Genomic DNA, 72,089 nt, shown 5'->3' with positions numbered 1-72,089 from the left:
TGATATACTACTTACGTTACATTCTCTCTGGTGGGCAGCCTCTAAAAGGGCTTCCAATGATACCTTCCTTTAGTATCCATAATTTTATGTAATTCCCTCCCTTTGAGTATGGGTAAAACATAGTGACTTGCTTCTAATGACTAGAATATGGTCAAAATAGTGTAAGGTCACTTTGCAGATTAGATTACAAATAGACTGTGGCTTTGGTCTTGGTCTCCCTTCTTCTTCTCCTTCTTCTTCTCTTTCTCCTCCTTCTCCTGTTTCTCCTTCCCTCCCCTCCTCCTCCTCCTCCCTTCCCCTCTCCTCCCCCTCATCCCCCTCCTTCTCCTCCTTTTCCTCCACTTTCTTCTTCTTTTTCTTCTTTCTCTCCCTCACTTTTTCTTTAAGGAAGCCCCCTGCCATGCTATGAGATATGAGTTGTTCTTTGGAGAGGCCCATGTGGCAAGGAACTGAATGATATCCAGCCAATAATTGAAAAAGAACTAAATATTTTCATCTAAGAGCCCATGAGGGATGGAATCCTGCCAACAACTATACTTTAAAGCAGATCCTCTCCCAGTAAAACTTTTAGATGAGACCGTAGTGCTAGTTTTTAGTGTGACTAATATCTACCTGGAGACCTTGAAATAAAGACATCCAGCTAATCCTTGTCCAGATTCATGACCCATGCAAATTGTTAAATATTCTAAATTATTTTATCAAATTGTCCAGTGTAGTAGAAGAAAATGCCATGCATGAAAAGATCTGCATCATTGTCATACCTCTAACATTATTTTGTTTGTATCCTTGAACATAACATATAACTTAGTTTTCTTTTTTTTAATCTATAACATTGCATATTTTCTAACATTTTTCATAAATTAATGTTAGGGTGAGAAAATGACTTTACAATAATGACAATAATAAATTGATGAATTTGAGTCAGGCTAAGAGATATCAAAACAGTATGTTTATAAGTATGACTTTTGAGTCATGCAGTCAATTTTGAGTGCTGCTTTGGCCATTTAATACATTGTGGTCTTGTCAAGTAAATAATGTATGCTTTCGTTTCCAAATCTGTAGGGTGTTGATGATAATAATAATAATAATAATCTCTCTACTAGGGTAGTTTTGAATAAATGAGATAATTCATGTGAAGTAATTAAAATATGCTGTAATTTCATGGGGTGCCTGGGTGGCTCAGTTGTTAAGCGTCTGCCTTCAGCCCAGGGCATGATCCCAGAGTCCTGGGATCGAGCCCCACATCAGGCTCCTCTGCTGGGAGCCTGCTTCTTCCTCTCCCACTCCCCCTGCCTGTGTTCCCTCTCTCTATCAAATAAATAAATAAAATCTTTAAAAAAAATATGCTGTAATTTCAAATACTCGAAATCAATAATTTAATAATATTGCTAATATTGTCAATATTATTATTGCTATTCTTAGTGCTTAAGTATTTCCTATGCCTGAAAACCTCTTGAATATAGTTAATTATAAAAGGAGACTATCATGATATGAGATTATCTATGTATTTCTGCACTGATTTCATTATTCTAAAGAAAGTAAAAGGAGGGGCGCTTGGGTGGCTCAGTCAATTAAGTGTCCAACTCTTGATTTCAGCTCATGTCATGATCCGAGGCCCCTGGGATGGAGCCCTGGGTAGGGCTCTGTGCTCATCAGGGTATCTGCTTAAGAGTCTCTCCCTCTCCCTTCCCTTTTGCCCCTCCCCCAGCTCTTGCTCTTGCTCTTTTTCAAATATATATATATATATATATATACATATATATATATATATATTAAAGATTTTATTTATTTATTTGACAGAGAGAGAGACAGCCAGCAAGAGAGGGAACACAAGCAGGGGGAGTGGGAGAGGAAGAAGCAGGCTCCCAGCGGAGCAGGGAGCCCGATGCGAGGCTTGATCCCGGGACTCTGGGATCATGCCCCAGGCCAAAGGCAGACACTTAACAACTGAGCCACCCAGGTGCCCCATAAATAAAATATTAAAAAAAATAATAATAAAGAAATAAAAGGACCCTGACCAGGCTATGATAAAAAAGGTAATATAAGAGCTGTGGTATATATTCTCATTATAATATAACCAGGCTCATGTCTACATCTTGATCTTTCTATTCTAAGACACTTACACTGTAATAGTTTATAATAATTATAGGCTCAATCCTAAGCTAAATCTTGTCCTTCTAAACTATATTGAATAGATGGTGACTTGTCCACTCACATATTCTTCTATTGCAGAGTGGGATGCGCACAAATAGCGCAGTACCCATCATTGATTAACTAATTACAGAATCACTCCATCAGTAAATCAGCACAACATCTGTGACCCTATATGTCACCACCACAACCCCCTTGTCTATTCCCTTGGAGCTTCACTGAGGCGGTTCTACTGACATAATATATTCATTATCCATTAGATCTGGCACATGCTCTGCAGTGCTCAATTACGATACAATCGAGCGAAGGGTCTGGTGTCGGCCAATGTAATGACTTTCTGATTATCTGTCTTTAAATGATGAATGAAACGAAAATGTACTGCTCAAACCAAATATAAGAATGTTAGGATGCCAAATGAAAACTGTACATAGTCTCCTTTATGGGAGAATGGCAGAGGCCCGCTTTTATTCATCAATAACTCCCTAAAGATATCTTCCCACCTTTTGGCTATAAGATTATTATGAATACATTAAGTCTAAGTCCTAAATTGATATTTTGGGGTCATTGCAATACCCTTTGAGTAAGGGTTTAATTCCCAAGAACTTTCAAATACTTTTGCCTCTGCCTAGTCTTTTGGCTTTACTTGCAACTGACCTCCCAGTACTGGTCTTATTGCTCTAGTTTGTCACGTGAATCAGATTATTTTTTGAGCTGTTTTTGTCTCATGGAGAGCTGTAAAATAATTAAGCAGATTGATACATAGACAGGCATTTAAAAAAACATGCCAGGATTATAAATAAGTGGGAGACTCAAAAACATTTTGTTGTTCAAATAATTATGAAGCAGGTGTTTGATAGTACAATCATTTCTGTTTCTGTTTACATCTTTGGTTATTATTCTGTTAATTATAATTGAAAATCCAATAAAGCTTCATACTGGAGCACTCACAAATCTGACTTAAATTACAGCTTCTCAATTTATTCCCTTAAATAGGACATATTGGACTTTTGGTTATAAAACAATTTTTAAAATCTGATCCCCTTCCCAAGTCTTTAAATCCTGTATAAAAATTGAGCCTTTTGAAAGATACAGACAAGAAAGAAACATAAATGTATTAATTTCACATGTCACAGTTAGGCTTACAAGATGTTTGTTGTTTGCCTATCCAGAAAGTTCCTATAATTTGCTCCACCATCATAAGCTTGGACAGATCTCTGCCATACTCTCTGCTTCAGTTATGTAAAGAAATTATGGAAAATAAGAGATCTTCTGATTAGAATTTCTAAAATGATTTTGTAGTTTATACTCTTACTTTAGTTTCCTTGTTTAGGAAGCTGATCTGAAATTCAGCCTCTAGATCAAAAGAGAATTCATTTGAATCTCATTTAATTGAACCAAAGAGATCCTCTTTGTGCTTGTGGGAGATTGATAGCTCCAGGTATAAGGGACTGATAGCTCAAAGACCATCTAGGATAATTTGAGAGGGGTTGTCCTCCCTATTTGTTTTTATTTGTAACAATTTAAATCTAGGTGTGTCTACCAGATGTTCCCATTGCTAGGATTATGACTGCCTTCTTATCTTTTACTATAAAGAATGACTACAGTAAATATTGGTTAAATGTCTTGAGGCCTCTTAGGTAAAGTAAAAAACAAGGGAAAATTGTCTCTAAGGGCACTGCTTAAATGAACTCACTAATTAATTAAGTACATCTCAGCATTCTTGATTTGGGAACTCTAACAAGAGTCTTATGAACTTATAGTTTGTAAAACTAGATAGGATAGATAAATACATATTTTTTTCCTTTTGTTTTCCGCCAGGATGGAAAATATTTAAGTGGAAACATTAGACTCTCTAGAGAAATGTGAATTAATTTTAAGATCATTGGCTGCTTTATTTTCATTTCCTATTTGTTCATTTAAAAATAAATACTAATTTAGGGGTGTGCTGATATTTATTTACATGGGTGATGAAGTAGCAAGAAGGTCAAAAGTTCTTTTTACTTTGTAAGACAGGATTTTTCTTGAGTATGTTTTCAAAAGAGTACAGGTTTAAGATAACATTCTCTTCATTGTCTCTCAATCTTATTTTTGACTCGTAAATACATACAAAACATACCAAACTCAGAATCTTGAATACATTTTTCTTTTAATCACGAGACTCCAATATATTGGAAGGTGATAATTCAATCATATCAATAAAATATCTGGCGTGCTTGGGCGGTTTAGTCGGTTAAGTATCTGACTCTTGGTTTCTGCTCAGGTCATGATCTCAGGGTTGTGGGATAAAGCCCTGGGTTGAGCTTAGAGGGGAGTCTGCTTGAGATTCTTGCCCCCTCCCTCTCCTTTTGTTCCTTTTCCTGTTTGTGCTTACTCTCTCTCCCTCTCAAATAAATAAATAAATAAAATCTTTTAAAAAATAAAATATCTGAGGCCATGTGAACTCTAGCTTTCTATTTTTAGGCTAGAATAAACACAAGTTATTTCAGAAAGATGCATGCCTACTGTAAAAAAAAAAGTCAATTTATCCTTTATGTAAAACTTCTGGATCAGAGAGAAAGAATTTTATTTATTATAGAAATGGTGGTATCCAGAGTGTCAGCATCTTTTTACTCCAGTTATTAGAGCTCCAAGTTCCACAGGGTGATATGAGGTCACACCTGCATACACAGTGGCTTATATGACAGGAGAGGAACACTGATCTCAAAGAACCCAAGTTTTTTATAATGAAAAGTTAGCCTATCCTTTACTCTAAAGGGAGATGCCATCTCTGTCTTCCAAGGTTCTAAGGAAACCTTTCCCTTTGCTCTACCAGAAAACATTACTATACATACACCCTGAAAACTTATTCCAAAATAAAAGCATGTACAAAGACATGCTAAAATATGACAGATCCTTGAAGAATTGTCTCCCAATACCTATAGTTTTCATTTTCTAGAAAATAATAAAATTATTTCTTTATATTGCTTTAAAAATTCATGGTTTAGAGAGCATACTTACAAACATTTTATATTTCTTTGACAGCATACCTCTGAGCTAGATTTTACTAATCCTGTTTTACAGATGAACAAACTGAGTCCCATATACCAAATAAGTCCTGTAGCATTAATTGGTGAAGCTTCAGAAACCTCAATCCAGGTCTTCTGCATCCAAATACATTCATTATATTTTCCACAAGGCCAGAGTACCTCCTTGGCTCACCACACTTATTGGCAACTGCATGTAGAAGAATTGGTTAATTATGTGCTAGGATTTGAGAACTGTTTTGGGAGGCCTGTCATCAAAGAAACAAACCAAAAATGCCTCTTTGTCCGTTGTATGTGCATAAAGACCACTCTTGAGGATTTCTTCTTTCATTTGGAATACCGTCCCAGGGCTTTTGTAACTTTGAAGATCCTCGGGATTCTTGTCAGCTCCTCCAGCAATACTCTTAAGTATAAAAAAGACAGGCAGAGAAAAAGACTGAGTCAGATTTTTATCTGCTCTGCCCAGGTACTGATCACACCAATGTTTCATTCTCCTGAGACAACCGGGAACCAGGGATTTGGAGAAAAACAAACTGGGGACAGAGATAAGAGTGTGCACATACTTTGCCCAGTTTATAAACTTTCTCAGTCATAACTTACATCTCAGTCTTGACCTGATCAGTTTCCTCTAGAGTCTCACTTGCTTGTGATCAGGAAAAATTTTTCTACTATCTTTTATGTAATCATTTTATGTAATGTCAACTTCCCCAGGTATCCTCCAAAGTTAGAATAAAACTTTGCCCTCTTTATACTACTGCTAGTATACATACTTGAATTATTTTCCAAACCTAAAAATAGTAATGAGTGAGGCATAAAAGAGGGTTGTCAATCAAGTAAATTTAGGAAAAAATTAAATAAAGCTACTCATATCTTCACATTAGGCTTTCTCAGTGGGCTTAATATGCTGATGTGAATTATAAATCTCCAAGGTAAAAATATATAGTATATATAGGAAAGTATAGTATAGAATGTTCCAAATGTATTTCATACTAGAGCCCTGTTTTCACGGAGCACACTTGGAAAATGCTGCCTTAATGTCTCTAGGGTCAAAACTATAAAACATTAGTGAAACCACTTTTTAGCACCTTAAAATGCCAAAATCTAACTGTGTACCAGCATAATGGAAAAAGATGTTGCCTCTGTTTTCAAGTTTCTTGTTGTAGCATAGGTAAAAAAATAGTCTGTATATATGTACACACACACATACACAGGCATACACACACACACACACAATTTGGAGATAATTTGGATAATATATAACTTGGCAAGCAATATGATATGCATGTAATTGGAATCCTACAATGAAAGCAGAGAGAAACTCAGATGCATATATGCCAAATGAAAGAAAGAGAAAGAAGAAAGAAAGAAAGAAAGAAAGAAAGAAAGAAAGAAAGAAAAGGAGAGAGAGAAAGAAGAAAGAAAAAGATAGAAAGAAAGACAGAATGAAAAAAAAGAAAAAAAGAAAGAAAAAGAGAAAGAAAAGGAAACAATGGCTGAAATCTTTCTTAAATTTGATGAAAAATATCAACACAAGGTGGCAGAAACTCAACAAATCCCAGGCAGGATAAATAGAAAGAAAATCACTCGTGTAAACCATAGCCAAATTGTTGAAGACCAATGGTAAAGAAAAAGAAATATTAAAAGTATCCAGATTGGGGGTGAAGTGACTTCAGTACCTACAGGGGGAAATACCAGTTAGAAAATGAAAGAATGACTTTCTTAATGTGCTGCCCACCTTGAATTCTATGTCCAGCAAAAATACCCTTCAAAAATGAAGACAAAATTAAAACCGTTTCAAACAAATAAAAGCTAAGCTTATTTATCACCACCAAACCTGTTCAATAACCAATGTTTAAAGAAGTCATTTAGGCTGAAGGAAACAGATTTATCCCTAGGAATAAAGAGCTGTGAAACTGTAAACATGGGAGGTATATGTTAAGATTTTTTACCCCTAATTTTTAAGTGTATTTAACTGATAATTGGTAATTTTAAAGCAAAAACAATAGCAATGTATCTTGTGGTTCATACTTATATGTAAATAAAATGTATTGCAGTAATATTACAAAAGATGGGAGAAGATAAATGAATTACACAATCGTGAGGTTCTTACATTATACATACAAATGGTGTAATATTAATAAATAGCAAACTATCGTAAGTTAAGGATGCACACTGTAGACCCTAGAGCAACCACTAAAAAGTCAAACACAGGAGTATAGCTAAAAAGCCAATAAAAGAGATGAAAGTAGATTGCTAAATTTCTCTATAACTTTCTGTTTTCTCTCTAGGAGAATTGTGAATAACAAGAACAGCAAGGTAGACATTTCAAACTGTAATCTTGGTTTATATATATAAATTGGCTCTTGTTTATTTCAGAGTCAGGGAGTGGTTACAGGAGGTTACAGGACTTTTAAAAATTTTTATTATTTTTTTTTTAATCTAACCCTATTCTCTCTTACTTTTCTGTGGAATACATTCTACAGAAATAATCTAATCATAATCCTGGAGCATACCTTTAGTAATGAATGAATCAATCAATCAATCAGGTTGGGAATGAAGGCAAAATTTAAGAACAAGTAGACAAAATGTACAAAAAGATGTCTACTTTATATCTTAATCACACATTCCTATTTTCAATGACCCATTATGCTGAATGCAGCTTAATTTTTATCTTTTAATTTTGTTAAATCATATAATACTACCACATTTTCTTTCTTTAGATGATTATTATGATCAGATGTCTCAAACATTTGTTTTTTGATTAAAGGACTGGATTTATTAGTTTTTTGGCCATTGCATTATATACAAAATATCACAAGTCACCCATGGGATTTGTTGAGTTTCTGCCACCTTTTGTTGATATTTTTCATCAGATTTAGGAAAGATTTCAGCCATTATTTCCTTTTCTTCTCTTTCTTTCGTTTGTTCATTCGTTCTTGGTTGTGATTCCCTAGTTATGAAAATTGGCTATCTTTACCATTTTGTCTACTAAATCACATTTTTATTGCATGCTTTCTTTTTCTCTACCATTCTTTTCTTATCCCCCCAACATGCTCTATTACTATTACTATTATTATTGTATTTGTTAGATACAAAAAGCACTTGGATTTGCTATATGTCTCTAAACCTTTATTTTCAATTTCTTTACTTCTCTTACTGTAGACCAGTAGCAAACAGCTTGGTTCACAGACTACACCTAGTGTAGAAACGATGTAAGATTCATCAAATGAGAATGATATGGTGTTCCTAAAGAAAAAAATCAGCTATATGATATTAATCTCTATCTGCTGCAGACACTAACTTAGTGTGCTAGCATCATTATATTTTTTCTGAATTTTAACGCTGTCACAGACAGCCACTTTGGAAGCCTATGATGAGTGGATATTAGTTCATATATGAGCAGCAAACTTTATTCTTTAGTTTGAAACTAGAAAGAGAAAGTAAAAAAGAAGGTGGTTTACATATGTGAAAGCAAAGATACATGAATGGTGTTACCCTTTAAATCCTGTAGGTCTGAATGATAAGCATACCTCTTTCGTCTGGAGGATTAAGCCTCTGAAGGCCATAGATTCCTGTAAGAGCACATCATTCTTTTCTCTGTAAATAAAGTTCATTTACCTTATTAGTTCCAATATATAATGTCAGGTAAAAGTCCTGAAATAATAGGAGCAGGAACAATGCAAAAGCCATTCCTGAGACAAGAAAGTGACCAAGAAGCCAATTTGTAGGGAAAACTTGTGTCGGCATATGACTAAGCCAACGTCCCATTGTGATAATGGTTTGTTAATCTTCACAGTCCAAAGAAACAGGGACTAAAAAAGATCTTGGAGGTGATTGACTAGAGAAGAGAATCTCTGTGAGACTCCATCCAGTTCTGGAAAGAGAGCTTTGTGCAGAGTTACACAGCCAGGGCCATCAAGGAAAGATTAAGGAACAAACAGCTAAAACCTTAGGATTTTCCTAATTGCATAATCACCTGATTAGTGTAGGTTGAATTATATAATTGCACAGTGAGACTTGACATTTCAAGACAGAGTATGCCATTCAAAAAGGGAAGTAGGGAGGGGTTTGGAGACGGAGTTCACAGGGAAACACCACAGTCTGGCAGAACACTGTATACCAGGGAAAGCTGCTAAGCACCACCAGTGTTCTTATCACAGCCTCTGACTTCCTCTTTTTCCAAGTGAGATCACCATGGCAGGTTGTTTCTCCACTTAGTGAACTTAAGAAAACTTAACTTAATTTTGGGTCTTAGGGAGTTCTTTGCTGTTACAGGAAAGATAAATCTCTCTCTCTCTCTCTTTCTCTCAATCCCCCTCTCTCTCTCCTTCCCACCTCTTTCTCTCTCTCTCTCACTTGTCAGCTATCTATCTAATCTATCTATTTATCTATCTACCTATCATCTATCATCTCTGTATGTCTTACCACTATTAAGCCTCCTAATTACTTTGCCCTTTACACACTTTAGAAAATAAACTCATTTGTGTTTTTGCATTTCTTTTTGTTTGCTTTGCCTCTCTTCATTTCTCTTTGTCTTCTGACACTTACATAAGTTGAAATGAGCCACAGTTTGTGAATATTTGAGATTTTAGAGTCAAATTTGTTCTTATTCAGGGTCTTTGACTTTTTAAATTGCTTTTTCACCTTTTTACTCAATGATTATCTTTTTTAAAACATTTATTTATTTATGAGAGAGAGAGAGAGCACGTGTGGAGGGCGTGGAGGAAGGAACAGAGGAAGAGAAAGTTTTAAGTAGACTCCATGGTGAGCACAGAGCCAGAGGTGGGGCTCAATCTCAGGACCCTGAGATCACAACCTGAGCCCAAACCAAGAGTATCGACTGCGCTCCCAAGGCCCCCCCCTTTTTTTCTTTAACACAGTATAAAATATGTGTTTTAATTGTCTGACTTCATTCCAACAAGATATTGTGACTCTTAAAGATATAGTTATTAATTCCTGAGAGAGATATCAACTGAAAAAAAAATCACCTTTTGTTTGAAATTAATACTGGAATATAACTCCTCTCAATTTATTCTCATTCTTACTAGAAGAAACTTGAACACGAATCTGTATCTATTGTTGCTAAATAATAATACTTCTATTCTATATTTTTTTCTCTATTTCTGTGTTTTATGAGATTCAGGTTTTTAGATTTTTCATAACCATGTTTTTATATCCAATAAGTGGTTTGTTGAGCAAAGCCCATATTTTAATGGGAACTCATAGTTATTGCCCTTTAAAGAAGAAATTGTTGGAGTCAACTTGAAGTCACTAATCTGGGAATCCCACATGCTGGAAGCATTATTCTAGCCAGGAATGATAAAGGCTGACCTACATACTAACAAAAAGAAGGAGAAAATATTCTAAAGGTAAAATTTATTGAATTTATTGTAATAGGAAGATTATTAAAATTATTGCCAGATGATTTGGTTTTTACTTCTGGCTCTGATGATAGCCGTATGATCTTCATCAAATGTATAAGAACGAGAACTAGTATATAAATATCCACTAAGTTATCAAATTTATGAATTCTAACATTGTGTCTTTATGTTTATGATGGTCTTCCAATTAGAGATCAATTGTTACATTTCCTGCAAAAAATAGAAGAAACTCAAATATTATGTGCTACCCACTTCTATCTACAGTAGAATACAGGGCAATTTAGAGCTATTTAGTGTTAGAGTGGCAAGTACAACTATTCAGAAACTTTCAGTGTACTAAGAATAAATGCAGCTAAAATAAAAACACTTAAGAGAAAAATATGTTGTTAAATGAGTTCATTGGTACTACCATATTAATTTACATCTGTCACATCTACAATCAGATGTATTCCACAGAAGCCAAATGTAATGTGACTCCATGGAGACTGTTATTTTTAAAAATATTTATTGTTTTCTTTTTTTGTTCACATGTGAAGTGAATAAGCTGGCAAAAAGCAACCCTGCCAAAATTAATTGAACAAAAATATGAGAAATGTGCCTTTTCTTGGCTTCTCGTAAACTAAAAGCTGCCATCTGATCTCTAGAAACTTAGATATAATCAAATATGTGATAGGAAATGGGAGGGGGTTTCTCCAACATAAACTGGAGAGCCTTAAAAAGATAGTGAACAAATAGGGTATAATTAAAAGTTATGAAAAAAACAAACAAAAATATAAGCCAAGGGTCAAAGTGTTCCATGAATATGCCACATATTAACTGGAGGATGCTTGTGCATTTATTTGGTCCATTTAAAAGAACTTATTAATATGCCACTGCTATATTCTTCAAAATAGTCATGTTTATCCCAATGAAATTACTGTTGCTGACATACACCTGAAATTCTTTTTTTAATTGTTTCTAATGCCTCATCACCTTCTTTTGAATGTCCATGAGGGGGGTAAATATTTCATTTGAAGGAGGATTATCACAGAGATGAAAAATCAAAACCTAACTATATGCTGTCTATAATATACATGCATTTTAAGTACAAAGATATGGGTAGATTGTAAGTAAAATAATGGAAAAATGATACTGTATAAACTGTAAACATAAAGCTGGCACAGCTCAATTAACATCCAACAAAGTAAATTTCAAAGAAAAGTATTATAAGATACAAAGCAGAATATTAAATAATGATGAGAAACATTCCTTTTGTAAGATATAGCAGTCCTCAATATATGCATCTAATAAGTGAGCATTAAAATTCAAGAAACAAAATTGATAGAGCCAACAGGAGGAGTAGAAAAAATTGCAGTCATATTATAACATCTATTTCTCAGTAATTGATAAAGTAAGCAGACAAAAAGATACAGATGTAAACAGCGCTATCATTCAACTGGCTCTAATTAACATTTATAAGCCCCCAAACATATATTAACTCACATTAAGTCCCAAAACTATACAGTATACTTTATTTTCAATTTTCATATAGAGAATTCAATGAGATTGAGTAAATGCTGGATCATAAGTCTCAATAAATTTCAAAAGTAAATGAAATTTTATAAGTACATTTTTTTTAAAGATTTTATTTATTTATTTGACAGAGAGAGACAGCCAGCGAGAGAGGGAACACAAGCAGGGGGAGTGGGAGAGGAAGAAGCAGGCTCATAGCGGAGGAGCCTGACGTGGGGCTCGATCCCATAACGCCGGGATCACACCCTGAGCCGAAGGCAGACGCTTAACCGCTGTGCCACCCAGGCGCCCCTATAAGTACATTTTTATTACAACACAAATCAATAATCAATAATAGTAAGATATCAACAAAAAATAGGCAAATATTTGAAAACCAACTAATTTATTTTTAAATAACCCGTGGGTCAAAGAGAAAATTGCAAATTAGAAAATATTTGAACTGGATGTCAATGAAAATACCATATATCAAAATTTGTGGGACAAAGGTAAAGCAGTGCTTAGAGGAAAGCATATAGTTGCAAACGTCTGTATTAGAAAATAAGAAAGGTATAAAATCACTAAGTTTTCATCTTATGAAGTGAGGGAAAAGAAGAGCAAGCTAAGTAGAATTTAAGAACAGTAAAAGATAAGACTGGAAATTAACGAAATACAAAAAAACAATAGATAAACTGACCAAGCCAAATTGGGCTATTTGAAAATATTTATAAAATTTGTAAGCCCCAGTAAAAGTTTTCAGGAAAAGACAAAAATCACAAATAACCAATATCAGGCATGAGAGGGAAAACCTCACTATAGATTCTACAGACATTAAAAAGGATAAAAGAGTATCGTGATCAATTCTATGTCAATAAATTTGACAAAGAATATGAAATGGATAAATTCCTTGAAAAACACATCTTACCAAAGTGATTCAAGATTCTCCTCAGTCATGGCTAATATTTGTTTTTAAGATAAGATTTGATTGTTATCCAAAAACAAGTCAAAAGACTCAGGATAATTGTTAGGTTTAGTAATAACATTTTGTCTCAAAATGGTATGATGTCTATTAAATAATTATATTGAATTTCTTATGACATTCAAAAGTGATTACTAATGTCTAATTGAAAACAAATTCGTTCAAACATATTTTGAACAATAGCATCATCCAAGGAACATGGCTTTTCAGTACAATTAGTTTAAGGGGCGTGACATTACTATGTATAGATTTTGTCACAATTACTCATGATTTTATGGTCATAAAACATATGGCATTTTCTTTGCATTTGTGCATGAAATGTTCAGCTTCAAGTTGCAGATATTATCTATGGTATTCTTTAAAAAAAAGTCCTCTTTCATCCTATAACCTTAAACTTCTTTCTCTGCTCTCCCTCATACCACTGGAGTTGGAGAATTAGTGATAACACACTTAATCATTGATACAAAGGGTGTACATTCATGGACTGTGTGGGTTTTTTTGCCATCCTAGTAATTAAAAAAAAAATGAATGCCTAATGGATTCAATGAATGAAGACAACAGTCTTCACCACTTGTTCTTATCTTACAGTCCAGTATTTTACATATGTTCGTTGACTGTCTGGTGTCTGTAGGTATTTGAACTTAAATATGTTTTTTCTCTTACTACCATACTAAAACTGATCCCTCAGTGGTCACTAATCAGTACGTAATTGTCAAATAAGATAGAATTTGCTCAGTCTTTATGCTCAAAGATATCTCTACAGCATTTAGCACTGTTGATCATTCCTATCCATCTTTTTGAAATAGTCTGATCTTTTTTTTTCTTTTGAGAGAGAAAGAGCACATATACGTGCAGATGCAAGCGGGGGGAGGGGCACAGGAAAATGGAGAGAATATTAATCAGACTCCACACTGAGCACCGAGCTCTACTCAGAGCTCCATCTCACAACTTTGAGATCATGACCTGAGTCGAAACCAAGAGTTGCTTAACTGACTGAGCCCCCAGGGGCCTCTAAAACAGTCTGATCTTGCATATATGTAGTGAATTTTGTGTTTTATGTGTATTTGTGTTTTATGTGTATACATGTGTGTTTTCCAATAGAAATCTCTTGATTTGCTTTCTGTATTCTTTTTCTTGGGCTGCTGTAACAAAGTATCGAAAACTAGGTGGCTTAAAACAGAAATTTATTCTCACAACTTTGAGATCATGACCTGAGTCGAAATCAAGAGTTGCTTAACTGACTGAGCCCCCAGGGGCCTCTAAAGCAGTCTGATCTTGCATATATGTAGTGAATTTTGTGTTTTATGTGTATTTGTGTTTTATGTGTATACATGTGTGTTTTCCAATAGAAATCTCTTGATTTGCTTTCTGTATTCTTTTTCTTGGGCTGCTGTAACAAAGTATTGAAAACTAGGTGGCTTAAAACAGAAATTTATTCTCATAGTTCTGGAGGCTTGAAGTATGAAATCAAGGAGTTGGCAGGACCCTCTCTCTGACAGCTCCAGAGAAAAATCCTTCCTTGCCTGTTCTACCTTCTGGTATTTGCTCTCAATCTTTGGGATTCCCTGACTTGTAGATAGATACCTCATGTCCAGTCACACAACTGTCTTCTCCCTTTGTCTTCAAATTGTCTTCTGTCTGTGCATGCCTGTATCCAGATTTCCCCTTTTTATAAGGACATCAGTCATACTGGAGTAGGGCCCACCCTAATAACATCATCTTAACATGGTTAAATCTGTAAAGACCATTTCCAAATAAAGTCTCATTCTGTGGTACTAGGAGGTAGGACTTTAACATATCTTTTAATAGGAACATGATTCAACTCATAACACCTTCCATCTCTGTGATACTCCTTGGTTTCATTCTCTGCTTGCCTTTTCTCCTGTTATTCTATGAAAGCATTCTCAAAGGATTTGTCCTTGGCCCTCTGTTCTGATTTTCTATACTCTGTCTTGGCAATGGCGCGGTTTCAAATATTTCCACTGTGCTCACACTTTCTAAGTCTCCATTTCTAGATTGTCTTTTGAACTTTAGTCTTATATTTCAAGTTGCTTGCTAGAATTCTCTGTTTGGATACCCTGGAGGCATCATGGACCAAATATATTCTAAATCTAAATATAATTTTTCCTTGGATAACTATTATAAATTTGAAATTCTACAAGTTGAACATAGTAGGAAGCCCCCTCCCTTTTTATTCCACATCTAGAGAATTACTTGGACTTTAGATTAAACTTCTACATATCTAGGAGTTGTTATAAGCTTAGGTTCAGGAGTACATTATCTGGTTCACATTCTAGCTCCACTAAATGTTAGGTATGACGTGGGTGCTTCATGTTCTCAAGTGTAAAATAGACTTAATTTTATATACGTGATAGGGTTGCCTTGTGGAAATAATAAAATGACGCATTAGTGCTCTTAGTATAGTGCCTGGAACAATAAATGCTTGTTGTGGCTGAAATAACTGTTAATAGTAAGAATAATTACTATCTGTCACTATATCACCATTCTGTCTTTCTCCGCTCTGTTTTCAGACTTCATTGTTATTTCCTTGCAATTTATAGCTAACTTGTCCCCTTACCTCCAATCTCTCCACATTCTAATCCAGTCTGCTGATATCTCCCAGATTAATCATCCTGTTCCATAGCTCTGTTCATTCTCCAGGGCACCATCCTTCACTGACTCCCCATTGTCTACAAAATAAAAGTAAAACTTCTTAGATTGAAGTAAAAGGCCCTCTGGCCCCAAACCTCCTTTCCAACCTCATTTTCCATAACTCGCCTTCATATATCAAACACTTCAACCAAACTGAACTATTTGACATTCTTCACACATGCTGCGTATTTGGGCACCTGGGCTCTTGGTTATGTGGCTCACCTGCCACAAACTCAATCTCATTTAAATCCTGACTAGGCTTGCAGGTCCTTCTGGTGCAAAAAGCCTTCCTTAATCATTCTCTACTTTAAAATTGAGTAGTGTCTTTCATTTATGTATTCACTTCCCAATTTTTATTGAATACTGATATATTTATATATCAGGCACTAAAATAGGGACTGGAAAACAAAGGTAAAGATAATAGACATAGCTCCTATGCTCATAAAGCTTGTGATCGGAGAGACATATGTTAAATACATTTAAAAATGAGAATACAATTTCAATCTGTGACAACTACTATGAGGTATCATTTATTTTTATTGTATTAATTCAGTTATTTATCTTATTTCCCTAAACTAGAGCGTAACTCACTTGAGGACAGGCCACACATATTAACTATATTTAGATCATGGAAAATATATTTGTTTTGTTTGCTATCAAAACCAATGGACATCTACAGCAATATCTGCATCTACTCATTTTCTACAACTAACTTTCATGTATCAAATACTTTAACCAAATTAAACTAGTTGACATCTCCATATATGCTGCATATTTTGGCATCTATGTGCCCTGTTTATTCCCCTTCGTACATGGTTGAATTTCTTATTTAATTAATTATTTAATTCTTAGATAAGAATAAGAGACTGCCACTTTAAGTAGTATTTAGAAAGTTTCAAGATATTATAATATTCACCTCAATAATAACTATACAGGAGAGCTACAAAATCCTAGAGCTTTAAAAGCATATCTGAGGGGTGCCTGGGTGGCACAGCGGTTGAGCGTCTGCCTTCGGCTCAGGGCGTGATCCCGGCGTTGTGGGATCGAGCCCCACATCAGTCTCCTCTGCTATGAACTTGCTTCTTCCTCTCCCACTCCCCCTGCTTGTGTTTCCTCTCTCGCTGGCTGTCTCTATCTCTGTCAAATAAATAAATAAAATCTAAAAAATAAAAAAATAAAAAATAAATAAGTAAAAGCATGTCTGAGAGCAGAGGACACAGAGATGTTTACATGAACTAAAATCTAAACAGCAACAAGTCATTTCTAGGAAGGAAGGACTTTCAGCTGAAAGAGAACCCTTTGGAGGAGCATAGACCTTCTTTGAGTACAAGACAACAGCTGACTGAAAGCTGGGGCAAGGCATGATAGCTGAGAGGAAACTTCTTAAAATCTCCAAGGTTTTTACTGAGTGTGATCCAGTGGCTTCCAAACACTGAAGATGGGGCAAGAGGATGGAGAGAAATCCCACTGAGGCACTGTAGGCCTTCCTCAAGGGTACTGAAAGATCCCCCAAAGGTTGGGGCAAGGGATAGGATAAAGAGAAGTTTTTCCAGGCAGGGAAATCTGGAAGTGGGACTGAAGAGAAAAGAGTGCTAACTCCCCAGTGATCCTCAAAACAGTTGAAACCAATAGTGAACTGAATCTGTTTAAAGCTTCAACAAAACCTAGATACAATCCCCTAATGTTTAGATTGGTAAACCCTCCATCTCTCCAACACTATCACCTGACAGAAGAAGAGACATGCCATATACTAGCAGTGAATATTGTTTATTTAAATCTCTACTGTCTGTGTTTATATAATTAATAACATAAACCCCAAATCATGAAACACATGAAGAAACAAGAAAATGTGACTGATAGTCAAAAGAGGAAATACTCAATAGAAGCAGATCCAGAAATGGCATAAATTACCACACAAGGCTATTATAATCCCTATGATTAATATGTTAAAGGATCTCGTGATGAAAAATACTTTAAAAAGGATTTAGTGGAAAATGTAGACAACATGCATTTAAAATGGGGAATTTCAACAGAGAGATGAAAACTGTGATGAAGAACAATATGGAAATGCAACAAATGAGAAATACAATATGGAAAAGAAAAATGCTGACAGATGGAGCAGACTATACATAGAATTAAAAAGATTCAGTGAATTGGTAGATAGATCAGTATAAATTATCCAAACTGAAAACATATAGAGACACTGCATTAGTTTGCTAGGGTTAGCATAACAGAATTCCACTGACTGGGAGGATTAAACAACTGAAATTTATTTTCTCGCAGTTCTAGAGGCTAGAAGTCTGAGATCAAGGCATCAGGTTGGTTTCTTCTGAGGCCTCTCTCCTTGGCTTGTAAATGATCATTTTCTCCCTGTATCTTCACATGGTCTTCCCTCTGTACATGTACATTTCCTCTTCTCGTAAGGACATCAGTCATAGTGGATTAGGGCCTATCCTAATGACTCATTTTAACTCAGTTATCTCTTTAAGACCCTATACAGTCTCATTCTGAGGTACTGGGGTTAGGACTGCAACATATCAATTTTAGAGGAACATAATTGAGCCTATAACAGAGATGTGGGGAAAATATCCAATGGTCTAATAGATACATAATTACAATTTTAGAAGGAGTAGAGACACATAGAGTTCACAAGAAATATTTAAAGAGATTATAGAGGAGAATTTTCCACAATTAATGAAAGACATCAACATAAAGATACAAGTGTAGAGAATCCTCTTGATGGATAAGTATACTCAGACACATAGTCAAACTGTTAAAAACAAAAGATAAAGAGAAAAATTTTAAAATATCCACAGGGTGGGAGGAGACACATTACATGAAGGGGAACAGTTTTAAGGGTGAAAAATGATGGCTAAATTCTCATCATAATGAAAGATCAGGAGATAATGAACAGTATTGTTAAAGGGCTAAAAGGGGATGGGGGTGCTGTCAAAATTATCTTTCAAAACTGAAGATGAAATAAAAACTCTATTAGACACCAAAAGATGGAAGAACTTGTTTCTAGAAAGCTGCACTACAAGAAATGTTAAAATAAATTTTTCAGGCTGAATGAAATGATAGCAAATGGGGCCCCAGATCTGCAGAAGTCAATGAGAAGCATCAGAAATAGTATGTTTGTAGGTCTAAAAGGCTACTGGTTATTAAAGTAAAAAAGATAACAATGCATTCTGAGGTTTGTAACACATGTAGAAATAAGCACAGAAAGAGTTGTCTAACATCAAGGTGGTTAATGCCTTCAATACCCAACCATCAGTTTCTATAAGATGTTATTGCAAACCTTAGAGTGCCACTAAGTATATAGAAAGAATTTCCTCTTCCAAACTAACCAAGAAGAAAAGAAATACTCATCTTTCACTGCTTTATTTCCTTTTTAAAAAATCTCTCCTTTCTCAAGTTCTCTATATGATATAATCATATATAGTACATATTAGAAAATATATGTATACAGACATACATATATATTCTATGAGTGGATACCAGCCAATACTGTATAAAATTCTCTGGTCAATAGGAATTTGAGAAAAAGTATGGAGGCAACATCAACATCACCTAAAGAGCAGAATTTGAGCACACACTGTTTTCTATAGAAGTCTTTTGTGGAAGCCCTAAATTTCTTTGGATCAATTATCTGTCCCTGAGCCACGGGGTTTGCCTTGCCTTGGTGCAACAGAGGCCTCATCATCCTTCCTCTTACACTGGGCACTGATTATCAAACATCCTCTGTTGTGCTGCTTGAACTACCATCCAATTCCCCTGCAGTCAATCTCAAGTAAAACTGAAAGGCTATGTTAAAAGAGCACCAACCTTCAAAGTTGCATGTGGAAAATATTCATTTTCGCACTCTGTGATTGAAGTCAGAGATGGCTTACTGTCAGAATTCTCAAATGTCACTCCTTCTATAAGAGAGTAGAGGCCATAGGAAGTGTGTGAAACTTTCCTTTAAAAAGAACTCCAAGTGAATACTTAGTGGCAACAGAAGGTGCCAGGTTGAAAAATGAAAGCTGCAGGGCTCGTGAAAGAACAGAACTCAAGGATTTGTTTCTGATGATGATGATATCACTGTATAATGTGGCATTAATTTCCCCATCCCCATTTCAAAATTGGAGGTTGAAATGATGACCTGGCTTTGGGGTCACATGTTGAAAGACTTGACAGGTAAGTGCTATGAATTAGAGATGACAACTGGCACAGGTACCCAGGACATTTGACTCCCGGTCTCAGTTCTTTCACGATCAGTCTCTATACCCATAGGTATTTTACATCTCTGAGGTTCCATTCCCTTGTCACAAAATGGGGGGTTGGAATTGATGAGGGTCGAGATTCTTTTCAAGGCTGAAATTTTATGAGTGAATGTCCTGAATTTTCTTCTTGTAGAGTTACTTTTATGTAAGGACCTTTATACAGAGCAAAAAATGCCTTATAGTCAAAATCAACCTTGAAAATTCCACGTTGGAGATGAATTTAACATCTACCATTTTTATATGATTTCAACACAGGTTCTTGATGGGTAGATTTTTTTTTAATTTTTGTTTTTGTCTATGGCTAAACACAAGTTGGTAGTTGGCTTTTATTTCCTTTTTAAAAAAATCTCTCCTTTCTCAAGTTCTCTATATGATATGACCATATATAGTACATATTAGAAAATACATGTATACAGATATACATATATATTCTATGAGTGGATACCAATACAAGTTGGTAGTTGGCTTGTGTTTAAGGGCCTTGTGTGGAAAATACTAATCTTTATACACTTTGTCTAGAAATGTCATTTTTTTGTTGTCTACTGTGCAGATTTGGACTATACAAAATATTATTCGGGTGTTGACTTTATTTAAATTAATATTCAGTGCACAAATAACAAATTCTTATACCTGGTTCTTCCTTAAGCTTTTTAATTCAGTATACAACAGTTACTATTCTATTTATAAGTGTAACAAATTTTAGCAATTACCTTTAAGGAAGTGTTTGATTACTGTGTGATCCCATTTACAGATTTAGTTAATGAAACAACTTCAAATTTTTAAATTACATGTATAAATGTAATAAATTTTATTTCCTTTTAATTACTTCAATTGTTTCGTGAGCCTCAATAAGAAGTTAAATAACGCTTACATATTTTATAAATAAAACCTACAAATATAACTATTTTTAAGTTCTCTTTTATGTTCCAATGATGTATATAATAAGCACAATAAGATTTCAGCTTGAAACCCATGTCAATTAATTCCTTAATTTCACATTTTATTTATTTTTTTAAAAGATTTTATTTATTTATTTGACAGAGAGAGAGACAGCCAGCAAGAGAGGGAACACAAGCAGGGGGGGTGGGAGAGGAAGAAGCAGGCTCCCAGCAGAGGAGCCTGATGTGGGGCTAGATCCCAGAATGCCGGGATCACGCCCTGAGCCGAAGGCAGACGCTTAATGACTGAGCCACCCAGGCGCCCCTTAATTTCACATTTTAAACTAGAATTGCAAAACTGTCCTGTTACTTTATTAGGTCAAAATCTTGTATATGTTATAAATACATGAAAAAGTCAAATACACTTAGTTTCCTAAACACACACAAAAATATTAATACTATATCTCTTCAGTATTTTTTCTGTATTTCATTGTAAATATACCCAGGGTTAAAAATAATACCCCCTAAAAAGAAATACATCATTTTGTGCAGTTTAGGGACTATCTTCTTAGCCAATTGAAATCAAATAATGGAAAAGATACTAAAAAATAAGGATATCCAGATGTGAAGACATTCAGGGTAATTTCTCCTGACCCTAGTTGCTGGATTCAGCCCATGCCTATAGTCACTATACCTTCAACACTATAACTTGGAAAGGAAGATAATCCTAAACTTAACTTCCTTCAGTTTGAGACCTATTACTACCCAATTAACCTAATCATCTCACAGAAATCTGGGGTTCCATCCAGACTACCACACTCACTTGGTTGAATTTGCATCTTTATGACTCTTAAGATTTTGAAATGTTTTTCTGTGTTGTTCCAAAAATACATTTGGAATGATGGAATCTTGCACAGAAATAGTCCTCCTGTCTGGTAGGATCACATAACTTTTAAAGTTATTATAAACATTCCTCACTGACTCTGTGGGTCACACATCTTTACAGTCTTACCAAAGACAGGGAAGGCATTCTTACTATGAGAGTTATATGAAACCAAGACTAAACAAAGACACATCCAGGTTTTTTTTTCATAATCACTCTGGGTAATGGGGTGCACATCTATCGAAGGGATGAAAAACAAAATCACCTGCTTTATATTTTTGTTATTTTCTTTTTGTTTCCTCACTTTCCTTACTCATATAAACTTAAATTGCCATAAGGTAAATGTACTTGCAATGCAATCTCTTTCTATTTTCTTAAATGTAGTGCTATGGTTCCCAAATGCTTCTCTAGGAATGGTAGGGCTTTTAAAAAAGACATATCCCTAGGATCTTTCCCCAGAGATTCAACTTTATAAGATCTCAGTTTGACCAAGGATACTATGCATTTTTAAAAACTATGTAAGAGCAATGAAGATAAGAGTTTGGAATCTCTGGTCGATTGGGCCAGGATCCAGGAATTCTTAATACTCATGTTTGGCAACTATCTAAATATATGCCCTGAGCAACTTGCTGGTCTCTCTGAGGGGTATAACATCTTCATGTTATACATGAGGAAATTGAAGAAAAGGTGCCGTTATGATCTAAGCCTAATTTCTTCTCCCAGTGTGTAAGCTGCGAGCTGATTGTCAGCAAGTATTTCAAGCAGAGAGAGGAATTAAAACCAAGGAATAAATTCAGAAGTATGGGAAAAGCAGGAAGTATAACGAATGGCAAGGAAGTTGCTATCATTCCATCGCCAAACACAGCACACTCCCTCCAGGAATCTGAGGGTCAAAGTGAGGACTCTGGCAGTTATTTGGTATATCTATTCGAACTGGAATCCAAGAACTGGGAGAACATTCCCAGGGTGATCCGTGGCCCCACTTGGCTAACTACAAAATAGAAATGTGCCACACTCCATTTTATTATCTAACTTCCCCTTTCGTGGTGACTATGGCATTTTAGGTACTCAAGAATTCAGAGCCCATATCTGGTAATTTGCCAAAGATCTGAGTTTCCTTTCCCCTAGTGCTCAGTTGTCTGGTCCAATGGATGCCACTTTACAGAAGGTCTAGAGGGTAAATACTATGGTAGGATCACATGGAGTAGGAGGTCTTTCTGCAAACATCCAGGCTTCCTTCATTAAGAGGGTTCCAGATCTGTTAACCTGTTCAGGTCTAGGAACAGGGTAACATGCAATTAGTCTCCCTTATGGTAATTCAAGTAAAGTCTCTTATACCAGAGCTAGATGTTTGACTGATTTTGTATAGAAATCAATACAATAGTAAGTTAACCATCTAATTCATGGTTAACAGATATTTTTTCTATAATAAGCCAGAAAGTAATTATCTTAGACATTGCAGGCCAAATGATATCTGTTGCCATTGTGGTGTGAAAGCAACCCTGGAAAATACACATGTGAAAGGGCAAGACAGTGTTCTAATAAAACTATTTTCAAAATGGTTGATGTGCCAGATTTGGCCCATGGGCCATGGTTTTTCCACCTCTCATCGAACTCCTTCCAAAGGAACTTTGGATAAATTCACTACAGCATTCCTGTCTTCTAATCTTTGGATTTCTTCTTGAGTGTTATTAGATGGAAGTTCTGTCATCACAATCTCATTAAATATTTATCACTGTTGAGTCAATGTTTCAGTCACCCAATCAAGCAATCTGTTAGAGCCACTTGAATCTAACACATTGAATCCATCTTCCTTGGCCTAACAATCTCAGAATTCTGTCATATATGTATTACCCTGGTTCTACCAATACAAATTAATGTAGTCTTACAGTTCCTTCAGTATATAAGCTATCTCCTCCTAGGCCAAACTTTGATCTTATAATCCTGGGCCTATAGAGATCTGCCTCTAGCTTTGGGCATGAAGGCAGTAAGTTGGGATGAGGGTGTATCTTGAAAATAACTGGCATCATCTTGCCAAGTAACTGCCTCAGTTGAGTTTATTTTAGGCTCTTAAAGCAAGGGAAGCCTAGTTTCCTCTTCCTTGGGCAACAAGAACTGCTTCTTCTGGAAAAGGAAGTTCAGAGGGATTTGGAGTTTCAAAAACTTCCAAATTAATCTGAATTAACTCACAGATCTTCACTGCGATTTTCAGACTTCTAGTCCTTGTTAACTAAAACTCTGACATTTATATAAGAGACATGCTGAAGTTGTGAATTCTACAGCTAATAGGATCAAATTTGGGGTTTGATTTTCAGTGGCTTAGTTCTGTGACCTCATAAGAGTATCTATTAGGGCCATCACAGAACTTCTCTGTTTATATTTTGAGCTAAGAATTTAAAGCCAGGAGATTTCCAGTTTCTTTCTTTACAATTCTCCAGTATAGTCAGAAACTACCTAACTGCCCCTCAGTCCTTGTAATGATGTCCACCATGAAGCAGTCACTTGGCATCTACAAGCCTACATTAATAAGCATATCATTCCAGGAGATGAAAGGGAATAATTTCAATTACTGTGTTGGCCTTTTATAGTATGGATTACCCATTTCCCATTTTTTTTTAAAGATTTTATTTATTTATTTGACAGAGAGAGACAGTGAGAGAGGGGACACAAGCAAGGGGAGTGTGAGAGGGAGAAGCAGGCTTCCTGCTGCGCAGGGAACCCGATGCTGGGCTCGGTCCCAGGACTCTGGGATCATGACCTAAGCCAAAGGCAGACGCTTAAAGGCTGAGCCACCCAGGTGCCCCTACCCATATCCCATTTTCTACTAGTAATAAGATTTCAACTATATATAGGCCTGATCAGATTACATAACCAATTCCAGATGTTTGTTTGTCTCTGGGAGCATTATTGGTATAATGCTGCATCAATTAGTGTGCAGTAAGGAAAACAGGAACCATTTTAGACATTTCAAGAAGAGAGAAATTTAATACAAAGAATTGGAGGTGAGGAGCTAGAAAAGCAATAGAGAAAAGATAGGAGGGCCGTAGGAGCAAAGGGGTTGTTACTACTTAAAGTTCAAGGAGCTGTTCCTTATCTGCCTGTAATTGCTGCTCTGAAGCTCCTGAGAGTGCTGCTAAGACAGCCTGCACTACAGGATCCTGCTGAACCTGACACCTATGTGGCTGCCTGTGGTCACATGCCTTTGCTCACTGCTCCTGCTTTACTGCCAGAGGCACTGAAGTAAGAAGGGAGGGAGAGAGGGAGGGAGGAAGGAAGAAAGAAAGGAAGGAAGGAAAAACCCCCTCTCTTCTGCAATTATCTTCTAATCTCTAAGTGGTACCTTAAAACAGTTTTCTGGCTTCCAGTCCCAGGGATGGAAAAGATAGAGGCAAAGGTATGCATGAACCAAAGGGATAACAGACAATATCTAGAATTACAAAGAATCGTTGGGAATTGTATGGACTATTTCTGGCTGCCTAAGAGCTTGTGTTGTTTTATAGGTGTAACTGGATTCTGTTGTCCCAACATTTTTGCTTTCAACATATTACCAGTGATTTTTGTTTTATATGTGGGAAATAAACATTTTGTTATTTCATTTTTGTGGTAACTGAAGCAATGAATTCATTATACATATTCTCGTTGGCTTTGTGGAATTCATTTTCCTATTGTAACCAATCACTACAAATCTTCAAATGACAGACTCCTTCACCATTTCAATCCCCTGAGTCATTTATTATGGCTGCAAATGAATAAATTGCTTGGGGCCCAATTCTGCTGGTGTTATGTTGAGAGATTTAGACTATTCAATGTAAATCCCCTGCATATTGGGGAAAAAAAAGAAAAAAAAGAATAGGAAGGAGCTAAGGAAGGAAAGGAGGAAAGAAAGAGACAAAGAAAAAGAAAGAAAGAAAGGGGTTTTGTTTTCTTTTAGCTCTTTGCACTGTTAATCAAAACTAGTTAAAATTCAGTGAATTACAAAAAATAGTATCAAGTTGCTCTTTCATAATGGCGAGTATGTAGCTACCTATACAGAGGGATTTAAGCGTGTGTGGCCCAAAAATAGAATATTGAACCACTCCGATTGAAATCCTTACTTTACTCTGAATTCATTATTACTGTGGGCAAATAAATTTTCTACTTTCTAGAGGATTTTACGAAGTGTAGAATATGTACTTTGTCCCCCAAAATCTATAATTAATTGAGGAGGAAAAATGTACAAAAAGAGGTAACAATAATAAAATATAAAAATAGGTGATCTTTTGTAAGAGCTGTATGAGGACTTAATGTCACCACCATTCAACTTTTGCTTCTCCATCAAACCCCACTTTTGTAGGTATGACCCCTGAAGCCCTGAGATAATTACGGAGCAGAAAGAAACCCAGGCAGTGCAGAGACTCTTAGGCTTTTATTGAATACATGTTGTGTTTCTCTTGGCCCTACTCAAAAAGTAAACTTTCCCCCAAATTTATAAAATGATGCTTTTTTCATAGTTATTGTGTCTCTGAACTATACCTTCAATTAGGGCTCTGCCAGCACCTCAATTATCCACTGTGTTAGTTTGCTAGGGCTGCTGTAATAAAGTACAGAAAAAAAAATGGGTGGCTTAAAACAATGGAAATTTATTCTCTCACAGTTTGGAAGATAGGAAGTGTGAAATCAGGGTGTCAGCTGGGACATGCTGTCTTATGATGGTTATAGGGAAGAATTCTTCCTTGTCTCCTCTAGCTTCTGGTCTTTGCTGGCAATTCTTGCTATTATTTGCTTGTAGATACATCATTTCAATTACATGGACTATCTTCTCTCATGTGTCTTCACTTTGCATTCTTCTTTCATGTAAGAATGTCCAAATTTCTGTCTCTATGTTGAAATTCCCCCTTTTTATAAAGACACCAGTCATATTGGATTAGGCCCAAACTAATGACCTAATTTTCACTTGTCTGCTTCTATAAAGAACCTATTTCCAAATAAAGTCACATTTTGAAATAATGGGGGTTAGGACTTTGACATATCATTTTGGAAGGACTACAATTCAACCCATAACATCCATCTTCCAAAATCAGTGTTCAGAGCTATAATTTTCTCATGGTCTTTGGCATATTTGATTTACTGTACTACCAATTAAACTAAAAATATTCTAGATTCCTCCAGGTACTACTTTTTTGGCATTTGCTTTGGCACTAAAATTCAAGGTATCCTTACCCCAGAACCAGCATGTATTTGTAAAAATACTAAGTTATGTAAATGACACATAACAAATAAGAGAGATAAAAGTAATGTATTTATCTGTACTTTATGTAATAATGCTTTAACCATAAATCATCTTTAAAATCCCTAAGCAAAACAAAAGCAAAAACAAAATCTAAGCAAAAAGTCAAATTGCAAAAATGTTTTAAGATAGAGTCCCTCATAAAATTACACACATAAAAAAATAGAACTGTCACAGAATAAGCGTGACTGATCATGGAGGACTGGGGCTAGAACACAGAAGAATCTAGGCAGATTTTAAAATCTTCTTTCTACTCTTTAAGCTAGATGCTTAGCAAAATGTACTCAAATTTTGATCATTCCCTTTTTAGCACTCATCCATCAAGTGACTGTTATTGATATTAAATAGAGGGAAAGTAAAAAATTTGGTGAAATGGGCCCTCTCTCCCATCTATTCCACCTGTTTTAGCTGCCTCAATTACTAGCAACCAGCCACAGCTTACAAAAGTGTCTATGAAAAGCAGCTCCACCAAATTTCAGTCCACAGTCTCTTCCATGGAGCAATGACAACTAGGAAAGGTGAAGTAAAACACATTTATAAACATAAGTGTAACCATATCATTGAACAAACAGAACTTGTAATCATTAGCAACTTTATTTTTCAGCCTCACTTTGTCTTTAAACTTGCTCAATGTGTTTGCTTCTTTTCCTGCCCTTCTATAAAAATTTACACAGGCACCATGACTTTTCTGCTTATTCTGGGTTAATTAAAAAAACAAACTAACGAAAAAAACCCAATGGTCACTTAAAGTTACAAAAGCAATTTTCATTCAGAAATTAGAATATATATCCTCTTATAATAAGAAAATAATCACATTTGATTAAAGTTAAATCTTTCTCCTCCTCCAGGTTGTCTTTAGTGAGTAGAAACACCTTTGGTATTTGGGTGTTGTGGGGGATGGAGAGGAGGTAGGAGGGAAGATAACAGATAAGAAAATTCTTACTTTACTAATAAATTTGGGAGGAGGCTTCACATTTAAATTTTAAAATTGTCTTTCTCTCTTACAAGGTGCTTATGTGGGGTCTTCATAGAAACTCTCCTCTTCTCACCACTGGCCCCTCTCACCTGGCGTTAGATTCCTTGATGCTAGAAATGCCCTCTTATGGGGTGCCTGGGTGGCTCAGTCCTTACGCATCTGCCTTCGGCTCAGATCATGATCCCAATGTTCTGGGATAGAGCCCCGCATTGGTCTCCCTGCTCAGTGGGAAGACTGCTTCTCCCTCTCCCACTCGGCCTGCTTGTGTTCCCTCTCTTGCTGTATCTCTCCCTGTCAAATAAATAAAATCTTAAAAAAAAAAAAAAAGAAAAGAAAAGAAAAGAAAAGAAAAAGAAATGCCCTTTTATCCAGCCTGTCGCGTGTAATTTCTTCCTCAATCTTTGGGATTGTGGAGATCCCTATAGCTTCTATCAATTGAGCAGCACTTGCTACTCTATATGGTGTTTGGTCAAGACTTAAGAATACCCATGCTAGTTCTCTCACAATTGTAAATTACCTCTGATCTATAGGAAAAGTTGCATAACCTCTATTACAACAGACAAGGAAGGCAGGCTTTCCTGTGACACGGTCTGTCTCTGACCCATCATTCAGCCGCAGCCATCCCACTTCTTTACCTTTAGGTTTCTCAGGTGCAAGTCTGACCCCAGTCCTTACCAATCTTAAGCACAGGATACATACCAAACTCCCTGAAATGGTCTCACTGAAGCATCTCCCAACTAAGTTGAAGTGAGAGACATTTCACCCAGTCTCTGTCATTGGTATAAGTGGGACTCATCACAGACAGTAACTCAAGTCACACGTAATTCTCTTATCCAGGCACTTTCTGATCCTTGATACAGATAAGGACATTTAGGATGATCTCATAGATTCACACAAATTTACTTTCAAAAATATGCATCTTTATTTACTATCTCACTTGGGGACTTGCTCTTGATTTTCCTTGCTTCTTGGCTAAAGCTTCCATGTTAATATCCGGTTAGGTTATACTGCTCTAGACTCTGTGCTATAGAAACTACACCAGTGGAGAAAGAAGATACGGGGACAGTAGCGAAACAGTTCTTCAGTTCTTAGTGTTAGCGTTTCCGTTTTCTGTACGGTCCTCAACTTCTGCATGTGACTTTAAGCTTTGCTGCGAACTCAAACTCCTCCCCAAATCCAGCCCATCTATATCCCTTAAGGGAGAGCTCACGAGAGCGCAAGACCGGTCTGACCGAGGGAGAGCCCCAAGATGGCGCCGGCCGGGCTCCCTCCCCGAGAGCTTGCCCGTGGTCCGCAAATGTGCGTCACACTAGATGCCTGCCCCTCAGCCTGATAACGGGCTTTTCCCCCGCACAAAGTCGAAGTTGCGGGGCTTTCCTTGCCTGCTTCTGTGCAGGACCCTGAGGCAGGTGAGTCGTCCCGAAGAGCTTTTTTCTCACGTTGCTATAGCCTTGTGGGTCTCCCGTACACAAGCCGCTTTGGTTTTCAAAGCTAGATGTTTTGGACGCTCGTTTCTCAGGTGCAGGTTTTTAAAGTCAGGGGTGCCCGAAGCGGGGTTCTAAGGCTTTGCTTCTCAGGGAGAAGCTCCCAAGTTCTGAGTTCCCTCCTGACAAGGCAGCCACCAGGATGGGGGTGGGGGGCGTTTTATAGCCTCAGGCCGGTTTGTGTCCCAGTCTTTCCAACCCACTTTCTAGTGAGTCTTTTTTCCTTCCCCCATTAATGGGAATCACTCAGCCAGGTTTTAGGGTTTTTTTTGTTTTTTGTTTTTTTCCCCCAGTTGTTCCATATGGAGCTATAGGTGCAGGGTATCATGGAAGAGTTGAGTTCAAGATCCTATAAGGTTGCCCTCTTAAACCAGAATCTATTAACAGTGATTTGAATGCGGACATGTGCCTTATAATATTATGTGCCTTCTAATAGCATGGAGAGGGAGTCCTTTAATAAAGGACAACAGGGAAGTCCCCTTCTCATTTGAGACCTTTATCACTCTTTCCTTGAATGATTCTATTATAATCACAAGTATTTAGTGTCTTTCCTTCTATTTCCTATGTCTTAATTTGTTTTTGGCCAAGTCAAGGCAGCGGGAATCATGAGCTGGTCGGAGTGATCTTCCCCAGGTGCAGACAATAATGGGATGCATTTTCTTTTTCTTTCTTTCTTTCCTTCCTTTCTTCTTTCTTTCTTTCTTTCTTTCTTTCTTTCTTTCTTTCTTTCTTTCTTTCTTTCTTTCTTTCTTTCTTTCTTTCTTTCTCTTTATTTATTTGAGAGAGAAAAAGAGCAAGAGAGAGAGCATGAGCAAGGGAGAGAGCATGAGCAAGGGAGAGGGGTAGAGGGAGAAGCAGACTCCCCCCTGAGCAGGGAGTGCAACCTGGGATCTGATTCTAAGACCCCAGGATCGGACCTGAGCCGAAGGCAGCTGCTTAAAACGACTGAGCCACCTAGGCACCCGGGGTGCATTTTCTATAGAGAATTTTAAAACAGTAGTAAGACCAAATGAAAGTCAGTCTGCTTTCTATTATTACCGTGCCCCAATAATTCTAAACAGTGCTGTTACCAGTTGAATTGTGTTCCCCCCACTGCAAAAAAAAAAAAAAAAAAAAAAAGGTATGTTTAAGTCCTAATCCCCCAGTGCCTCAGAATGTGACTTTAATTGAAAATAAGATGTTGCAGGTGTAATTAGTTAAGATTTAGTCATATTATGGTAAAGTGGCCCCAAATCCAATATGAGTGAGGTTCTTAAAGGAGACAGAAAAACAGGGAAAATGCTGTGTGTAGATGTAGGCAGAGATTGGAGTCGTGTATTGATAAGCCAAGGAGCACCGCAGAATGTGTTTCTTAATTAAAAGTTGGGAGAGAAGCATGGAAGTGATTGTTCCTCAGAATACTCAGAAGAAACCAATCCTGCCAACACCTTTTATTTCAGATTTTAGCTTCCAAAACAGTGAGAAAATAGATTTCTGTTGTTTGAATCCATCCAGTTTGTGGCACTTTCTTATGATTGCACTAGGGAACTAATACAAATACTAATGAGAAAATACTCCTTCTGTCTCTTAAAAGCACTAATTTAGTACTAACATAACAAAACAAAGTAAGTTTTAGTGAATACTTACAAATTCTTCAGCCAAATGTATTTTATTTCCAGACCTAATAAAGTTCTCTACAGTAGTGCAATAGATTCTCCTTCTGATTGAAACTTCACTTTGGATTTGAATAGGAAGGCCAGAGGGAGGAGGAAGAACTTGATAAGCAGGACACAGTGAACAGAGTAGTGGGAAGCCATGTCTGCCATGTGTTGGCAATGTTTAAAAGAAGTAAGCATTCTGATAGTATCTATTATAATATAAATTCCAGGGTAAAAATGCCCTGACATTTATACTATGATGTCCTGCTCTCACTGACCACAACCATTCTGAAAATACCTCTAGTTTGCCTTGTTACCTAGTTTTGGGTCTGCTTTATCCACTTCTGAACTCTTAACTTCCAATACTAGCTCCCCGCAAATTCCCGGATAGAATCAGTTTTGTTTCGTTTGTTTGTTTTTGCCTTAATTTACCACCTTCATGTCTAAGGGTCTATGAACAGTCAGTCTGAAACACCACAGAAAAATGGCAGCGTGACTCAAAATGTCACATCAAGTCTTCTGAAAGCAGAGATAATGATTTCTCAAATAAGTTACCAGAATTGATAAATTGCTGATTCGCGAACCTAACTGAACAGACAACAAAAATGTAAATAAACAACTGTTTTATTTATTTTATTTATTTATTTATTTATTTATTTATTCTTTTTTGTCCCAGGGGCCTATTTTGGCCAGAGAATAGTGTTTGACCCATACTTTCCCCCACATTCAAAATATCTTGGAAGGATATTATGCATTCCCAACCTGTCAGCTTTGGCTGAATTACAGAGTGCTCAATTATTCTCTAATTGAATAGCTGCCCAATGCAGGCCACGTAATGACTTCCTGATTATCTGCCTTTAAATGATGAATGAAATGAATATGTAACATTCTGTTCAAATATAGCATACTTAGCATGCCAAATGAAAACTGATTTTGTGCTCCTCTCTCTGAAAAACGTATATTTTATTGTAATTCAGTTCAATGGTTGTTCGGCTGCTTGTTTTCTAGTCATCAAGATAAACATTGAATGAGCTATCTAGGAGAACATTAGTCTTCATTTTTGCTTTCCAGCAGATGCTAAAGGTGTTAAACATTGTTTAGATTATTTGGGTTCCTCTCTTTACATCATCTCATTGGGAAAAAAATGAGGAAGGTCATATTTTTTACGAAGAGTTCTTGTTGGCAAGGCACCAATACACATTGGCAAAAAAACAAATCTGTTATGATGAATGTGTTGCAAAGACAACACCATTAAAATATGAATAAATTATTTATTGGCAAGAGTGCTTTTTATAAAATGGCAATTTACAGTATTAGCACCAAAAAAGAGTACATGATTTGAAATCTGATTGTATGCCTTGTCTATAATAGTGGTTTGTATGACTGTGACAGTTCTTTTTCTTTTTACATGATTTTACCTTCAACACACTAATTTATAAAAACCAACTCAAGAAACTATATGAGAGAAACTGTATTACATACATACGTTGTATGTAATAGTAGCTTTTTTGTTTTTGCTTTTGTTTTAAGATTTTATTTATTTATATGACAGAGAGAGAGACAGCCAGCGAGAGAGGGAACACAAGCAGGGGGAGTGGGAGAGGAAGAAGCAGGCTCCCAGCGTAGGAACCTGATGTGGGGCTCGATCCCATGACTCTGGGATCATGCCCTGAGCTGAAGGCAGATGCTTAATGACTGAGCCACCCAGGTGCCCTGTAATAGTAACTTTTTAAAAAATTTATTTATTTGTCAGAGAGAGTGCACAAGCAGGGGGAACAGCAGGTAGAGAGAGAAGCAGGCTCCCCACTGAGCAAGGAGCCTGATGCAGGACTTGATTCCAGGACCCTGGGATCATGACCTGAGCTGAAGGCAGATGCTTAACCAACTGAGCCACCCAGGTGTCCTGTAATAAGAGACAGCTTTTCCCACTCACTTAGAAGGAAGAGAATACTCAGGCAAGTAAGGAAATAAAGAACTATGGAGAGAGAGAAGGAGAGGAGGGAGGGAGGAAGAATTTTGTTACCTCTTCTAGTATGTGGTTATTATTGCACAGTTAAATTGGTCCTTATGTGGCGTTCCTAGGAATGGTTTTGTGTGGTATATATCCTGGATCAGCTTTCAATAAAATGCTCTCTGAGATAAAGAAAAGAACATCCTCTAACCACTTCTTGAAATTTTCCCATAATTTAATTTTATTTTTTTAAAAGATTTATTTATTTATTTGAGAATGAGAGAGTGTGCACACGGTACACAAGTGGGAGGAGGGACAGTGGGACTGGCAGAGAGAATCCTCAAGCAGACTCCCTGCTGAGTGTGGAGCCTGATTCCAGGACCCTGAGTTCATCACCTGAGCTGAAATAGGAGTCAGCCACTCAACAAACTGAGCCACCCAGGTGTCCCTCTAAATTTTATTTTTATAAGGGGAATTTCTTAATTAAAACAGGAGAAAAAAACTTTTCACGTGTATTTATTTCAAGATGTTAAGACAATTGATTTAGTACTCTCAGAATATGTTTCTTTGCCTTATCTCTCTTCTTTTTCATGTTCTTTTGTTCTCTTTTTCTATATGTTCTCTTTTATTTTTTGTTATAAAAAATGAACTGACAGCTCCATGGATAAATCTAGCCCACAAATGCTTTTGGTTTAGTGCACTAGCATTTTACAAAAATTTTGGATTTATTTTCAGCATTTAACATGGGCAGTCTTCATATAAACATGTGGCTATCCAATTTCTCATTAAAATTCATTTTTAGGAATACAGGCCAATAGTAGTTACCTCTTTAGATGAGCCATGCACTGTTTAGTTTGTCAAAATCCAGCCCATTTTTCCCCATATACATGGTAAAAGTGGCACTCATAGGCTTTTAAGTTTGCAATCTCTAGGACACATTTCAAATTCCAGTGTTGGTCCAGCCACGTCCATGAAAGGGTGAGCTCAGCCCAGGGACACACAGAACCAATTGCTAGTTTCAGAAAGCAACATTAGGCTTGTGCCAAAAATTATTTCTATTCTAAGATGAGAAAGAAACTGTGTTTTGTTAAGATTTAATATGCCCATTGTCATGGTGCCCATTTTTATTGCATGTATCAGATAGTGATGTGACTTAAATAGCTCATGGGATTTTTGGAGACTAGTAAGCTTTCCCATTATGGAGCAGTTGACAGTTGTACCAACTTTTTTGGTTACTTTTAATATGGTGTGATGTTAGGGTTCAATTAATAAGAATTATATGATAAACTTTCTGACAGAAGATATCTGACATTAGAAGATGCCTATAAAGATATAGAGGTAATAAAGAACATTAGATATCTGACATTAGAAGATGCCTATAAAGAAATAGAGGTAATAAATAACATTAATAGTATGAGTACAAGTAAACATGACAGAACTGTCTATACTCCTACTCCCAATACCGTCTTCAGCAGCCACATTATGAGCTAAAACCATATGATCTGATAAGGTTTGATAAGCTGTCCACTAAAAATGAATTTTTCAAAGTAAAGGTGACATTTTAGCACTCAGTGTGAATGTGACTGTTTTTGTGTTGTGAAGCTAACATTTTGAAAATGGATGCTTAAAAATCCTTTTATTCCATTCTGAAAACTATAGTGTGTCATCTGTAAGAAGAAAAATGTCTGGATTAATCTCTCTTTTATACACACATATGCACACATACAAACTTAGCTGCAGAATCATTGAACCTGTCTTCAACATCTCTGAAATATGAAGCTTCTGTGCATTTTTAAGTCGTTTATAAAAATTTTAAAATGCATTCCTTCCTGAAAATTTGCAGTGCAATAGTAAAACATTTCACTTAAATGGTAGATTGGATTTAAAAGTTTTTGTTATTGAAAAATGATCCAATGTTTTATTTCTTATATTTGGATCTCTATATAAATATAAACATATGATAAAAATTATATATGATATATATATATTTACATATATATATTTGTAAAGTCTCTCCTAGCTGTGACAGCCATGAAACCTAAGATTAAAAAGTCTTATAACCAGGTAGTTAAAGTGTTGTATTATAATTTTAATCTTCAAAACTAGAAAACTATATTCAATTGGATTTTTCCTTAAAAAATTACTGCATTTCACTGGCTATAAAGTATGCATGTTAACATCTCTGAAATTAGACATGTACCTTACAATTGATGGGTAGCCAATGATAGTTAAACTGGAAGTATTTTCTCTTTCTTAGTGACACATGAAATTATAGAACATCTTATATTTAGTGGAAGATAGCACTAATAATTATGCTAATGATACTGTAATGGGAAAAAATTCTGTATAATATATAAATATAATTTATGAAATACTTTGATACCTTTTTTTCTAAAAGTGCACTTTATTTCATTATTTTATAGGTTTTATAATGTGTAAAATACATTGCATAGTATATATAATTCATAAATATTTACATAATGCAAATTATGAAAATACTTATTAATGGGACATATAATCAGGAAAGTTTGAATCTACAATTCCAGCCAATGTACCACATTGTTTAATACTTTTTATCTTTTGAAAATCTGGCCAGTTGAGGAAAAAAAAAAGCTAAGGAAAGAAAGACTGCACTTGGAGAAGGGGATGGATTATGTTGCTTTTATGGGCTGGGGTTGCCTTTTTGGAAGAGAACTTCAAAGATAACAGCAATGTTTTATTTCTTTTTTTTTTTTTTTTAAAGATTTTTTTTTTTATTTATTTATTTGACAGAGAGAGAGACAGCCAGCTAGAGAGGGAACACAAGCAGGGGAGTGGGAGAGGAAGAAGCAGGCTCATAGCGGAGGAGCCTGATGTGGGGCTCGATCCCATAATGCCGGGATCATGCCCTGAGCCGAAGGCAGACGCCCAACCGCTGTGCCACCCAGGCGCCCCAGCAATGTTTTATTTCTTAAGACAGTTGTAGTCATACGGATTTTCATTTTATTATTCAAATCGTATATATTTACATATACTTTTAATGTGTAATATACATATACTTTTAATGTGTAATATATTAAAATGTATATTAATACAGTGTTATTTAACAGATATTACAGTAAACCTTTAACTGAAATACAGCATACCATTTAAGATCTAGTTGTTGCTATATTGTTTCTATAGTTGGCTTATTGCTTAATAGTACTAAGCGCTATTCTTTTGTATTAGAGACACAGAGGTGGAAAATCCATAATTCTCTTGTCTAAGAGCTTACATTCTAGTGGGAGACATAAATGATGAAGACATAAACAACATATTTTCATAATTGATAAGGGCTAAGAAGATTGACTCAGGGTAGGGGGCCTGGGTGGCTCAGTCAGTTAAGCATCTGCCTTCGGCTCAGGTCTTGATCTCAGGGTGCTGGGATCAAGTCCCACATTGGGCTCCCTGCTTGCTGGGGAGTCTGCTTCTTCCTCTCCCTCTGCCGCTTCCCCCTGCTTGTGTTCTCTCACTCTGTCTCGTGTTCCCTTTCTCTTAAATAAATAAATAAATCTTAAAAAAAAAAAAAAAAGGTAGGATCATGGTATTGTGATAGAATCGATTGGGTTTAGGCTCCAGTAGTAGTTAGGGTCGATGGTAGAAAACCTAAGGTTACAGTGATTTCTAAAGTGAGACTAGTTCTCCAAAATATTTCCCAAATCTGTCCACTCCTTTTCCTCTCCCAAAAAAGATAATCTGTCTTTAAAGTCAAGAGCAGCCTTCTCCCTCATAGCCCTGCTACTGGTACATCTGCACCTACCATCTGTCCCTCTCCATGCAGAGCCTTTGAGTCAGGAGACTTCAGGTTTCATGGAACTTTGTTCCCTAATTGTCTTCAGACTCACAACTATGTGTCTTCTCAGTCGTGATTGGTGAGATTCAGGTGTAACAAAAATCAAAATGAATGAAGTCCATACCATACACATTCTCGCTACATAAAACAGAAAAGGACAATAAATTCCCTCAAGGAACCAGGAGTTCTCTTCAAAGACAAATCTTCATGACCTGTTAAGCAGCATCTTTTCAGGGCGCCTGGGTGGCACAGCGGTTAAGCGTCTGCCTTCGGCTCAGGGCGTGATCCCGGCGTTATGGGATCGAGCCCCACATCAGGCTCCTCCGGTGGGAGCCTGCTTCTTCCTCTCCCACTCCCCCTGCTTGTGTTCCCTCTCTTGCTGGCTGTCTCTATCTCTGTCGAATAAATAAATAAAATCTTTAAAAAAAAAAAAAAGCAGCATCTTTTCTTGATTAAAATTCTTCACAGTGTAGGATACAAGGAACATACCTCAGTATCATAAAAACCATATATGAAAAGCACAGAGCACATATCATTCTCAATGGGGAAAAACTGACAGCTTTTCCCCTAAGGTCAGGAACACGGCAACATTGTCCACTATCACCACTGTTGGTCAACATAGTACTGGGTGATGGACATTAAGGAGGGCACGTGATGCAATGAGCACTGGATATTATATAAGATGAGTCACTGAACTCTGCATCTGAAACTAATAATACATTATATGTTAATTAATTGAATTTAAATTTTAAAAAACCTGCTGGGTTCTTTAGACTCTACCTTTTGGATTTTCTAACACAGTAACTTACACATGCTGGGAATGAGAATGGGATAATCCAGCATTTGCTCTGGCATTTTGGCATTAGCTAATGTTATTTGTTTTTTGACATGGTTGCTAATAAAATAAAAATATATAACTTTTAATCAACTGATTCCCCTTGACATCCTGTTTACTGGTGTGTGCTAGCACACTCAATGGTGATGGGTTTTCTCTAGCATATTCCTGGAAGGAGAGGGCAAGTTAAAATTGCTCAGCCATGTTTCCTGTTTCAAACTATGTCCTATTTGTTTGTTTGCTTTTTTCTTTTTTCTTTTTTTAATTTCTCGTTGTACCTGCTCTATGTATAGATAACAGATTTGTGACTATTCTCTTTGGAGTAGACAAATCATCATACACTTTTAGCAAAGCTAAATGGTGAAAAAAAATGAAGGGTAAATATTTCTAAGAAGTATTTAGCTACTGGTACCTGGGTGACTCAGTCAGTGTCTGCCTTTGGCTCAGATCATGGTCCCAGGGTCCTGTGATTGAGCCCCATGTTGGTCTCCCTGCTTTCGGGGAGCCTGCTTCTCCATTTCCTTCCCGCTCCTGCTCTCTCTTGCTGTCTCTCTTTCTCTCTCAAATAAATGAATAAAATCTTTAAAAAAGTATATTTAGCAGTACCCTTACAGCTAAAACCTGAAACTTCTACAACTTGAAAGTATTAACTATAGGCTGAGATATCTGTGTTGTATAACTACTAACAGAATTTAGGGGACTTTTTTTTTTTTTTTTTAAGGATTTATTAGAGATAGTGGTGGAAGAGAGTGAGAGTGGTAGTGAGGAGAAGGGCAGAGAGAGAAAGAACGTGAGAATCTCCAAGAAGACTCCCTGCTGGATGTGGAGCCCGTCCCACAGGACTAGAGCCCAGGACCCTGAGATCGTGACTTGAGCGAAGTCAAGAATCAGACACTTAACCAACTGAGCCACCCCCCAGTGCCACCGGGGGACTTTGTTTCTATTTGTCAGTTCACCAACTCCTAAGTATTTTGTTGGTTCTGACAAGAAGGTTGTCTAGCCCAGGTGTATCCTGGTGTCCATCCTAACTCTTGAATGTGTTTTCTAACTCTGCCACTGGAATCTGATTTTGCCACCAGCAGAAGCTGGTGTGTTGGCTCTGTCAGTGTGACAGCTTCTATCACTGCTAAGCTTCTTAGCATTTCATTTGTATTGTTCTGAAAATCCATGGCCTCCAATTTCCCCCTCCTTATCCTTTGTATCTAAACACTCCAATGATGTTTCAGTTTTGTAAGTATTAATGAATTCACTGGGACTTCCAAAGCACCAAATCTAGTCATGCTTTTTGGAGGAGATTCCTGACAATGCTTATTGACTGCTTTTTTGCTGCTTTTTTAAAACATTTTTTAAAGGGATGGTATCTTGTAAAAGATAAACTATTTAAGATGAAATTAAGAAATTTTAAAAACTTTTGTTTACATTAAAACAGCAGTTAGTAACCAGGTTTTTAATATACCATAATAATAGCTACTCTTCCTTTGAGCTTCCACAGCTCCATGCCTTGATGAGAGCTTTATATATAACAATGTATGATGTTATCATTATGCTGTGTGTGTGTGTGTGTGTGTGTGTGTGTGTGTGTGTGATTGAATGCCTTATATTATCAGAATTTCCATTTGGTAAAATAGAAACAATACCAATCTCCCAGGGCTGTTGTCATAACACCCAGGTAACACTTGTTTAAAGTGCTTGACATGTGGGCAGTACTTCAGTAGGGCCGTTATTGCTATAATTTTGATTTATTGTTATTTTTGTCATTCTTATTTGATAGATAAGGGACCTATTTCACAGAAATTAACTTGCTTCCAAGAGTTCATCTAATATGGCAAGGCTCAGATTTGAATTAAGGACTGAAAGCCTCCTTTAACCATTTTCTTTCCACCTCCTCCTAGGCATTTTGATTGTTTTGTTTTGTTTCCCTGAATCCTGTGCCTTCTTGATTAAGATCTTTGCCTTACACATGCTATGTTTCTTTCTGTTTATTTTTTTCTTCCTCCATTCCACTATTTTTTTCCCTAGTACCAGTGACTTTGCTTCTCTCCAGTGCACCTCCTGGGGGAAAGATGAAGTTAGGAAATAAGCTGCAAAGCATTCGCTTTTCACGCTTGCCTCATTTCTTACCTCTTCTGCTTACTTTAGAGCTTTGCATTGATTTTCTCTGTTATATATGTCAAAATGCATGTTTTCTTATTTAAATTGCAACTCTGGAGAATGTACTGTCTTACAATTCTATTAAACAGGTGGAAAATATTTTTTATTGTTGTTGCTTTCATGTCTATCAATAAAACTTTAAAATTAAACACTGTCATCCCAAGTGCTAGAGAACTCAGGGCAAGGACCAGGGTGAAGTAAATGAGGTGTCTAGGGTGCAAAATTTGAGGAGGCCTTTTATCTCAGCCTTATGCAGGTGCAAAGTTAGCACCTCTGAGTGATGCTTCCTTAAAACTTGCATCAAAGGAGTTTCACTTGGCTTCACTTAAGCCTACGCTCTAGGAGTATCTAGATATTCTTTCTTAGAATCACAGTTTCCTTAGATTATTCCTGGATTGAGAAGGAGGACACTTTGTTATTTTGGCTTTTTCATAATAAGGGTTTAACTTCTAGCCCTCTTGGAATTTGCTGTGGCGTGATAACAAGTTTAAAACCAGACAATGTTCTACTAAAGGCCAGGTGTTCAAAGTATAATAAACAGCTCCCTAAAGATTAGAAAATGAATATTTAACTAGATGACTACATTTGATTCCCTTCATTCATTTTTTATTTCACTGAAAACCTTCTTGATGGAAATCACATTGACAGGATTTTAATATCTTCTGGTAAATGAAACCTGTCATTCTAATAGGTATATTTCTTTGCAGTACTATTGGGTAGACTCTGGTGACCAGTAACTTTCTCCATGGTTAAGACATAGGGAATTTCATGCAGATCATACCTCAAGAGTATAAAAATTGCCCTGAGAGGTTGATAGTTATGGTGAAACTAGTTATATTAATTACGTCCTGTTTACGACATGCCTGATTTTTTTTTTTTAACATGGAAGAAAAAAATAACCATCCATGGAAGCTTTAAGTACTTAATTATTTGTATTTTCCTTTCAAAGACAAAGAGAATTACGCTGCCCATCAAAACAGAATTTTGTGCAGAGGGTTTTAGATTCCTTCTCAAAAAACTAGACCCAAGAATCAAAGCTCTCTAGAACTGACATTTACTAGAAATTAGCAGTTAGTACTGTTACCTTGGAAATAGAAGCCAAAACATCTGCCTTTACATTTCCACTGTGTTTATCTTATGACTGTAGTTCCAGAAATTCTAATGTAGTGAGAAATGGTATAGAGCTCCAATATCAGATTTTGCTAAGTAAGTATTTTCCAATTATCACAAGTGACAGTTTTCATCTAATTACCTATCAGGACTCAGAGAAAAGTCCCAAAGCAATGCAAAAAGCTGATAAAATCATCAGGTTTCTCTATACTTGTACATATTCCTAAATATTGCCTTGTCTCCTTCATTCTCATGCTTACGCTTGGAGAGGGCCCAAATGCAATTTTATTGTTGTTATTGTTTTTAACTCGTGCTACCAACATTAAAGGAGATTTACACGTGTGTTACTATTGTTTGTTGTAAATTCTCTAAGATTCTCATGGAAGATTGAGCCCAATATAAAGGCATACTCATGGGATGTCTACACAATATAAGATGTCCTGTTTTGTAACTTTCATAATGCCTTCCCATTTCATTTCTTTGAACTGAATTAAGTCCAAACCTAAGACAAATAATAACTTTCTGGTAATCTCTCTATAAATGATGAAATGTAGTATATACATTCACCCAACAGAAGACAAATAATTCCTATGACCTCTGGGAGGAAAGTGAAACTATTAAAAGCTAGAGGTTTTTTTTTTTTTTTTTTAAGTTTGCTTTTGTTTATTTTAAAACATTTTTTCTTTACTTACCGTATCATGTTTGTTAATGGTTATAGTGATAGGCATCGCATTTCAGAATCTACTCAGATCCTCATGGAAGCAGCAACTGAGACAAGAGAAACTGGTTCTATCGGGTTAATCTAGGATTTCCAAACTGAGTTCAGATCAAAAAAGAAACCCAAGATTTTCCAGTGAATGGGGATCTTGGTTTTATTCATATAAAGCTCTTCCATCACCCACTCCAGCATGATGCTTCTGAAATGCAGAAACCTGTCACTTCTGAGATAAACCCACTAATCCACCTCTGTCCTTGGCATTCTCTGTGTTCGGTGGGCAGATCTTTTTGGTGTGGGTATTTCCTAACACTTATTCTCAGTGCTACCTTTATGTCATAAGCTGATAGCTTTAACCGATGCTTTTCTGTCTTCCAGATTCAACGAAGACATCCAGACGGCTCTGTGTGGTGTTTTGAGAGCAGCCCCTGTTGAAGCTCTTCTGTAGGTAATCCCTAGGAATGACAGCACATGTGTCATAAACCAAAAGGGTTGCTACTGTGTTCACCCCATCAAAGCATCTGTGAATTCTTGTTCCTAAATGAATATGCAAATCAACAGTAGCTTCATTTGATATCTTTTTTGTTCTTAGTCAGGATTCTAACCTTTCTTGTTGTTCACATACATGAAAAAGAATGCATGTGTTTATCAGAAAAAAACAGAAATGAAAGCAAAAAGAACCCTGGCTGCTCTTCTCTCCTCCTAAGCTAGTTAGTTATCTGGGTTTCTCATTACACTCTGATTTACCACTTAGTATAATTCTCCTACTTGTTGGTTTCATCTCTAGGCCAAAAGCTTCTTGCTGATAAAGACAATGTCTTAATCATCTTTTAACCCTCGGGACCTGGTGTGTAGGTGCTTATAGAAAGTTGTTTAAATGAATGAGCTAATGATAACAGAAAACTTTTAAAAAATTAAATCGATATCCATATAGAGACCCAGATACAAAATCTACCCTCTTCAATGCCATCATGTTTCAATTTTATGTGTTTGCACTTTTTACTAGTGTGGTCTTGTTCTTCAATCTAAGTAACTGTCCCGACTTGGCTATTCTGTTAAATGAGCACATGGCAGTGTGCTATTTTTCTTTGTTGTATATGTTATACCTTCACACTGGAGAAAAAAATGTCCGTATTGGAGGAAGATTTGCTGTGTTCTAATGAGGCCTACTGTCTCAGAGCTCGTGGCTCTCACCCTAAGAGCTCTTCTTGTCACCCGGTGTGGTTCCGTCTAAGTGTTAGCCAGTTGGTGAATGAGATTTTGGAAAAATTCCAAGCTGTAGTTAATTACATGCTTTTTTCAAAGCTTGACTTTGTTGTCCTTATGGATGTCTTTTCTCTATTTAGTAAGTAGCTTTTGTTTTGCTTTTTTGCGCATCTAATCTTATTTACAGTTTTCTTCCATAAAATAGAAACAGGATATAGTACTGAGGCAAATTGCACATTGCATTAGATTTATTCAAATGTTTTAAAAAGGCAGTGAGATAATGCATGTTCCAGTACTCTGAAAACAATAAAGAATCCTACAACTAAAAGGAATTTATCATTTTTATTGTCATTCGTTTTACTTTTTTAAGAAACATATGGGAATGTCAGACTTTTGAACCTGTGACATGAGAACTTCTAGTACTTTTGTGGAGTTTTGATGGGCTTTTCTGCTCTTTTTCTTTTTTTTACACAGGATGGGTTGTTTGTGTATATATGCTTTCTAGAGATTTACAGTTTTTGGTGGGATTTTTTTGGCTTTTCAGTTTATTCCTTTCACTTTGGTTTTGCTTGTTCATGCCTACAGAGAATAAACTTTATGATAAAGCTGATACATCAACTCTAAAAACGACAAGTCTGTGGGATTTGGGGTGGGGGGGTTGGAAAAAGAACAAGCTGAGGAAAATTAAATAGTTCCCAAAGAGCATTTTACTTTCTGAGTTATAATCCCAAAGAAAATTGCTATAACGTAAAAGGCTTGGAATAAGAACTCTTGATATTAGATACATGTAAACTATGGTCAAAGGAGCTAAGAAATTGATGAGCTGCAGAGAATATTGGCTGCTGTGTTTAAGACATTTCATGGGTGTATTCTGAAGTGGAGTCTTTGGTTGGTTAGATACTTTGGCAGCCTGGGTATTATTGATCTATTGAAAACAAAGAGGAAAACGTTCTGATCGGTATGCTAAGAAGAGTTTGCTTCCTAGGGAAGGCAGGCAGTTTCATGCTTCCTAACTTTTCATTGCAATCGTGAAGCCCACCTAGGAAGACAGAGGTTTGAATTATTAAAGAAATGGAGTTTTCTAGCCTTGAAGCAGAATTTTTAATATCCTGCAAATTTTATAACATCTTGTTTGGAAATACACATTTTTCCCTCATGTTTAGAGACAGACAGAAAGAAAATTCACTCAGGAGTGAGAAAGTTAACCATGACACTAAAATTCAGTTGAATGGATTAAGGTATAACTTGGGTTTTACACACTTAAAGATTGGTGATTTAGAATTTGAACAGCCAAACTGCTGTTGTTATGATCCACAAAACATCTGTGGGGAAAATTAATGTTTTTATTAATATTTTAAAATCTTTTTATCCAGATAAGCTGGTATAATAATTAAAATTTCAACTCGTATGTGCAACTTTTTTCCTTAAAATAATCTATTTTTGTATTATGACATGAATTAAATCTTTTTTAAACATAAGAACATAAGGAAAAAAACAGAGCACATAGCATGGATGAATACATGTTTTACTTTCTTCTTTGCTGGCTAACACTAGCTAGTAGCTAACGGTGAGGGTTCTAGAATAATACAGACTTGAAATGAATTGGCTTTACCAATTTTCTAAGTGTAAAATCTTGGCAACCTTTTTAGCATCTTCAAATTAGTTTCCCAACCTGTAAAATGGAAATTATAAAAGAATCCAACTTATGAGCTTGTTACCAAGATTATATCAGAAAATAGGGGGAAAACATGTTACAGTGTCTGAAATACAATAAGTAATCTAAATATGTTGGATATTCATATGATTCCAATAACTATGGAGGATACAGTGAAAAAAGGTAGAAATCTGTTTGATTCAAATGCTGTGGGCCCTTGCTCAATTAGTAAAATATATCCAAAGTAAAATCTTTTTTTTGTGCGATGACAAATCTGTAAATATATTTTGATCCCACTTCTCTGTGGGTTGGAAGTCAGGTCTGGCAGCACGTAAGTTCTAAGAGAGGTAGAGATGTGACAAGGTCTTCTTTCTGCTTTGACCGAAGTGCTCATTACTGCCTGCTAATGAGAAAAGCTTAGGTCAGAAGCCAAAGAGAGTACACTCTCATGGTAAGAAATGGAAGAGGTCAAGAGGCCAAGGTCAGAAATCAGGAATCCAGGTTACATCCTAAGAGTGGATAACCGTGTATAGAGAATCAGGTGGCCATAAGCGAAGGTGTACTCTCTTGAATACGAGAAATGAGGACAAATTGTCATAGCTGAAATGAATTACAGCAGTTTATTCCTTGACATCAATCAGAATATCATTAGAACAGTTTCCTCTGGAGTTGAGCCAAAAAAAAAAAAAAATTCTGAAGTATAATTTTTTTGATGCCAGATGATAGAAAAATACTGCTTTCAGAGCAATATGCCTATATAATATGGAAATATTAGCCTAATGGAATGGGAATTAGAGATAGGATAGTTACAACTTAGAGATCAAATCAAAGGATCCTGTTTGAAAAAAGGTATTCTTTGGTATACCCATGATGCTTGTATGCCTTATATGAACAAATGCGTTAGTTGATGTTTGGGTTTGATTCACTCATTCACTCGTTTGTTCATACATGTTAAAAATTTAGTTTCTGTTAGAGAACATTATCATGCCAAAATCTTTATCTGACATATATTTCTCTCTTACCTCAGTATGTTGACATGTTCTGCTTTATCTCATTTTTTCCTTGCAGCCAAGACAGAGAGACACTTCTCTATTTAAGAGCCATGTGATCATTACTATTATATGTCTTTTCCTGCCATCATGCTTGTCCCTCTGCAATGTACTTTGTCTCTACCAAACATTCAGAAAGGTCTTTGTAAAACATATACCCAAAGATGGCATTCCCCTGCCTAAGACTCTTTATTCATTTCCCCTTAGTTTCAGAAGACAGTCTAAACTCTTCTAATCTAAACGTAGACCTAAACGGCCCTGCATACTTGCATACTTTTTCTTGCTTAACTCCCAGTCCCCATGACACATTTCTCCCCTGCTTATTCACTGCTCTCAAGTTAATAGGAGCCTCTTACTCTCCTTGGAGCATCTCAGCCCTTCCTCAACCTACTACTTCTCTGTCTGGCTGCTCTTAGCTATGTTTCCCAAAGTGGACTTGTTCTTTTCCTTTATTCATGTTTCAGCTCAGATATTACCTAATTAGAGAGGGCTTTTTTAACCAACATATGTTATTCTGCCATCGCTCCATTTATTGTCTTTATAACACTTACCACATCTATTTTTTATTGATTAAATTACATTATTATGGTCTCTTTTGATTCTTTTAGCATGTATACTTCATAAGATTAAACGTTTTCTCTCTTGTGATTTTGACTCTATCTCCCAGAACCAGAAAAAAATGCTTAGCAGTTGGTAGGTGCTCAATAAAACCTTTTAAAGAAATAAATGAGTAAATCATAGGCTTACTATGTTGTCATGGCCACAGTTGATAATCTTTCTTCATGCTTTGAGTTATACAGTGTTTATTGAGGACTTATCACTTGAACTTAAAACTTCGGGACATGAGGCTTAATGAAGACTTGTTTCTTTCCCTGTATAATAGGGCTAACACATATGTTGCCACTTGTCTTGGTGAATTCCTGGAGTGCTATGTGTAGATAGATTCCAGGGCTCTCAACTCATGAAAGGATGCCGGTAACACAGAAGAGGGAAGAAGAAATATTCATATCCTAGATTGCCATTTTTGCTTAACTAACAGAATAGACACATTTTCAAAATACTCTTCTTGTGGGAAAAATGACTTTCCGTAAGTCCCTCTTAGGTGCCATGATGCCTTTAGCCATAGAACTTTTTTGCATAGGCAGAAATTAGTCTGTTCCTCCAGCTCCATCCTCTTTCCCCTTCTACTTCCTCCTCATGGCTCCTTTACGTGGATGTGGCCCTTCATATCTCAGCAAATGGCTCTTCTTCAGGGCTTCATTCTCTGACTACCTCTCCACCTTGCCCAGACTGGGCTCATTCTTCTACTGTACACTTTTCATGGCCCTCTAGTCTTCCTTTCCTAGCACTTATCACTATTGCCATTATACATGGATTAATGTCTGTCTCCAGCTGGACTGTGAACTCCATGAGGACAAGTCTGTCTTTGTTTTGCTTGCTATTCCCAATACCAATTATGTGGGGTTACACTGTGTTTTTCTTAAAAGCTTCCTGTTAGTGTAATATGATGCTAATTCTGAAGCACTGAATCTAATACGATGTAATTTTTTTTAACATTGCCTTTAATGATTTTGTTACATTCTCACTCCTGTGGCTTTGTGCTTGTATCTGGACATGATGATTTTATCAAGTAAACAATTTAAAAATGTACAACAGTGAATGATTATTAAACTGAGAAAGCTATGGCAGTAAACAGATATTTAACCACACAGCCATGAGTGGAAACGTTCTGGGCCTGACCAAACATTGCCTCTTCCATTTTGCAGCATCCAACTACTTTTGCCTACATTATTCACCTCTCAGTCCAGATTTCTTTCACATATTATGGAGATTAGCAATGAAAACTTTGCCTATCTAGTTAGAAAACACCATGTTAAATAGCCATTTTCTTTCTCATGCTGCCTGTGTCCTCTCTCTCCCAAATGTTGTAGGCATAAAAAATATTTTTGTATTGGCTGAGTGACTTGCTTCACTTGTCAGCTGATTTTGCTTATTTTTTAAAGATAGTCTCCAAAAGCCCCTCCCTACTTTTTAAAAAAGAGTGAAGATGTGAAATGAACAAGATACTTAGACTTGGAGAGCCAGCTACTTACATTTATAACCTTGAGGTTGCCTTTGATCCTAAATCAGCTTTTAATTACCATTGTAGTTACATTGGTGAAAAAACGATTCTATTATTTCCAGAACACAGCAAGGATATGACCACTACTATCTCATGAGTACAGTTATTTTAAGGCTTTTATTACTAATTATAGTTGGTTTATTATAATTCATTGTTCCCTGGCCTTCTAGGCTATTTACTTAAGGTTCTATTCAGCATTACAGCTGCTGCTGCAGCTGCTATTCCTCTGAGACTCTACGACTTCATGAGAGTAACAGGGCTCCTATTTGGAAGAGGGTGTAATTGGGCTCAAGGGATATGCTTAACTTGGTGTCCCCTGGAATGTGCTACAAGAGGGTGCATTATTGCCAACTTCAAGAAGAGGTTAAGAATGTAGAGAATGGTAGATGAGCCCTTTAACCATTACAAACTGACATGAGCAACAATGAAACTGTTCATGTATCTATCTACTTATTTAGCTAGCTATCCATAGCCAGTTTTTCCCTTTGTAGTAGATTCCTGCTTTATAAATGAATTTTCTCTTTCTTTTCTTTTCTTTTCTTTTCTTTTCTTTTCTTTTCTTTTCTTTTCTTTTCTTTTCTTTCCCTTAAGTAGGCACCACACCCAGCGTGGAGCCCAGTGCAGGGCTTAAATTCAGGACACTGAGATCAAGACCTGAGGTGAGATCAAGACCTGAGCAGAGATCAAGAATCAGACACTTAAATTGATTGCTCAATCCCCAGCCCAGCCTTATTCCCTCTTTTTGTAAGTGAAAGATAGTAGGTTTTTTTTTTTTTTTAAAGATTTTATTTATTTATTTGACAGAGACAGAGACAGCCAGCAAGAGAGGGAACACAAGCAGGGGGACTGGGAGAGGAAGAAGCAGGCTCCCAGCGGAGGAGCCTGATGTGGGGCTCGATCCCACGACGCCAGGACCATGCCCTGAGCCAAAGGCAGAGGCCCAACGACTGCGCCACCCAGGCACCCCAATAGTAGGTTTTTTAGGTCCTTATACAATTCATTTATTTCACAAACATGACTGAACACCTACTATGTGCCTGGAACAAATTTTGCATCTCATGCAGACATTTTTTAGCAAGCAGATACAAAGATACTCATTTGACTTCTTTCTGTGGACTGGAGGAATCCCCACTACGCTTATTAAGTACTTTGACCAGTGGTTGCAATGAAAGTTTGCAGCACATCCTGACGGTGTGATTGCCCTATTTTCTAATTGAATCAAGTAACAGAAGCCTTCAGTAAGTTTGAAATAGGGGGGAAGGGCAAGAGAAAATGTAAAGTGTCAAGGATAAAGATATTTCTCTAAATGTGTGAGCTCTGAGGTTGACCAGATTCCTTCTGTTTTATTCTGTTTATGCAAGGGCAGACATTTTAGTCAACCTATATTTTAAACTTCACCTTATTCATTAATGAAAAAAAATTTTTATACAGTTAACCTTAGATAACAAATCTTTTAGTCAAGCTTTAGGGAGGAATATTTAAAATACTTGTCTTAACCATCTATAGATCTCTGATTGAAACCTTCAGATGCTAGCTAGCCTCCATTGGACTATGCATTTCTGATTATAGTAGATAAAATGTAAACTAATGTTTCCAAGAGAGTTAATTCATTGCAGAGGCCATTATATCCCACTGTCTCTACTGAAGTATTTTAAAATAAATTACAGATAACATTAAAGAGAGATTGTCATCTTGCTTCCTGCTTGAATACTTGCTGAATTACAGATTCAGCAGTCTTGCCACAGGGCTGCAATGGGAGCAGAGCCAAGAGGAGTGAGAGATACCTTGGGAGAGCAGACCCCATGTGAAAACCACATACGAGTAGAGGCAACCAGCAGCAGCAAATCAGACCAAACCAGAATGAGACATGAAACATCTCCCTATCTGAATCAACTGGTTTATTCCATTAAAATCAACCCTAATATCTCTTTCCTCCCCTAATCTAAACTTTAACCCTGTACAGCTAGACAAAGAAGAGGATAGGAGGAGAACGAAGGCAAAAACAATACACAAAAAACAACTAACAACAAACACAGCTTGCCTTCTTCATCCGACCTACCCGTTTCAGGACACTAGGTTTGAGGTTTACTTAGTGACAGAGAGAAGGAGATCAGTGTTCTGTTGGATACCAAAGATATAAATAGGTCTGAAATGAGTTTGTATGTTTATAAAGTGTTTATTGTAGTTAAGTGTACATAACAAGAAATTTACCATTTTAACCATTTTAAAGTATAAAGTTTAGTGGCAGTGAGTACATTTCCATTGTTATGCAGTCACTGCTATCATCCGTCTCCAGAAGTTGTTCATCTTCCCAGACTGAAACTCTGTACTCATTAAATACTGGCTCCTCATTACCCTCATCTACTTTCTGTCCCTGTGAATTTGTCTACTCTAAGTACCTCATGTAAATGGAATCAAACAGTATTTGTCCTTTAAATCTGGCTTATTTCACTTAACACAATGTCTTCCAGGTTAATCCAAGTCGTAGCATGGGTCAGAATTTCTTTTCACCTGAATAATCCATTGTGTGTGTGTGTGTGTACCACGTTTTGTTTATCCAGTCATCTATCGATGGATACCTGAATTGTTTCCACATTTTGACTATTGTGAATAATGCTGTTATAAACGGGATGTACAAATACCTGATTGAGTCCCTGGTTTCAGTTCTTTTCAGTCTGTACCTCAAAGTGGAATTGCTGGATTATAAAGTAATTATGTAGTTAATTTTTTTTAAGCATTGCTTTGAAGAACATACCATTTTCCACAGAAGCTACGCTATTTTACATTCCCAACAGCAAAGTACAGAAGTTCCACTTTCCCCACATTCTTGCTAATACTTGTCATTTTCGTGTGTGTGTGTGTGTGTGTGTGTGTGTGTGTTTTGTTTTGTTTTGTTTTTATTTTGATAGTAGTCATCCCATTGGGTCTAAATTGGTATCTCATTATGGTTTGGACTTAAATTTTCCTACTGATAGTGATGTCGAGCATCTTTTCATGTGTTTATTAGTTATTTTTGTGTCATTTTTGGAGAAGTGGCCGTTAAGGTCCTTTGCCCATTGTTTTTAAATTGGATTTTTTTGTTGTTGAGTTCTAAGACTTCTTCTTGCAGTCTGGATATTAATCACTAATTGGATAAATGATTTGCCAGAGTTTTCTCTCATTCTGTGGTTTTCCTTTTTATTTCACTGATAGTGTTCTTTTATACACAAAAGCCTTTAATTTTGATGAAATCCAATTTATCTAATTTTTTTTCTTTTGTTGCCAATGCTTTTGGAGTTATATCTAAGAAATCATTTCTAAATCTAGTGTCATTAAATTTTCCCCTTGTCTTTTCTTCTAAGATATTAATAGTTTTGCTTTTATATTTAGGCCTTTATCCATTGAGTTAATATTTGTATATGGTGTAAGGTAAAGGTCCAAACTTATATTTTTGTGTGTGTATATCTAGTTTTCCAACATCATTTGTTAAGAGACCGATCTTTCCCTATTGAATGGTCTTAGCACCCTTGTTGAAAATCATGTGACCAGAACTGAGATGGAAAAGATGGTGGAGGAGTGGGGGACCCTATTTCAACTGGTCCCCTGAATTTAGCTGGATATCTACCAAGCCATTCTGAACACCCACGAAGTCAGCCTGAGATATAAGAATATAAACCTGGATCTCTACAAACAGAATATCTCCTAGGGTCTCAAGGTATGAAGCGGGGAGCCGTTCTGTACCCAGATATCAGAAGATAAACAGAAGGGGGAGGGAGCCGCCATAAGCTGGTGGTGGGAGGGTGGTATAACACTGGAGCACAAAAGTGTCCCATGCTGGGGATTGGGCAGACTTGCAGGCTGTTAGCTGCGGGAAAGTGACTTCAGTGCAGCCCCCAGACAGGATCCAGGGGTGGCTCACGGTTTAAAAGCACAAAGGGCAGAGATGTGCCAGGCCCTGGCTTCCACCACTGGGAGTGTTGCTGTGGGGTGCAAAATCAGGGAGGTCAGACAGAAAAGGAGGCAGTGTGGCCTGGAGAACTCAGTGAAGAGCAGACTACGATTTCTCTGTTCTGGGACAAAGGTTTGGATATGGTCACTTCTGCTCTGACTCTCGGAAGACATGCGGAAAGCTGCCAGGGAAAGCCCCCAGGGAACAAAAGCCCCCCCAAAGCAGTTTTCACTGAGCCCACCCTTCCCCCCACCCCAGCAGTGGTCAGGGCAGCTCTGCCAAGCAGGGTTGCCTGAATAACAGCACAGCAGGCCCTTCCCTGAGAAGACAGGCTGGAAGAAAAAGAGGATGACAACCCTAAGGTCCCTATAAAACAGGTGCATCTTGCTGGGGTCGTGGTTTATACTTGGAACTCTGTACATTGCCTCAACCACCCTGCAACAGAATGATGAAGAGGAAGAAGGAACCCCCAACAAAGAAAAGAATCAGAGACTGTGGCCTGTGCCGCAGACCTAATGGATATGGATATAAGCAAGATGTCAGAAATAGACTTAAGAGTAACAATTACGAAGTCGATATCTAGGTTTGAGGAAAAATATTAGCGACAAAATGGAATCTCTGAGAGCAGAAGTGAGATCTAATCAGGCCGAACTTAAAAATGCTATGAATGAAATGCAGTCTAAACTGGATACTCTGACTGCCAGGATAAACGAGGAAGAAGAATGAATTAGAGAGCTAGAAGATAAGATGATAGAAAAGAAGGAAACTGAGGATACCTGGGAAAAACAGATTAAAGTCTAAGAGAACAGACTGAGAGAAATTAATGACTCCATGAAACGTTCCAGTGTCAGAATTTTTGGGATCCCTGAGGGGGTGGAGAGAGAGAGAGAGAGAGAAAGAAGTCTAGAAGATATATTTGAGCAAACTGTAGCTGAGAACTTCCCTAATCTGGGGAAGGAAACAAGCATTCGTGTCCAAGAGGCAGAGAGGACCCATCCCAAGATCAATCAGGACAGACCAACACCCAGACATATAAAGTACAATTCACAAATCTTAGATCCAAGGACATAATCTTGAAAGTGGCTAGGGGGAAGAGATTTCTTACATTCAGAGGGTGGAGCATCAGAATAACGTCAGACCTGTGCACAGAGACCTGGCAAGCCGGAAAGGGTTGGCAAAACATATTCAGGGTACTAAATGAGAAGAATGCAGCCAAGGATACTTTATCCATCAAGCCTGTCATTCAGAATAGGTGGAGATACAAGGAGCTTCCAAAACTGGCAGAGACGGAAAGAATATGAGACCACCAAGCCAGCCCTGCAAGAAATATTAAGGGGGGGTTCTATAAAAGAAGAAAGACCCAAGAGTAATACCAGAAATTTACAGAGACAATCGATAGAAACAAGGACATGATGGCAATAAAATCGTATCTTTCAATAATTACTCTCAACGTGAATGGCCTAAATGCTCCCATGAAATGGTCCATGGTTGCAGATTGGATAAAAAGACATGACCCATCCATACGCTGTCTACAAGAGACTCATTCTGAACCTAAAGATAAATCCAGACTGAAAGTGAGGGGATGGAGAACCGTTTTTTATGCCAACAGACCTCAAAAGAAAGCTGGGATAGCAATTCTCATATTAGACAAATTAGATTTTAAGCTAAAGTCTATAGTAAGAGATACAGAAGGACACTATATCATTCTTAAAGGGTCTATCCAACAAGAAGATCTAACAATTATAAATATGCCCCCAACATGGGAGCAGCCAACTACATAAGCCAACTGGTAACCAAAATAAACATATTGATAATAATACTTTAATAGTGGGAGACCTCAACACTCCACTCTCAGCACTAGACAGATCATCTAAGCAGAAGATCAACAAAGAAACAAGAGTTTTGAATGACACACTGGACCAGATGGATTTCATAGATATATACGGAACATTCCACCCTAAAACAACAGAATACTCATTCTTCTTGAGTGCATATGGAACTTTCTCCAGAATAGACCACATACTGCGTCACAAATCAGGTCTCAACTGATACCAAAAGATTGAGATTATTCCCTGCATATTCTTAGACCACAGTGCTTTGGTTTTTTTTTTTTTTTTTAAAGATTTTATTTATTTATTTGACAGAGAGAGACAGCCAGCGAGAGAGGGAACACAAGCAGGGGTAGTGGGAGAGGAAGAAGCAGGCTCCTAGCAGAGGAGCCTGATGTGGGGCTTGATCCCAGAACGCCGGGATCACACCCTAAGCCGAAGGCAGATGCTTAACGACTGCACCACCCAGGCGCCCCTCAGACCACAGTGCTTTGAAACTGGAACTCAATCACAAGAAAAAATTTGGAAGGAATTAAAACACTTGGAAGCTAAAGACCATCCTGCTTAAGACTGTTTGGGTCAACCAGGAAATTAACGAAGAACTAAAACAATTCATGGAAACCAATGAGAATTAAACACATCCAAAACCTATGGGATATTGCAAAGGCAGTCCTAAGGGGGAAATACATAGCCATCGAAGCCTCACTTCAAAAAAACAGAAAAATCCCAAATACACAAGCTAACTTTACACCTTAAAGAAATGGAGAAAGAACAACAAATAAAGCCTAAGCCAAGCAGGAGAAGAGAAATAATAAAGATTAGAGTAGAGATCAATGAATTAGAAACCAGAAATATAGTAGAGCAGATCAATGGAACTAGAAGCTTGTTCTTTGAAAGAATTAATAAGATCGATAAACCACTGGCCAGACATATCCAAAAGAAAAGAGGAAGAACCCAAATTAATAAAATTATGAATGAAAGGGGAGAGATAATGACTAACACCAAGGAAATAGAAACAATTATTAGAAAGTATCAACAGCTATATGCCAATAAATTAAGCAACCTTGAAGAAATGGATGCCTTCCTGGAAACCTATAAACTACCAAGACTGAAACAGGAAGAAATTGACAATCCGAATAGACCATTAACAGGTAACGAAATTGAAACAGTGATCAAAAACCTCCAAAAAGGAGTCCAGGGCCTGATGGATTCCCAGGGAAATTCTACCAAACATTTAAAGGAGAAATAGTTCCTATTCTTCTGAAGCTGTTTCAAAGAATAGAAACAGAAGAAATTCCAAATTCATTCTATGAGACCAGCATTACCTTAATCCCCAAACCAGGCAAAGACCCCATCAAAAAGGAGAATTACAGACCAATATCCCTGATGAATATGAATGCCAAAATTCTCAACAAGATCCTAGCTAATAGGATCCAACAGTACATAAAAGATTATCCATCATGACCAGCTGGGATTTATTCCTGGGATGCAAGGGTGGTTCAACATTTGCAAATCAGTTAATGTGAGAGAATACATTAATAAGAGAAAAGACAAGAACTGTATGATCTCAATTGCAGAAAAAGCATTTGACAAAATACAGCATCCTTTCCTTATTAAAACTCTTCAGAGTGTAGGGATAGAGGGAACATTCCTCAAATTCATTAAAACTATATGTGAAAAGCCCACAGCAAGTATCATTCTCAATGGGGAAAAGCTGAGAGCTTTTCCCTTAAGATCAGGAACATGACAAGGATGCCCACTCTTGCCACTATTGTTCAGCATAGTACTAAAAGTCCTAGCATCAGCAATCAGGCAACAAAAAAGAAATAAAAGGTATTCAAATAGGCAAAGAAGAAGTCAAACTCTCTCTCTTTGCAGATGACATGATACTTTATGTGGAAAACCCAAAAGACTCTACCCCCAAATTGCTAGAACTCATACAGCTATTCAGTAATGTGGCAGGACACAAAATCAATGCACAGAAATCAGTTGCTTTTCTATACACTAACAATGTAACTGTAGAAAGAGAAATTAGGGAATTGATTCCATTTACAATACCACCAAAAACCCTAAGATACCTTGGAATAAACCTAACCAAAGTGGTAAAGGATCTATACTCTAGAAACTACAGAACACTTATGAAAGAAATTAAGAAGACACAACAAGATGGAAAAACATTCCATGCTCATTGATGGGAAAAATAAACTTTGTTAAAATGTCTGTGCTGCCCAGAGCAATCAACGCTTTCAACACCATCCCGATCAAAATAGCAATTGCATTTTTCAAAGAGCTACAACAACAATCCTAAAGTTTGTATGGAACCAGAAAAGACCCTGAATTGCCAAGGAAATGTTGAAAAAGAAAATCAAAGCTGGGGGCATCATGTTGCCTGATTTCAAGCTATTTTACAAAGCTATGATCACCAAGACAGCATGGTACTGGCATAAAAACAGACAGATCAATGGAACAGAATAGAGAGCCCAGATATGGACCCTCAACTCTATGGTCAATTAATCTTCAACAAAGCAAGAAAAATATCCAGTGAAAAAAAGACAGTCTCTTCAATAAATGGTGCTGAGAAAATTGGACAGCTATATACAGAAGAAAGAAACTCGACCATTCTCTTACACCATACACAAAGATAAACTCAAAATGGATGAAAGACCTCAATGTGAGTCAGGAATTCATCAAAATCCTAGAGGAGAACATAGGCAGTAACCTCTTCGACATCAGCCACAGCAACTTCTCTCAAGACACATCTCCAAAGGCAAGGGAAACAAAAGCGAAAATGAACTTATGGGACTTCTTCAAGATAAAAAGCTTCTGCATAGCAAAAGAAACAGTTAACAAAACAAAGAGGCAACCCACAGAATGGGAGAAGATATTTGCAAATGACACTACAGATAAAGGGCTGGTATCCAAGATCTATAGAGAACTCAGACTCAACACCCAAAAAACAAATAATCCAGTCAAAAAATGGGAAGAAGACATGAACAGACACTTCTCCAAAGAAGACATACAAATGGCTAACAGACACATGAAAAAATGTTCAACATCATTAGCCATCAGGGAAATTCAAATCAAGCCCACATTGCGATACCACCTTACACCAGTTAGAATGCCAAAAATTAACAATGCAGGAAACAACAAATGTTGGAGGGGATGTGGAGAAAGGGGGAACTCTCTTACACTGTTGGTGGGAATGCAAGTTGGTACAGCCACTTTGGAAAACAGTATGGGGGTTCCTCAAAAAGTTAAAAATAGAGCTATATTATGACCCAGAAATCGCACTACTGGGTATTTACCCCAAAGATACAGATGCAGTGAAAAGAAGGGGCACATGCACCCCAATGTTCATAGCAACAATGTCCATAATAGCCAAACTGTGGAAGGACCTTAGATGCCCTTCAACAGACAAATGGATAAAGATGTGGTCCATATATACAATGAATATTAGCCATCAGAAGGGATGAATACCCACAGTTTGCATCGACATGGGTGGAACTGGATGGGATTATGGTAAGTGAAATAATTCAAACAGAGAAAGATAATTTTCATATGGTTTCCCGTATAAGTGGAACATAAGGAATAGCATGGAGGACATTAGGAGAAGGAAGGGAAAAATAAAGGGGGAAAGTCAGAGGGGGCAATGAACCATGAGAGACTATGGACTCTGGAAAACAAACAGGGTTTCAGAGGGGAGGGGGATGGGGGGATGGGTTAGTCCGGCCATGGGTATTAAGGAGGACGCGTATTGCAATGAGCCCTGGATGTCATATGCAAACAATGAATCATGGAACACTACATCAAAAACAAATGAAGTACTGTATGGTGACTAACATAATAAAAAAAAAAAGAAAATCTTGTGACATAAATATGAATGTTTCTTTTTTTTTTTTTAAGATTTTATTTATTTATTTGACAGAGAGACAGCCAGCGAGAGAGGGAACACAGACGGGGAGTGGGAGAGGAAGAAGCAGGCCCCCAGTAGAGGAGCCTGATGTGGGGCTCGATCCCAGGACTCTGGGATCACACCCTGGGCCGAAGGCAGACGCTTAACGACTGAGCCACCCAGGTGCCCCTGAATGTTTATTTCTGAGCTCTTTTATTCTATTCCATTGTTCTACATATCTGTCTTTATGCCAGTAGCACACTATTTTTTTTATTAGTTTTTTTAATGACTAAAAAGAGCAATTATGGAATTTGCCTATAATGTCTGAGATGTAATGGGATAATGGAAAGAGGACATGGGGCGGTATTGTTAGAGGCAGTGATTTGAAAAAGTAAAAAGTTATTTTAAAAAGTAAAAATTAATTTTAATACCCCAACAGGTTGGAACTGTTTGTATTGGTTAGCTTTTCTACATTGAAACTGCAAATCAAACAAGCATAAACCTCAGTGGCATACAACATTGAACATTTATTTGGTACACAGTTCTGTAGGTTGCTTGGTCATTGGCTGACCTAGGCTCTGCTGGCTCGGCTGTGGTGGCTGTATTCCATCTGTCTCTCATCCTTCTCTTGAGACCAGAAGGCTACACATGATCATCTCATGGGTATGCCAGAACCATAAGAGGGCAAATAGAACAAAGGCGCCTCTTAAGACATCAAGCTTGGAACTATCACATTGCCATTTCTCCCTCTTTCTACTGGCCATGGCACATCCCATGGCTGGATCTCTTGCTAGGGGTGAAGGAATATGTTCTGTCCTATTAATTGGGAAACTGAAAAGTCACATGGCAAAGGAGTGAACTTAAGTCATTTAGGCCAAAGTCCTTGGTAGTTTTAAAGTAAAAAATTATTTTTTATATTTCACTTATGACTTTCTTTTCGGGGAAAATGGGAACTAAATTCTAATTTACAGGAGAAAGTTTGTGAGGTGGTAGATTAAAGATGAAAGATATCTTTTTCTCCTTAAGTGTATGTTTGGATTCATTTTCACTAAATGTATGAGTACTGCTACTTCTGTGCCTGCATGCCTGGTTTCCTTACTGTGGATTACTTGAGGCCAGTGCCTTATTATCATAAAATGTACTACTACTTATAGGCAATACTTATAAAGTACTTACTGTATGCCAGACTGTGCTCAGTGCAGTACAGATACTATTCTACTTAATTCTCCAAACAGCAATCTTAAGTAATAACAGAATCCTAGATGAGAGAATTAAGGCACAGAGACATTTAATTACTAGACAGATTCATACAACTGCTTTCCCTGATAGCTAACCCTGAGTAGTAGATCCATAAGTGTACAATGAGGGCAAGATTGCTATGAGACAGAGGCATGAGACACTATTTTTGCCAGTTATCCTAAAGTAAATTTTCCAAAGGGAGAAAAAAATTGTTAGTAATACTATAGCACAAATTACATTAAAACAATCATAAACAAAGTGAAATAATCATTTGTTTGATCTGAACTATTGTAAAGCATTCACAAATTGTTCACTGGCATAAAAGTAATCCGTTGGTATAAAAGTAAACTAAAGGCAGACTATAGACTCTATTGGAAAGACCTATCACCACTATATATATGTATATAGATATATAGGGCCCACTTCTTAAGTTTTTCTTTGAATTTTTTGTTTGTTTTCACCTAAGCTTTGGGTGCTTGGTAAATTTTAATTGAATAAATGTCACAAATAATTTAAATGATAAAGATAGACTCTTAAGACATAAAACATCTCTTACGAGCTAATCTTATATTTTCTTTCACTAAAACAAAGTTATACTAGTTTCTCACTGAGTTATAATTAAGTCTTTGGGTCCAGATGTAAACTGTTTTGTCTTGGTCCATGAATTAATGCTTAAAGATAAGAAAAAACAAAAACAAAAACAAAACAGAAATAGAAATAGATTCTGTAACCATTTTTCCACAGTTTACATTTATTTGGATTCAGAATAAGATATAGGAATTTTAACATTATGGAAATAACATGATGGCATAGAATAAGATGGTCTGAATGATTAATTTCATATGGCCAGAACACTGTGCAAAATTTAAATGATATTAATGCTTTCATTTTTTCATAGTCAGTATTTGCATTTCTTGTGAAAATCTACAAAAAAAAAAAAAAAACCAAAAAGAAAAGAAATGAATCATGATCCTGAGGCCATGAGCAACTGGGGATTATTTTAGAAGCAAATTTCAGGCTTAGCTATATACATCCCTTGATAGAGGTCAAAATTTTGAACATTGGGATGTTAGAGGTCTAATTCAGCTGTCCATGCTTTCTAACTTGTTTGAATGTTAGCAATCGTTATACTTGGAACCAATAAGTATCTAGAGCTGTTCTTTTTTTAGAACTGCCTTTGATCTGCAGAGAACAAACAGGAGCCTCAGTTAAGCTTTTAATTTTTATGGTGTGAATTATTTATACAGTGTTTCTTTCTGAAATAGTATTCTTCCACCCTCTTTAAAAAAGTAATCCGTCTTCAAAAAATAAAAAAATCAATAAAATGGAAATATAGACCCCTCTAAACATTATTAAAACCTGAAGAAAACATATTGGTAACATCAAATATGATTGCTGGAAGTGATTATGATAACAAAGTTTTTCATGAGGCCCTATTTTCTATTCCAAAGGAGTGGAGTACTAACAGAAAACAGTACTCTGAGCCAAATACAGAACTAGTTAATATTTTTCTATGTATTGGAAATAAGTCATTAAATTAATTCAGAAAAAATATTGACTTTTTCATTTAAGAATTTTTCTCTGATGTACAGATAAAAGTAATTTCTCCCCATACCAAAGATTTTTTATTCTCCCTTACAGAATAAAATATAAGGAAAGCCTTCGAAAGCTGACACAGTGGCATTGTTTGAAAGGCACAGTGCATTGCTTCTGACTTTCTCTAGGTTAGCAAAACAAACAAGAAATCTTGTTAGAATTGTGTTTAAAACAAGGATAAATAGGCCGTAAAAGAGACCTAAGAAACACACACAGCATAAACTGTTGATAATTATTTTGGCCTTGTTTCTGTGGTTATTCTTCATTTCCCAGCATTTGCTAAGTTATAAATAATGGAGTATAAGAGAAGAGTGTTCTTCTTAACAGTAATGGAACAATCCAGACTGGGCTCTAGAGCAGCATGTTGTACAAAATTGAGTGTGGGTGCTTGATTTAGGACAGTCTCTAAAGCCCTGCTCGGACTCCTCCCACCCCGATAATTATTATCATTTCAGTCCATGTCATTAGCTAAAATCTACTTCAGGCCTATCTTAGAGAATAACCGAAATGTCTGGACTAATTCTCTACTCCTGCAGAATTTAACTGACTCGTCACTGGTAGTGCCAACTTCATGTAATTCAGTTTGTATTTCAGGGTTATAATTTTATGTCAAACTTTTTAAAACAAAGAAAGAACTTCAGTAATTAATTCAAATTCAGCCTCAAAGCCCAAATTTCTTAGCTGGATTTTGTAAAAAAGTGTTACAAGGTACATGGAAAGTTTTTGGATACTGGAGATATTTTGCAAACCCCTCCCACCCACAGGTGCCAAATAAAATGTCACATCTTTTCTGAAGCCTTCCCTGAATTCCCTGGTTAGAGTTTGTCACTCCTTGCTATCTCTTTTGTTCTCTTGATACCAAGTGTATAATTATCATGGGATACTTATTTATTTACAGGTTTTATATTTCCTACTAGATATTGTAGCCCTTCAAAATACGGACTATATAATGTTCATTTTTCTCTCTCATGATTATCCCCCCAAGTAAATACATGTTTATTAGCTGAAATAGTGATGAAGTAGTTACTGAGTGACTCTGATTATATGTTTGGTTTTGTTCATTTGTTTGTATATCTCCAAACCTTAGACTAAGTTTCTAGGGGTGAGAATCCATATATATTTTGTTCACTGCTTTGAATCAAGGCCTGATTAATGGCTTTTAATGTTTAAGAGAGTTTCTGAACATAAAATTCTTTAACTCAAAAGAATGAACCTCTCTTGATAAATATTTTGGCATTATGGAAAAGATGGTTTTAAGATATAGCTGTAATTTTCAAAGTGTGGGTTGGGGCTCATATTTATTTTATATGCTATCAATTCAATTGACTGTGACCACCATTTTAGAAAAAGAAAAATAAAGTTGGATTGTATTAGTTTTTTACTGCTGCATAAAAAATTAACACAAATTTAGCAGCTTAAAAAACATTATTATCTCACAGTGGGTCGGGTATTGGGGCACAGGTTAGCTGGAGCCTCTGCTCAGGGTCTCATAGGTTGCAATAAACGTGTAAGTGGGGACTGGGTCTTACATTAGTCTCAGGGTTCTCATCTGTGATACTGTGATTTATAATAGGAAACATATTTGTTCTCTGTCCCATTTTTGGTAGAAACCCTTGGAATTTCCAAAGTGATGAGAGCACAGATTTGGCTCTGGTTGTGTGAATAGGTAATTTTTGGACTGCACCTAAGAATGGGGACTGGTTGCCAGTAAAACCAACCATGTAATTAGAGTATTAGAACTTTCAGCCCTACTGCCTGACCTGTGGGGTATAGAGGATGGACTGCAGGTTGAATCAGTTGCCCCTGGCCAATCATTTTATCAATCATGCCTATGAAATGAAGCTTCCATAAAAATCCAAAAGGACTGGGTTCAGAGATCTTCTGGGTTTGTGAACTTGTGGCAATTCTTAAAGAGTGGTATGATCCACCTGGAGAGGGCATGGAAGCCCTGCACCCTTTCTCCATACCTTGCTCTATGCATCTCGTCCATCTGACTATTTCTGACTTCTGTCTTTTTATAATTAACTGGGACTCTAGTGAAAAAAACAAGTTTTGTGAGTTCGGTAAACAGCATTAGCAAATTAATTGAACCCAAGGAGGGGGTTGTGGGAACCTCAGATCGACAGCCAGTCAGTCACAAGTACAGGTAACTTCTTGGACTTGGGTCTTGTATCTAAAGCCCAAGGACGGGGTCTTGGGGATCTCCAATTTGTGGCAGGTCAGTCAGAAGCACAGGTGGCAACTTGGGTTTGCAATTTACATCTGAAGTGTTTGTGGGTGGGGGGTAGGGGAAGCAGTCTTGAAGGACTGTGGAATCTGATGCTATCTCCCGGAAGATAGTGTCAGAATTGAGTTAAATTGGGGGATAAACAGCTAGTGTAGTGTCCAGAGAATTGCTTAGTCAATGGGAGAACCTCTCCCATCCCATATTGGAATTAGTACTAGAACCCTTTATATTTCAAGATCTTCTATTTCTTCAAGTCTCTGACCTTTTGACTCTCCTTTAAAGGGATCACCTGGTTAAGTCAGGCTCACCCAGGTTAATATCCCTTCTGATTAACTTAAATTCAGCTGATTAGGGGCAAGAGACTTTAATTATAGCTGAAAAATGTCTTTACCTCTTCTTATAGTATAACCTAATCAAGGGGTAGCATCTTATATCCACAGGCATTGTCCCTACCAAGGGGAGAGGATTACAAAAGAGCATAACTCATTGGGAGTCATTTTAGAATTTTGCCCACCATATTGCTTTAGTGATATGCGTGTATGTATGTGTACAGGCTTATCGTTTAGGTATGTGTGTGTCTGTGAAAGTAGTGGGTCCTAATGTCATAATGCAAAATCCATTTTGCACTGTGGGTCACATTCAAAAAATTTGAAATCACTTGGCTATGAGATAAATTTACAATGCTTCTCAATTTCCAAAAGTAAGGAAATGCTTATTCCAACCATAAACAATGCTAAGCAGCTTTAGAAATCATTTTTTTGATATTCATTACTGACTATTGTAATTTTTATATTCATTCAGTCATTATTGAACACATTCTATACGCGAGGCTTTGCATTAACCAACAAAGACCATAAATTCCCTGAGATCAGCAGTCATGATGGAAGATCTATATATAGCTAAATAAAAGACCAAGGTAATACCAGATAGGAGGTGTGTGTGTTGGGGTGGGGGCTGTTAGAGAATTTTGAAAAGAAAGCAATGGTAAAAGTTTGTATTTTGAAGAGGTTTTTAGTATTATTATTTCTGCTAAAGGACCATGTTTCTTATCCATCTTTCTAAAACTCAACTTCATAGCTTAATAATAGAAATAAGACCAGTAATTAAAAGGAGAATAAAGGAAAAGATTAAAGAAGAACTTATAAAGGAGCCTGAATCTGAAATAGGATTCTCACACATTTTAAAGAAATAATATCATTCTACTCAGCAATTAAAATAAAGAAATTAAAGTGCATTTCTAATATCATATATTTTTTATAGTTTTATTACTTGCCTCAAGTCACATCTCAGGATGGAGTGAGCAGCCACTCAAATTGTTATTGATAAGGCTTGTGTGTCTTTGCATTTGCTGAGCTGGCAATTGGTTTGGCACAAGCTGTGAAAACCCCCAAATCAAGCACAAATCCTGCTCTCATCTGTCTCTGCCACCAAGCAGAAGCCAGTGGCAATGAGGAGATCATACACATTATACTTTGATTGTTATTTGGACATGCAGACTCCCCAAATTGCTCATAACTGAATGTCAATTCCCCTAAACGAAAGCATATTTTGATTAGCTAATTTTATTGCGACACACTACCCATTGTTAATGCACTGGAATACCATTGTACTTCGAAGCTTAGGTCGAAATTGTAAAGCCTCTGTCTCATTTTCTAATATATCATCTATAGAAAGGGCTGCTCTGTTTCTAACATTAAGGTATTGTGTGCTGTTCAAAGAAATGTTTTCCTTAGTATCTTGAGACTTTTTATTTCTAAATGAGCTCAGATTCAAGGTTAACACACAACAATCATTTCCTGGGCAGTTAGATGAGGATATATTCAGTTTAATGATTGTGAACTAATTGTCAGAGGACTGGCTGTCTGCGCTTGTCATAAAGTACCCTCTATTTCCTTATTGCCTTAAAATTTCTAGCAGGGTCATTGTCTTCCATGATCCTTTGATATTTCTCCCTTAATATCGATAGTATTTTTCTTATAAAGATCTCCAAGAACGTAATGAATGTGTCTCATTACTCTTTTATTAATGTTGTTGATTAGATTTATGGATTCATAATTTGGGCTCATGAAAGATTTGTTCCCATTGAGACACAAAGCCCAAGAGATAAATGAATCCTCCCCCATCCTCATTCTTCCTTCGTGTTCCACCTCTATTAGAAAAAATAAGCTTGGAATGCAAAACAAAAGAAAGAATTATAGTTGCCACTAATTGATTGTTTTTCAGCATTCATGTGCAGTGTATAATTATCTAAAATTATGTTAAAATCCATAATTTTATGTGAAATGAAAGAGAAAGTGAAGCTGCATCTAGAAGGTAATCTAAATATTATAAACTCTATTAAATCTAACAAAGTACCTAGAATGGCAACCTTGAAACACGAGTCAAACCCTTTATCTCCTGCCCATGAGTTCTGGTAAAGATAGCTAAAAATAAATTGTTTACTCATTTTCCTGTAATAGAGATTTCAGTTCTCTATTTGCACAGCTTTCTTAGTGATGTTGCAGCTATTTCCACTTCTGTGTGTATTAATGCAAAAAGAGTTCAAGGGTAGATGTCCTTCAGATAATTCAAAATACATGTTATAGTTGCGAAAGTTCAGTTTCAATTGAATAACCTGCACTTAGCACAGAGTGACATTTAATTTAGATGTTCAGTAGTATAGATTATTGGTCCTGGGGGTTATACCTTGGCCAGTAATGAGTGCAAAAGTGACATATGACTGATGTTATTGTTTGCAAATTATTATACTGCTAGTGAAGGTAACTATTAAAGACAATCAAATATAGCTCAGCTGTATAGTGAAATCATTACTTTCTGCAAATATCTTGTGATTTATTCAAAAGCTTTTGCATTATGAAGCACCAAAAAATTTGAGAGACTATCCACCATAATCCAAGGAGGTTGTGACCTCATAGATTAAATGGAATGATGACTTTCTGTTGTCACAATGACACTGCCTTGAAGATGCAGCCTTGGCAGTACAAGGTTAGCTTGATGGGATTAAAGCAATGAATGGATTTACATAACATTTGAAATGTTAGTTTATGATCTTCTTTGTCAAGTAAAATATTGATTTAGCAGAGATTGATTTGCTGTTGAAAACATTCATTTCTGGTTTAGAATAAAAATCTGAAAAACATTTATCTTACTAATAGCTCTTCTCTCCAAATATTTTTTGAGGGCAGTGTCTCTTTGGCTGGACCACAGTTTCATCAGTATCTGGGCTCTTACTGTATTCACATTCCTTACCATGATGATAATCTCTTACTACTCCCCATTTCCTCTCCCTGAGATCCACAGAATAACTTAGCAAAGATGGTGATTGGCAGCTCTAAAAATGATCTCAGGTTTTCAGATATTCTTTTTCAGCATAACTAGGCTCTCATCTGAGGTTCATCAAGACTAAGTAGCTTGACTCAAGAACAGAGTTAAAAAAAAAAAATGACTCCAATCCTCCAGTCCGCCATTTCACTGGGAGAATTAATGGCATATTTAAATTTTCAGTTTTCCAAAGAAGCTGTTTCATTGTTCTCCATCCTACCACAGTGCTGAGTTTGTATTTAAACGTTTCATTTTGTGCTTTTCAAACTGTCAGGCTGAAGAAATACCAATAAGTGTGTTAGGTTTAGATAATCGAAAATTCCCTTTACTCAGCTTCTTAGTCTATATTTATCTGTCTGGCTGTGAAATCTATTCCAAGAGTATTCATCTACCACCCAAATCTATTCACCAAGCATCAAGACTCATCAGTGAGATGGAATAATGCCATTTAATTAGTCTTTGATATACAGCTTAATTAGGTCTTAATAAGGGGTAGTGCATCCTAAAATCAATTATCTTGCTCTTTTTAATAAGAGCAACTAATTAGTAGGAAAATCACCACAGTTCTCTTTTTATCCTGAAGCTTTCCATGGTGCTAGGAAGAAGGTTATGAAGAAGAAAAAAAATACTCCAAAATATTTAGAAGAAATGTCATATTGAACCTAAAAGGGTATATTCAAAATAGTTGCAATAGGTTAGAAATATTTTACAGAAAATGCAGTGCCACCAATTCCGCATTTTTGCATATTTTGTGGTTTTTTTGGTTCATGCAATAAAGAAAAGTTAAACGCCTTCCTACCTGTATGTTGAGCTCTTCCCTTAGCATTGTTAAGTATCCTAGATGTAGGTCCACTATAACTATGTCTACAGTGATTAGGGTGCCACTTTATAATGAATCATCCTGATTAACTGGTACCTGTTTTGATCTAGTCTAGGAAGTGCCCCATGACCTGCTGAAGACAGTTACTACTTAAGTGGCTATGTGTTCTAGGTCTTAGGATTTTTCTGTTTATATTTTGTTTTCCACAGTATAGTGGATTATACTTAGCTGTGTAAAAGAAGGATTGCCTTTTCGTGACACTCACAAATTTACTCAACACATGTTTATTCAACTTCTGTGAACTAGGTACTGCTCAAGCCACTGAGATTTGGATGTGAATAAAAAAAACAAGGTCCTTGCTTTCAATGAGCTCACATTTTAATGAAATGAAATAGGAAGTGAACACAAAAACAAGGGAATTTCAGAAAATGGTCTGTAAATGCACTCAGGTAGGGTACTGTGGTAGAGAGTAACTAGGGGCAGATGTGCTTCAGATGAGTAGGTTAAGGAAAAGATCTCTGAGGAAGTATGTTTAAGCTGAGCTCAGAAGAAAGAGAAGGAGATGGTCAGGGGTAGGTCTAGTAGAAGAGCAAAAGTAAAGGCCCTAAGTCAGGGAAAAACATGTTGTATTTGAAGAATATAAAGAATGGCACTGTCCCCAGATAACAATAATGGAAAGGAGGAGGGGGAAAGAATGAGGTCATATAGAAGTCGGAAATCAGCTCAGGCTGAGCCTGATAAACTATGACAAAGAATTTAGATGTTACTCCGAGTAGAGTAAGAATGTGTTCATTGGGGGAATAGAATGACTGACCTAATTTACATATTTTCACAATCAGAATGAATATTTAATTATAGAACCTACATGGTAAGTATATAGGTATTTACTGTACAATTGCTTCAACTTTATGTATGTTTGAAATTTTTCATAATCAAATACTGAGAAAAAAATATGGCCATTGAAATAGAAGAATTAGAAACATGGGGTGATCTAAGCATCAGATGATGTTACTTTAGGATTTTAGTGGGAGAAATGGAGAGTGAGACCCACCTCCCCCAAATGAGAAGACATAGTGATTGTATTAAAAATTAAAGGCACATTATGTTGGGCCTCTGAAAAAAATTGGCTAGTGATTATTTTATTGCACTTAGAGTAAGTTCTTTCCATTGGCTTAGGGTCACCAGCAGAAGAGAAATACATTAACAGTCAGAAATGCCTGCCTTGTCAAGTTCGTCAAGAGTTGGAAGAGAACTTCATGGAGATCAGTGGAGTGTACTCTGAATTATGCTCCATTACATATGAAGTGAAGCAACACCATACCATCTGTCCAGGTGTATATGACTTGTTTTAATTCAGTCGTGTTTAAGGATACAATAAGGAACTTGGAAACCAGGTTCAGTCTTTGCGTAGTTCCCTTTGGGAGAATCACTCACCTCAGCAGGAGGCTAGCTTCCAGGAAAGTCCTTCAAAGAATCCATTAATACTAGCTGCTTGCTGCTAGCTATTTCCTGGGAATGCATGCTTCATAGAAGGGACAACAAATGAGGGACCTTTTTGAAGAGCCTAGTAATCAAGCTCAAGAAGATACAGGTTATGGACTTTATGCTTGGCCCCAACCACAGTCATATACAATTGGTACTTAATAAAAACAACTCTATGATGATAAGGGCACCTGTACTAGGGAGAGCAAATACATTAATTTTTTTTTTTTTTTTTTTGTTCTAAGAGCTGTAGGCATCCTCTCACTCTTGCTTGCCTCAGCAGTGTGGAATCAAAAGATGCACTAATACACATACAACTTAGGTATATGTCACATTTGAGGAGCCCTTACCGGACCAAGTCCTTCAATAAATTTAACTTATATTTTTAACTTGAGCACTTTCAGAGAGCATAATGATTTCTCTTACAGAACTCATTAGGTCTTACCTGGAAGATTTAAGAAAGCAAAAAAGCTGAAAATAGAAATGGTATGCTGTAAAGGAAGTGCTGTAGCTTTGGTTGGTTACTCAGAGTTCGAGACTATTATTACAGTGAGAACAGGTGCGTTCTTGCTTCAGTCTCTCACTTAATACTGCATTGCTGCATCTTTTTGTCTTGCCTTCGCATAGTAGGCAGTGATCACAGCACACCACCACTATTTAACAAGTCTAACATGCTCTATGCCTCTTTGTTTTTCCCTTCAGTGTGTTAGTCATGCTTTTTTGAGGGAAGAATTGTTCTGAAAAGCCAATTCCCCTCATGAGGCCTAGTAAATTGTTGCCCTCCTTTGATAGCTAATCCTGATTCAAATGTTGATCCTGATAGTTCAGGTCTCAGCTTAACATCCTGTGAGTAGTAACTGCTGAATGGGAAAAGCAATAGAGCCACTGTGAGACAGACTACATCAGAGGTGCCACAGAAGAGAAGAACAGATGTTTTGGTCTCATTTAATCCCAACACAATGGGATTTGGGGAGGGAAAGTGAGTAGGATGGAGCCTATTGTTCGAAGAAAAGGGTAAGCAGCTCCAAGTTTTTCTAATGAAAAGATTGGATTGAACATGACATTTATACATTTGGAAGGAACTAAATGTCTGATCTAATCAAGAGCAAGGGATTTAGGGGAGACTTCTTGATATAGTTTTAAAATTAGATTATCAGAATGAGGTTTACAACTAATAAATTCAGGTTTATTAGGATTCTGCCAACACACAAGTTACACTCAAGTTTGGGGCCTCAATACAGAGCTCAGCCCTATAAAGAATTGACTAAAGGAAGGATGGATGGATTGATAGAGAGGTGAAGGAAGGCCCTCATAATAGAATGAGTGAACATAATTTCTGACCTTATTGGTACATTTTAGAGATGAAAATCAGAACCACACTTCATTATTATAGCCATATGTAGGAAACCAAGATTTATGCCAGAAGTCTCCAACCTCATCTCTTCCCAGGCATCTTGGTGAAATGTCAGGTTTGCTTTGTTCAGAGTAAGCCAAGGAACTGCTAATACTGGAAACTCTGTATAATCAACACACATCAACTGCACAGAGAAACTTGGCTCTAATTTCAAACTCTTAGAGGCCTTCAGTTGACTGAAGCCTTAACAGTTGGCTCGGGCTTACTGTTGCCTCTGTTTCTAAAGTCTCAGTACTCGTCAGCTGAAACATCAATAACTGCCTGTTCCACACAAGCTATCACTTTATTATAAGCTTTCATGCTCATTGTTTTTATACTGAATTGTTTTGTCTGCATGTCTTGTCGTAGATAATAGATGGATAGAAGGTACAGTTAAATATGAAGAACTGGCTGCAATATTTCAGATTCAAACTCATTCAGTTTCCTTGCTTTGAGATCCTGAGTAAGGAGTTAAGTTCTCTGAGCCTCAGGGATCGTGGTGAGGAATGAAAAGATGCTTATAAAACTCTTAGGATAGTGTTTGGCAATAGTAAGCCTTCAAATGTTTATTGTCATTATTTAAGGTTTAAAGAATTTTTTCTCTCTCTTTTGCATTATTATATTCTATAATTTTGCATAATGTTAAGGACTGAGGTCCTCCAGCCCTTTTTGTATTTCCTGTAGAAAACATTTTTTCTTCTTTCTGTTATCTTTCTTGATAAATTGTGCTCTTTTGGTATATATTTTTTCATTACCCGTACATAAACCTTGAAAGTACATAGTAGTACTTTCACTAAAACCTTCTCCTCCCACCCCCCATACCAGGTTGTTACAACTAAATCTATTATTATTACGTCTCCCAGCATAGTGAATTGACTCACCCTTATAGCATTTAAGTCCAATAATTTTTGCCTTGTGACCAATAACAAAATTACCTTAGGTGTCTGTTTTGGCCTCTGTGAATTCTCAACATAATTTGATGCAAGAGTAAAATAGATATTAATTGCAATGATGATAGGAAGCACAAGAATGCCTCTACCATTGTTTTATGTCCTTTGCGAAGAAGGGAGCCTATTTCTCTATATGTCTCACTTCTGTATAGTTCGTATAGCCATTTATGGCTTCTTTTGCTATTCTCTTTAATTGATTCCTTATTCAGCAAATAGAAGCAAGATACAATTAACCTTGTGAATAGTTCTTTAGGGGGGTACATATTCAGATTTGATTGGGTCTCAGTTGGGTCACTCTCATTGACCTGAAGGTCGAAAAAAGAACATGCTTGCTGCTTTTGGGTAAGTAATATTGAATTAAATCTCTTCAGAGACTAGTTTTAAGCCTGGAAAAGTCTTCTGGCTTAAACAGTGAGAGATAATTGGAGTGTCTTGTGGCATCAAGTGTTTGAGTGCAAATTAATATTTCGGTGTGATTGCTTGCTATATGTTTTTAAAGGACTCCCATTGAAAGTGAGTTTAGTTTATATACAAACCTCACAGTTATCTATTGAAAACAGTTGCAAGTAGCAGTTACAGCACTAATTACTGGACAACCATTCTTTTAGGTTATAAAGGTCAGGTCATGTTTTCCTGATACTTTAAACAAATATCCACATGAATCAGGGTGTTTCAAAAGTTAAATGCCTTCTGAAGACATATATTTAATTGAAATTCCATAGAGCAATATTTCTGTTTTTCTCTTGTTTTGAGATAAAGATGTCCTCCTCTCTTGCTAAAGAATAAGTTGTGAAACTTGGGGTTTGCAGGGTAAATAAATTCAGGGCAAGAGGGATTCTTTTGAAAATTTGGTATACAAATGTCTGTGAAACTACTCCAACTTGGAATGGCTTTTATGAAGTTTTTCGACCCATAGAGCCACCCGCATTGTCTTTTCTGCACTCTGATTCTCCTAACTTGATGAATGGTTTCAATTTATTTAAAAAAAAAAAAAAAGTTTCTCTGTTCATTTTCTGACCCCAGCACATATTTTAACTTTAAAATATTTCTGTTCCTCAAGGTAACACTAGATACACAGCACTCAGAAAGGACCATATCTAATTTGATTTATTTTCTTATATACCATATTATAACCTGGGAGCTTAATTTTTATGTAGTTTTAAAGGTGGAATATTGGTCCTCAGATGTGTTATATCTATTAAATACTCGGTGCTTAGGACCTGTGATCTTACTGAGGGACTTTATTTATTTTATTTTATTTTATTTTTTAAAGATTTTATTTATTTATTTGACAGAGAGAGACAGCCAGTGAGAGAGGGAACACAAGCAGGGGGAGTGGGAGAGGAAGAAGCAGGCTCCTAGCAGAGGAGCCTGATGTGGGGCTCGATCCCATAACACTGGGATCACGTCCTGAGCCAAGGGCAGACGCCTAACCGCTGTGCCACCCAGGCGCCCCTTACTGAGGGACTTTAAAAAAATGCTTGAGACGTGAAAAAAAAAATGTGTCTTAAATCTGGAGAAGAAAAAACTGAATTTGAGGTCAATGCATGCTTAATTCAGTATTCATAACATAGCACATCAATTCTATTAGTTTAATACCATCACAATTTCCTTTATTTATTTATTTATTTATTTATTTATTTATTTATTTATTTATTTATTTATAAGATTTTATTTATTTGACAGAGACAGCCAGCGAGAGAGGGAACACAAGCAGGGGTAGTGGGAGAGGAAGAAGCAGGCTCCCA

The sequence above is a fragment of the Ursus americanus genome, chromosome 15 (assembly GCF_024610735.1).
Source record: "Ursus americanus isolate L20-20 chromosome 15, mUrsAme1.1.p, whole genome shotgun sequence".
Lineage (NCBI taxonomy): Eukaryota > Metazoa > Chordata > Mammalia > Carnivora > Ursidae > Ursus > Ursus americanus.
This window is presented reverse-complemented; position numbering follows the sequence as displayed.